Source organism: Cynocephalus volans, chromosome 6 (genome assembly GCF_027409185.1).
Source record: "Cynocephalus volans isolate mCynVol1 chromosome 6, mCynVol1.pri, whole genome shotgun sequence".
NCBI classification, from domain to species: Eukaryota; Metazoa; Chordata; class Mammalia; order Dermoptera; family Cynocephalidae; genus Cynocephalus; species Cynocephalus volans.
Genome location: NC_084465.1, coordinates 15,102,235 through 15,174,323, shown reverse-complemented (window position 1 = coordinate 15,174,323; position 72,089 = coordinate 15,102,235). Strand labels below are relative to the sequence as shown.

The window sequence follows — 72,089 nt, the reverse complement described above, 5'->3', positions numbered from 1 at the left end:
TAACTTTATTCACTTTTGTATCCTCAATGCCTCACAAAGAGACTGGCATATAGTAGGTGATCAGTAAATTTATACTGATTAGATTGAATGAATAACTAAATAACCTTTCAAATTCACTCAATATGTCTACCTTCTTACTTAGCAGCTAGTTTCAAGAGAAATTTCATCCATATGAAGAAAGGACCATTCTTGGACAGATGTGGTACAGGACAGAAAGTTTTTATTTAGATATGGTTTTCAGGCATAGGAAAAGATGAAGTCAACTAACGAGAGATGGGTCATGATAAGATGAAGGTCTTAGTTGGCAGCGATGGTCTCCTGAATCCAGCTCACATAGTTGCAGACCTTGGTGTAGACACCAGGATTGTTTTTCTGAGCACAGCCATAGCCCCAGGAGACAATGCCCTGGAGCTCTCCATTGCAGGCCACTGGGCCACCAGAGTCACCCTGAGCAAGAAGGAAGAGACAATCAGAGTTCTTGTTTGTGGCCAGCTGGGAGAACGGGCTCCAGTATGTGCCTCCATTATTCTAGGGATATGTTCCCAGGCTGCTGATTCTCCATGAAGCACCTTCCTTTCCCCTGAAAATCCAACCCTCAATCTGCTTACTATATCCCCCTTCATATATTTCCTCTTCCTAGACCCTCCTTTTTCATTAGCAGGGCTACAGGTCAAGAAGAGGTACAGATGGAGAGTTTTAACACTGACCAATTAGCTCTGCTCCATTCACATGGGTTCTTTTCCACAATATACCATCTGAGATGGGCACCAGGATGTGCTGTTTACATACCAGCTTCTGCATATCTTTTTACCCTTAGCCCTAACCATTACTATCACAAAAATAAAAAGTGTAATGTATCCCAAAGCTATCCCTCACCCATCACAATCAGTCCCACAAACAGTTTAACCATCTTCTATGTTTGAGAGAAGGGGAAATATGTTTGAGGAGAGTAAGATTGAGATGGACGGAGAAGGAAACTAACCTGGCAAGAGTCCTTTCCACCTTCCAGGTAGCCCACACAGATCATGTTGCTAGTGATCTCGCCTGGGTAAGCTTTTTGGCAAGAACTGTCAGAGAGGATGGGAGCTTCCAGACACTGAAGGAGGTCAGGGTAGTTAGCTGTTGAGTGTGAGAGTGAAAATGGAATATTACCCACAGAGGTCCTGAAAATGTCTTTCCATACATCTCTCTCTGCATTCTTTTTTTTTCTCTCAATTTACCAAAGACTTTTAGTTTGAAAGAAGAACATTTTTCCGGAAGGTTTTCCAAATAGTTCTAATCACACAAATTGTTCTTTCTCTGACAGTAGATCAGTGAAGACAAATCCTAAATCCAGAGACTTTACTTCTCAAGCAGGTGTGTACTTCAGACATTGCCTCCCTTAGCCTAGGTTCTGTTTACCTCCTCAGCTTCTAGTTTTCTGCACAACATAAATCACACTTCAGCTAAATACCTTGACATCTTTATGATAGTTCATTGTTGTTGTGTCTTCTGCATGGTCCCAGCAAAGGAATCTTTTTCATTTTAATTAATATGTTCTAAGATTCCATATGTCCAAAAACTATCCTCTGGGAATCTTCTTTGAGAACTTGTACTAACTGACCCTCGACATGACTTTCACCTCTACTATTTTCAGACTTGGTACTTCTGTTCCAGGTGATACTTACTGCCGCTGCTCAGGGTGTTGCCCCAGCCAGAGATGAGGCACTTAGTTCCAGAAGATGCACAGGATGATGGCAGAGAGATCGTGGACACTTCAGAGTTGAGGGTGGCAGCTGAGCTCAGTTTAATCAGCATGATGTCGTTATCAAGGGTGTATGAATTGAATTTGGGGTGTTTGATGACCTTGGCTGAATTAATGAATTGCTCAGTGCCTTCCACGACAGCAATATTGTGTTCTCCCAAACGCACCTGGATTTTGCTGGATTAAATAATTAGAAGTTGCCTAAGTATGCAATTTAAGCTTTTCTGCTTCCCTGACCCCCCTGGCATAAGTATAAACACAGATACCATCCTCTTCAAGCATTCACTCACACAGGTAATTGTGCACTTAAGGTAGCATTGTGCACATCAGGCATGGTGCAGGTTACAATATTCCTTAGGGAAGTATCACTACAAGTTCAGACTCACAGCCCATCATCTTCTTAGAATAGCGAAGAATAGGAATGGAAACTTAATGACCCCAATAAAACAGTTGGAGATAAGAAGGAAATTGTGGAAACTGATCAGTATCTACCATTTCTCTTCTGGTTGGAATCACTGATTATGACAGGGAGATGAGGCTGGAGTCAGAGATACAGCAGAATATAATGGGGGCAGAATGAGTCGTGCTTATTTTTAATGTTGTACTGAACTTTTTACGTGTTTTATTACCTCCATAGGCCATTTTTTTTTTCCTGTTTGAGCTGTAATGATTAGAACTATTACTGATTCATGTTCTTAATCTATCTTTAAGAATAGGGAGATACTTCATTATTCACTATTTCCATCTTATGTTTTTAGTACCATCATTTTGGAAAGACATCAGGGAACTCCATGCGAAAGTTCCTCGGTGCATTGGACAATGCTCCAGGGAAAAGTAAGGGTCGTAGGATCTGAATGCTTCACCCCTCAAGCATAACTCTGTAGTTTACCCTTATCGTGCTTTGGCTGGACTCAGCAATATGCTGGCCTTCGAGTATAGGAATATCAGCTCTGGTCACTTACGACTTGTAGCAGTGAGCCGCGGACACAACCCACTGGGCATCGATGAGGGAGCCGCCGCAGAAGTGGGAGGAGCTAGAGGACAGGGACGCCTGGTAGGGGACAGAATTCTTTGTACAGGTGTAGCCCCCGACGATCTTGTCATCATCATCATTAATAGGGAGAGCAACTGGCAGGAAAAAGACGGGAATTATCTTTGATACAGATCCTTCCTGGAATTCCTACTCTACTGTGAAGTTCTTGCACATTAACCAGAACAGAGCAGAGAAGATACTCTTGTGTCACATAATCAGGAAAAGGTGGTTTTCAGATTAAAAAAAAAAAAAATTATTATTCCTTACCTTTAACAAATACCCTGCTTATATCATAATAAGTGTCCAACCTTTAGATTATGCTTTAAATTTGATAAATATAAGTCTACATTAGTATGCACTATTTACAGACATATGCACACATGCACACATACACAAACACACACACAAACAATCTCACAATGATCAGAGGCTTTTTACATGATAAATGCCCTGAACACCTCTACCTGAGGATATAAAGAATACTTTTTACACAAAACCCTGTTCAACAGCCATGCAAATAAGTATAAAGCTTGGCAGTAATCATGCTGGTGTTTGCTTGTAGTGGTTGATGCGGCACTGATATGAGAAAGATATCCCTATAATGTAACAGAAAAGAAACTTTTGGAATCCACCTGAGAATGTCCTGGCCTGGAAGGAAATGAGAGTTTTGTACTTTTGTTCCACCAATTTCTCTCCTTGGTTTTAGCCTAAAACTTTTATTGAATCATTTTACAGAACATTGTGAGATTTCTCCCCTCAACCTTTCCCCTATCTCAATTATCTTTCGAACATTTACCAATTTATTTAACATTGTGAAGTCTAGCCCACTGATTTATCAAGACTTCTTACAGCTCCGGAAGTCTTTAATTATATTATATGATTCCTACTGTTCGAATATTTTAAAATAATGTTAGAAAAGAGGTTTCCAGGTGCATACACAGATGTACTGATTTTATACCTAGCCAAATTTGGGGAAATTTATTATTAAGTTTTAGTAAGATAAAATTTAGTAGGATAAAAATAGAAATAGTCATTTTTTTCCCATAATTGAGTGGCATACTGCTTTTCACCAGAGAGATTTCATTTGCAAAGATGTCATAAAACACAGCCCAGAGATTTCATTAGTAAGAAACAGAATACCTTTATCTGTTAACAGCCACTGGTTCTAAGTAACTAGAACTTTAGTGTAGATGAGACTCAGGCTCTGACACTCACAGCCTCTTCAAGGACCACAAGATTTCAGTAGTTTAATTATTAATTCTAAATTCTTAGAAAGGTTGAGATAAGCACTTTCTACATGAACTACATTTTAATTTTCTCTTTTTCTTCATAAATTTTACCAGGAAATTCAGAGCAAGTTCTGCTTCCTTCTGTGTTCTACTCAGCTCAGTCCTGCTCAGTGTGATGTCCTCCAACAAGTGAGACTTAATTATCTATAAACATACATACTATACACCATTGTGTCAACATTTTTAGCTCCTTGAATACAGAGACCATATTTAACGTTCACTATTGCCTTCCAGAGAACAAAGTGCAAATTTAAATATGTGATAGACACCTGCTGATCTGCTCATTCGAAGAAACTCACCAGCAGCTCCCAGGAAAGCAAGAAAGATGAAGGTCTTCATGGTTGCTCACTGGATGTCGAGTGGGGTGTAGGATGAAGGGTTTTCATCCACTGCTATTTATACCTCCAGATCTGTCACTGACACCCATGGCCACAGGTGCCAGAAAAGTGATCTCACTGGAAAGTCACAAATCTAAATTTAGAATTCAATTCTGTAACAGATGGAAGATAATGCAGCATTTAAACATCAACATTTGTCTACTTTTCCAGAAGGTTATGGGAATGGAAGCAATAAGTCACCTGGTGGGAACTGTTCGTTATAATAGCAAAGAAAGTTGGAGTCAGGTCACAGGGTAGAGATACAGGTGTATGATTCTCAGACAAAAATCTTAGGTACTTAGTTGTGTCAACTGTGAACTTTTATCCTAAGAACAAGTTGAATCCTTCTCCCTTGATGTTTAATTAACATTTTCTTTTTCACAATTATATACTTTGTCTTGTAGTAGCTTTGGTCATGTATATCCATGTTAACTTTTCATTATTAGTGGAAACAACTTGTTCCCTTGAGCTAAAAACTTACATTTATCTAGAGCTTCTTATATGCTGGGGATAATCTAAGTACTTTGCCCATATTAACTTAGTAATCCTCATAACAATCACACAAGACACCTATTACAATCCCCACTTTATAGGTGGGAAAACTAAGGCCCACAAAAGTGCAGGGAATTTGAGCAAAATCACACCACAAGTAGGTGGTGTAATCAGGATTGCAATCCAGAAAATCTGGCTTCAGAGTCTGTGCTCTTCCCCAGTCTGTTAACCAAGATTACAGAATCTTGGCCAGTGATAACACAACCTAAATCTATAGAATGCTTAATATGTGTCAGTGTCACGGAAAGGACTTGTGCATCAGCTCATCTGGGCCTCACAAATTGCCTGTTAAGTGTTGTGCTATAAATTTCACCATTTAAGAGATGGGGAGAGAGAGGCTTAGAGAAGTCAGAGTTTCATAGCCATTTGGTGGTCAGTTGAAGGCTCAAACTGAAGCAACCTCACTTCAGGTTTCATGTCCTCAACTGTGAGCCTTCTCATCATGTTCAGTTCTCTCCCATTGCTGACACCTCTACCTGCGAGGTGGTAGAGGTGGTATCACCCCTGAAATTTTCTCAGAAACTCGTCAGAGACCTTGGTCTGTATGGCATCTTAAAGTGGAGCTTTTCATAATAATTGGTTGATGTCCTGCTGTGTCCTGGAGAGACATCATATAAAAAGATATAAAAAGGGAGAACAGTCTGAATTCTATCAAAATAAGGGCTAACTCTAAGGAGTACATGAAATTCTGAAGAATCCAAGAAATGTGTTCCTGGAGCAGGAATTGTCAGAATTAATGGAGCATAACAGAAGTACCCCAAATGAATGAATCTCAGTGAGAAGGAACTTCTAGCTGGATGTAGCCAGATTCTACACTAGACTTAAATCTGAAATTAAATCTTATCAGGTTTTTATTTATGCTTAAATAGATATTCACTCCTAGGTAGTTTCTGTTTCTTTGACATTTGAAATTTTGCTTCTATCAAGATGACTTACTTGAAGGCAGAGTTTCTTAATCTTGGAACTGTTGACGTTTTGGGCCAAATAATTCTTTGTTGTGGTGAACTGTCCTGTGCACTGAAGGATGTTTATCAGCATTTCTGCCCTCTAGAAGAAAATAGCAACATGCCCCCCCCCCCCACCCCATGGCAACCAAAAACGTCTGCAGACATTGCTAAATGTCCCCTGGCAGGCAAAATCACCCCCAGTTGGGAACCACAGCTCTAAGGGGAAAGAAGGACAAAGAGCTTTGTTTCTAAGGCTGTATAGCCATAAGAATGTGCCTTGAACTTTGGGACAATATAGGCAATCCATAACTACTGAATGAATGGCACACAAGGCAGGGAGCTATCATTAATTGATCTCTAATAATCAGGAAATATTAAGGAATAAGGGGAGGGGCAGTGCCCAGAATGAGGAAGGGGCAGTTTTCTTATCCTGTTCGGTTCTTTCCCATTGCTGACACCTCCACCTATGAGGTGGTAGAAGTGGTATGATTCTACATCATCCCTGAAATTTTCCCAGAAATTCATCAGAGACCTTGGACTGTATGAAAAACTCATCTTAAAGTGGAGCTTTTCATAATAATTTGTTGATGTCCTGCTATGTCCTGGAGAGCTGTCTCTGGTGTGCTCTGGGCTTTATTACTCTGATTCCTTCTTGTAGGAGGGAAAAAGCAAGGATTGCCAGACAGGGGGTGGGGGAATAGTTATCTAGGATTAATTACAACTTACCCTGCTCCCCCCACCAAAACAAAAAATTTGTGACAAAGAAACATGTTCCTGTGTGGCTGGTGTGATGGTTCTTCAGTCACCTAAACCAGTAGTGGGCCGAGAGATGGTTTCCAGATATCAGTTATTTCCATACCACTCTCACATTTTTCAAAAATGCAAACTATTTAGCATGGTGCCTGAGACATCATTACATTTTGATATTTAAATAGACTTCTTTTTCTTATCATATAGTGGCAACTTTTTACTTAATGTACATTGAAATGACCATGTGCTTTGTGAATAAAAATGCTCATTAGAATACTATCTAAAATCATGGTGAAGACTAGTAGTGATGTGCCTACCATGCTTTGGGAAAAATGATACTAGGCAGACATCTGGAAAAATGAGGTTGGGAAAAACTAAGGACCACTAATGGTGGTGGCTGTGAGTGGAAAGGGTGTGCAGCTGAAAAGATCATCATGTCAAGTGTGATTAGGAGAATGCTTCCTGTTGAAGAGTCCAAAAGAACTCAGGATCAGTAGGAGGGGTCTCTACATATGTGTATGTATGTTTGTCATTTATGTAAGGTGGGTGAACAAATATGAAAAAGATACCCCCACATTATCATGTGGGAGCTTAGACTTATAAGATACCCTGTATTTCTGAGATACTGTGAATCATTCTGTGAAGTCTGACACCAGAGAAATGGGTTGGAAGTTCTCAAACTCAATTCTTACCTGCACTTTATGTGTGCAAAATTCTGTTCCCAATGACATCAATGAATTCTCATTTATGACCAACACTGAACATGCCAGGCACAGTGTGTGAGGGCCTCCTTTCTCAGTTCCCTCCTGTAACAAGAGCCATGAATTATGTGGAATGCCCATTTCCTTTTGGCCAGAAGAGTGGGTTGGTACCTATACTTCTTTTCCTAACTTCAAACACATGGTAGCCCAGAGGCACGTGTCTATAATTAATCTGTATTTGTAATCTCTCTTTTCCACCCACATGGTTTAGTGACCTTGAAAGACTATTTAAACATATATCTAATTTGGAGTCTGTTTCGGCTCCAGCAAACATATTGATATTTGTATTGGCAAGAACAAAAGCACTAGCCTCTAAAGGCAATTTCATGCTCTTTTCCTCCATGGACTCTGTTTTTCTTTTTCTTTAGTTTCTTCAGCCACTTTCCTGGCTAATACATCACTAGTCACTAGGGCTGTGCTGGCTTTTAACCACTCCAGTTTGTAGGGAAAATTTCAAATAAAACTTTTCTTGAAAAATATATGAACTAAGAAATATGAAAAAAAAAAATAACGTAAGCAATCAGGGCAACAAAAGTACCAAAAGGAACATGGTACAAAATATGTGTTTATGAAATAATCTTGATGCTAATCTGAGAGTGGATGCTGAGCTGAATTTGTAATCTTTGCTACATGTGGAAAATAGTGTTAGAGAATAGCATCTTTTTTCCTAGGAAACTGAATCCTAGAACCAGAATTAAGTTTCCTTTAGAATCCTACTCAAGGATGGCATTAGTTTGGGGACACTTTCTACTTTAGCTTCATGGGATTCCCTCCATATGACTCTGCTGTCATATCATGAAAGCAGTCATAAACAATATGTAAATGAATGAGTGTGGCTGTGTTCTAATAAAACTTTATTTACTAAAATAGGCTGCAGGTCAGAGTTTTCCCCAGGCTGTAGTTTGTCAACCCTGCTTTAGAAGGTAGGAAAGAAACTATTTAAACACCTATATCCACCTTAAAATTAAATGGTGGTTCAGTTTCAATGATCAGGGATAGCTTGAAATAAAATTAGTAATCTTAGAAATATTTCACTGTTAAATTTAATTAATGCTTTAGGGAGAAAGAAAGAAGTAGAGGATTGGGACTTTAGGGCTGGGAGATTGGAGTGACACAGCACGGTGCAGGAAAAAAGGAGAGCTTGACAGAGGCTGAAAGTGCATCAAGTATGGGCAACAATCAAGTATGGGGAAAGAATATTTAGATTTGGTGACCAAAGTTCTAGACTTTATCCTGTCACTAAGTATTTTTTTTTTTTTTGTCCCTGGACATTTATCCTCATATATAAAATGAATACCCACAAAGAATAGTGAGCAAATAGGACAATTTAACACAATCTTTGATTCCCATAACACAGTTTTATTAAGGCGCCAACATAACTTACTTATATCTCTGTCAGAATTCGCTTCACATTCGTCTGTCTTCCAGTTTGTGCAGATCCTACCTCCATCCCACAAGATTAGGTGGCAAGTTAAGTTTTGTCATAGAAGCAGACAGCTGTGTATACCTGAAACCCACAGCTGTCAAATGCCACCATGAATAATTTGTAAACGGGCCCCTTCTGAATATGACAGGCTAGTGAGTCACCCTACAGGACTTTAAGAAAATGGAGTTAGAAAGAGAAACAGAGAGATGGAGGTTGAAGTGAAGCTTAAGGTTAAAATAAAGCATCATAATTAGAAAATGATCAGAAATAGGACAAGAATGCATAATATACACTTCAGATTAATATTTATTTATTTACTTACTTTTGGTTATACGTATTTATGGGGTACAGAGTTGACTATCAGTATTCATGTACAGTATGTGATGATCAAATCAGTATGATTAGCACGTTCCTCATTACAAACAGTAATTACTCTTTATTTCCCTTGCCCCATTACTCCCTGACCCCCTGACAGTTCTTATATAACTTAATAATTTAAGCCAATTCCAAGCTTGGTCCTTAAAAAATATCCTGGGGCACTGTGATGGGGTTCCCAAGTTGACTCCCATGTTTGGCTATCCAGTAGAATTATTCATGGATACAGACAGAGTTGTACTCAAGGCCAAGGTTTATTAAAGTGACACAGTAAGTCCTCAGCAGAGATCATAGGTAAACACACAGGTGGAATCTGGAGGAATCCACAGGCAGGCCCCCTTATGCTTTCTTCTTCCCAGGACGGGCCACACAGAGCTGACTCCTCCCCAGCAGCAAAACAGCACCACATGTGTGCAGTGTTCTGCCAGGGGAGCCCATTAGAGACCCAGCACCCAAGAAGTTTTATCAGGGGCAGGTCACATAGGCACTGCTGCCTAGCACCTACCAGAAATCCAGGCCCCAGAAGGAAATCTGGTGTTCACCACAACATTGTTTACACCAATAGTTGAAGCACAATGAGCCACCCTTCTCTGTTAGGAAAAGTTTTATATCAGTTCGGGAAACTGTTCCTAGTCATGTTTCCAGATGCCAGCCAAAAGCCAGTCTTGCAAACAGGACCTTCTAAGCACTGCAGTCTCAAGCCTGCTGTGTCAGTTCTCTTCTGCACAGTCATCCTTCAACTCTCATTTGCCACTTGATGGACCTGGAAGCTACATGATACAGTGGTTTAGTTATAATATGGAAGTAACCTGACTCACTGGGTCATCATCTGGTGGACAACCACTGAAGAAAACTGCTCGTGCTATGCTGGGCTTTGTGATCATGGCAAGTGAGATTTCACAGAGCTGAGCCACTGAGATCATGGAATTTGTTTTGTTTTGTTTTCTGTAGCAGAGCTGTCCCTATCTAACAAATTAGTGCCTAGAATGAGTAAAAAACTCTCATTACTTAATGAAAAAGACAACCCAACAAAATGGCAATACTTAATCTAAATGAGTAATTCACAGAAGAGTAAACATGAATTACTACTGCCCATGAAAATAGGTTCTCAATTGTACTTAGAATCAAAGTATTGCAAAATAAAACAGTGAGTTATGACTTCAAACTTCCCAGATTGGAAAATTTGCAGAAGAGTGACAGTCCTAAATGTGAGTAGAGATATGGACTAGTTGTTGCTTTGCCTCACATGGGGTGATGGAGATGCAGAAAGGATTACTCAAAGCTCATTTCTTCTGAGCAGTGAGAGACCCTTAAGGGATTAATTTCCTGGAACCCTCAAGAGAGAGGCATTCCTTCCTTGGGAAATTAACCACAACTGAGGCTCTCTCCCTGTATTTGTTCTCCAGACCAAGAAGATACAGAAAAGGAACATAAGTGGAGTTATGGCTAAGTATAGTTTAACAATAGAAGCTGGTAACATCAGTGAAATAACAAAGTGACATTCCATAATGGAATTTGCAAAAGGTTAAGTCGATCCACCACCAAAAGCTTGATCTTAGCAAACATTTTCTTTTCCTACATCAGTTTCGTTAGTATGTTTACATAACAATCAAGTAACTTGTCTGTCCTTGAGCCAGCAACTTTGCTGTGTTACAATTCTTCTTCTATATCAGAGACTTTAGGCTGGGGAAAGTTTCCTGTCTTTTGCAAGGTTAACATTTCTATACATAATTTTAAAAAGCTAGGCTAAACCTGAAACTACAGGGTTTTGGGAACTAGGCCCTGTGAAATACATTTGCTTTATAAATGTTAGTATACTCCACACTAGTGGAAACTGTCTTAACACTACAAAAGAAAATTACAACTATATTAGAAAATCATTTGTTGAATACGTTGTGAAAAACAGTATTTTGAGATAAATTACAAATATATGAGGATACTTGAAAAAGTTTATAGAAAAATAGAATTAAAAGATAATGCAAATCCTTCCATGATCTTTTTGAAGACCTCGTATTTAAATAATCTGGGTTTTTAAATCATCATTTGGTTTTATTATGAAGAACTCAGTTGCCAATATTTATTTTTGCCATTTGGAAGATAGTCAACCTGTAAAACTTTAAAAAATTTTAAACTTTAAAAAATTTGTCACTTTATTTTTAAATGTGCAATTCAGAGGAATTAAATACATTCACAGTGTTGCAGAACCATCACCACTATCTATTTTCAGAACGTTTTTCGTCACCTCAAACAGAAACTCTGTACCCATTAAGTGGTTACTCCTGATTCCCTCTCCTCTTCAGCCCTTGGTAACCTCTAATCTACCTTCTGTGTTTATGAATTTGCCTATTCTAGGCAGTTTATATATGTGAAATTATACAATGTTTTTTCTTTTTGTTTCACTTTGCATAAAGTTTCATCCATATTGTAGCATGTATCAGAATTTCACCCCTTTATATGACTTAATAATATTCCATTGCATGTGTACACAATGCTTTATCATGCATTTGTTGATGGACATTTGGGTAGCTTCCACCTTTTGACTGTTTGAAATAATGCTTCAATGAATGCTGACCCGGGGGTATCTGTCTGATTTTCTGTTTTCATTTTTGAAGGTATATACTTAAGAATGAGATTGCTAGGTCATATGGTAATTCTATGTTCATCTTCTTGAGTAGTTGCCAAACTGTCTTTTGCAGCAGCAATACCATTTTACATATCCACCAGCAATGTTCAAAGGCTGTAGTTTCTCCACAGCCTTGCAATCAGTTAATTTCTTTCTTCTTTTTATGATGATGATGATGATGATGATGATGATTTTTATAGCAGGTCTAGTAAGTGTGAAGTGATATCTCATTGTTTTAACTTGCATTTCTCTAATGACTAATGGTGTTAAGCATCTTTTTTGGATCTTTCATTTTTAATTTTTGAAATAAATTTAATTATGTTTATTTAAGGTATATGACAATGTCATGAAATACATACATATAGCGAAATGGTTATTATAGGGAAACAAATTGACATATCAATTATCTTACATAGTTGCCCATTTTTTCCTACTGTGTCAAACAGCTGATACAATCTACTCAAGATATGATTATTAACTATAGTCATCATGCTATATATTAGATCTTTAGACTTGTTCATCCTACATATCTGTGACTTTATATCCTTTGACCTACATCTCCCTATCCTCCAATCACTCCACCCCTGCCCCTGGTAATGACTGTTTTATTCTCTTTTTTTGCTTGTTTTTGGAAAAACAGAGAAGCAAACAAGCAAGCACAGACTGGTGCCTCCTTGAAGTTCATGTCATTCATGTGCATCCTCCTCCATCATTCCTAGTTGCTGTTATCTCTCCTGTTACTCTCGTTCATTAAATGGTGACATGGTCAAGATCTTCTCTATTTTTTGGTGACCTGTGATAGTGGTAGACATCAGTATTCCTGTGAATAAATCATTGAACAATTTAGTTTTTCATATTCTTGATTTCTTTATCCCCAGAGGTTCTTATCTCATCCATCCACCCCCATGACATATCCTTGAACCTCTATGGATCACTGAATTTGCCTCCTAACAGGTCTCCTTCCATCCATGCTCAATCCTTTCCTATACATTCTCCCCAGATGATATTTTACTAATAAGATTCTGATCATATCTCAGTCCTCTGCTTAAGATCTCTTATGGCTTTCCATGTCCCTTAAATATGGCCTGAAAGACCCTGCATGCTCAGGTTTCTGCTTAGATCCTGAGTACTACAATCCCAGATTTAAAAAATTCTTTCAGATCTTTTAAACTACCAGATTCCTTTTCTTCCTGCCTCATATATTTTGTACTCTCAGCCTACCCCCACACCTCCTTTCACTTTTAACCAATTTTTCTGGTCACTAACTTGAATTAGGGCAGGCTTTCCTGAACACACCAGACTGGGAAGATGTTCCTATTATATGCTTTTAACACACTGTAGTTTTATTTTTTATTTATTTATTTTTTAAATTATATTTTGTCGATACACGTTGTGGTTGATTATTGTTGTCCCTTACCAAAACCGCCCTCCCTCCTCTCTTTCCTCCCTCCCCCCCAACAATGTCCTTTCTGTTCGCTTGTCGTATCAACTTCAAGTAATTGTGGTTGTTATATCTTCTCCCTCGCCCCCAGTTTTCTTTTTGTGTGTGTGTGTGTGAATTTATATATTAATTTTTAGCTCCCACAAATAAGTGAGAACATGTGGTATTTCTCTTTCTGTGCCTGACTCGTTTCACTTAATATAATTCTCTCAAGATCCATCCATGTTGTTGCAAATGGCAGTATTTCATTCGTTTTTATAGCTGAGTAGTATTCCATTGTGTAGATATACCACATTTTCAGTATCCACTCATCTGATGATGGACATTTGGGCTGGTTCCAACTCTTGGCTATTGTAAAGAGTGCTGCGAAGAACATTGGGGAACAGGTATACCTTCGACTTGATGATTTCCATTCCTCTGGGTATATTCCCAACAGTGGGATAGCTGGGTCATATGGTAGATCTATCTGCAATTGTTTGAGGAACCTCCATACCATTTTCCGTAGAGGCTGCACCATTTTTCAGTCCCACCAACAATGTATGAGAGTTTCTTTTTCTCCGCAACTTTGCCAGCATTTATCGTTCAGAGTCTTTTGGATTTTAGCCATCCTAACTGGGGTTAGATGGTATCTCAGTGTGGTTTTGATTTGCATTTCCCGGATGCTGAGTGATGTTGAGCATTTTTTCATATGTCTGTTGGCCATTTGTATATCTTCCTTAGAGAAATGCCTACTTAGCTCTTTTGCCCATTTTTTAATTGGGTTGCTTGTTTTCTTCTTGTAAAGTTGTTTGAGTTCCTTATATATTCTGGATATTAATCCTTTGTCAGATGTATATTTTGCAAATATTTTCTCCCACTCTGTTGGTTGTCTTTTAACTCTGTTAATTATTTCTTTTGCTGTGCAGAAGCTTTTTAGTTTGATATAATCCCATTTGTTTATTTTTCCTTTGGTTGCCCGTGCTTTTGGGGTCGTATTCATGAAGTCTGTGCCCAGTCCTATTTCCCGAAGTGTTTCTCCTATGTTCTCTTTAAGAAGTTTTATTGTTTCAGGGTGTATATTTAAATCCTTAATCCATTTTGAGTTGATTTTAGTATACGGTGAGAGGTATGGATCTAGTTTCATTCTCCTGCTTATGGATATCCAGTTATCCCAGCACCATTTGCTGAAGAGGCAGTCCCGGGCCGGCCTTTCTTCCCCAGTGAATAGGCTTGGTGCCTTTGTCAAAGATCAGATGGCAGTAAGTGTGTGGGTTGATTTCTGGATTCTCTATTCTATTCCATTGGTCAGTGTGTCTGTTTTTATGCTAGTACCATACTGTTTTGGTTATTATCGCTTTGTAGTATAGCTTAAAGTCAGGTAGTGTTATGCCTCCAGCTTTATTTTTTTTTTGCTCAGCATTGCTTTGGCTATGTGTGGTCTTTTATTGTTCCATATAAATGTCTGGATAGTTTTTTTCCATTTCTGAGAAAAATATCTGTGGAATTTTGATGGGGATTGCATTGAATTTGTATATCACTTTGGGTAGTATGGACATTTTGACTATGTTGATTCTTCCAATCCAAGAGCATGGGATATCTTTCCATCTTCTTGTATCCTCTTTAATTTCTCTCAGCAGTGGTTTGTAGTTCTCATTAGAGTGATTTTTCACCTCCTTGGTTAACTCAATTCCTAAGTATTTTATTTTTTTGGTGGCTATTGTAAATGGGCAGGCTTTCTTGATTTCTTGTTCTGCATGTTCACTATTGGAGAAAAGAAATGCTACTGATTTTTGTGTGTTGATTTTGTATCCTGCTACTGTGCTGAAATCATTTATCAATTCCAAGAGTGTTTTTGTAGAGGTTTTAGGCTGTTTGATATATAGGATCATGCCATCTGCAAACAGGGACAGTTTGACTTCATCTTTTCCAATCTGGATGCCCTCTATTTCCTTCTCTTCTCTGATTGCTCTGGCTAGTACTTCCAACACTATGTTGAATAGGAGTGGTGAGAGTGGGCATCCTTGTCTAGTTCCTGTTCTTAAAGGAAAAGCTTTCAGCTTTTCCCCATTCAGGATGATATTGGCAGTGGATTTGGCATATATGGCTTTAATTATGTTGAGATACTTTCCCTCTATACCTAACTTATAGAGGGTCTTTGTCATGAATGAGTGCTGAACTTTATCAAATGCTTTTTCAGCATCTATAGAGATGATCATATGGTCCTTTTGTTTGAGTTTATTAATATGGTGTATCACATTTATTGATTTGCGTATGTTGAACCAACCTTGCATCCCTGGGATGAATCCCACTTGATCGTGGTGAATAGTTTTACATATGTGTTGCTGTATTCTGTTTGCTAGTATTTTAGTGAGGATTTTTGCATCTATATTCATCAAGGATATCGGCCTGTAGTTTTCTTTTTTGGTTATATCTTTACCTGGTTTTGGTATCAGGATAATGTTTGCTTCATAGAATGAGTTTTGGAGATTTGCGTCCGTTTCAAACTTTTGGAATGGTTTGTAAAGAATAGGTGTCAATTCCTCTTTGAATGTTTGGTAAAATTCTGCTGTGAATCCATCTGGTCCTGGGCTTTTCTTTGTTGGGAGCCTTCTGATAACAGCTTCAATCTCCTTTATTGTTATTGGTCTGTTCAAATTTTCTACATCCTCATGGTTCAGTTTTGGGAGCTTGTGTGTGTCCAGAAATTTATCCATTTCCTCCAGATTTTCAAATTTGTTGGCGTATAGTTGTTTATAGTAATCTCGAATGATTCCTTGTTTTTCAGATGAATCAGTTGTAATATCACCTTTTTCATTTCTAATTTTTGTTATTTGAATCTTCTCTCTTCGTTTTTTTGTTAGCCATGCTAATGGTTTGTCAATTTTATTTATCTTTTCAAAAAACCAATTTTTTGATTCATTGATCTTTTGTATTGTTTTTCGTCTTTCAATTTCATTAAGTTCTGCTCTGAATTTAATGCTTTCTTTCCATCTGCTAACTTTAGTTTTGGATTGTTCTTGTTTTTCTAGTTCTTTAAGGTGAAGTGTTAGGTTGTTCACTTTTTGTCTTTCCATTCTTCTGAGGTAAGCATTTAGTGCAATACATTTCCCCCTTAATACTGCTTTTGCAGTATCCCACAGGTTTTGGTATGATGTATCATTATTTTCATTAGTTTCAATAAATTTTTTGATTTCCTGCTTGATTTCTTCTTGGACCCATATGTCATTAAGTAGAATGCTGTTTAATTTCCATGTGTTTGTACATTTTCCAGAGTTTCATTTGTTATTAATTTCTAGTTTTAATCCATTGTGCTATGAGAAAATACATGGGATAATTCCAATTTTTTGAATTTATTGAGACTTGATTTGTGACCTAATATGTGATCTATCCTGGAGAATGATCCATGTGCTAATGAGAAGAATGAATATTCTGAGGTGGTTGGATGGAATGTTCTTTAGATAACTGCCAATTCCAATTGGTCTAAAGTATTATTTAGATCTTGTGTTTCTCTACTGATTCTTTGCCTAGATGATCTGTCTAATATTGACAGTGGGGTGTTCAGGTACCCTGCTATTGTGGTATTAGGTCTATTTCCTTCTTTAGGTCTAATAGAGTTTGTTTTATAAATATCGCTGCTCCAACATTGGGTGCGTACATATTTATGATTGTTATGTCTTCTTGATGCATCACTCCTTTTATCATTAAGTAGTGTCCCTCATTGTCTCTTTTTATGGATTTTAGTTTAAAATCTATTTTGTCTGATAGAAGAATAGCTACTCCAGCTCATTTTTCTTTTCTGTTTGCATGGTAAATCTTTTTCCATCCTTTCACTTTTAGTTTATGTGAATCTTTATGGGTGAGGTGGGTCTCTTGTAGGCAGCATATAGTTGGGTCCTCCTTTTTGATCCAGTCAGCCAGTCTGTGTCTTTTGATTGGGAAATTTAAGCCTTTTACATTAAGAGTTGTTATTGAAAGGTGTTGATTTATTCCTAGCATTTTATTCGTTGTTTTGTTGTCTTAGGTGTCTTTTGTTCCTTGCTTTCTGATTTACTGTTTGGTTTCTGTGTTTGTTGGTTCCTTAGGTTGTAGATAGTGTTTTTGTTTGTTTACTTTCTCTTCATGAATGCCATTTTTATTATACTAGTGGGTTTTGATTTTTCTTGGGTTTTTATGGCAGTGGTAGTTATTTTTCAGGAACCAAACCCAGTACTCCCTTGAGGATTTCTTGTAAGGGTGGTTGTGTGGTAGTGAACTCCCGCAGTTTTTGTTTGTCTGAGAAATATACTATTTGCCCTTCATTTGGGAAGGATAGCCTTGCAGGGTAGAGTATTCTTGGCTGGCAATCTTTGTCTTTTAGTATTTTGAGTATATCATCCCATTCCTTTCTAGCTTTTAGGGTTTGTGATGAAAAGTCTGATTTTAGTCTGATTGGGGCTCCCTTATAGGTGATTTGACGCTTCTCTCTTTCAGCTTTTAAGATTTTCTCTTTGTCTCTGAGTTTTGCCAATTTGACTATAATATGTCTTGGAGAAGGCCTTTTTGGGTTGAATACGTTTGGAGATCGTTGAGCTTTCTGGATCTGAAGATCTGTGATTTTCCTATACCTGTGAAGTTTTCTGCCACTATTTTGTTGAATATGTTTTCAATGCAATCTCCGTTTTCCTCCCCTTCTGGAATACCCATGACTCAGATATTTGATCGCTTATGGTTGTCTGATATCTCTCTCAGATTTTCTTCAATGTCTTTGATTCTTTTTTCTTTTTGTTTTGTCTGCTTGTGTTATTTCAAACAGCCCATCTTCAAGTTCAGAGGTTCTTGCCTCAATTTCGACAAGCCTGCTGGTTAAACTCTCCATTGTGTTTTTTATTTTGCTGAATAACTTCTTAAGTTTGGCAAGTTCTGCTGCATTTTTTTTCAGGACATTGATTTCCTTGTACATTTCCTCTTTCAGGTCCTGTATACTTTTCCTCATTTCATCATGATGTCTAGCTGAGTTTTCTTGTATCTCATTCAGTTTCCTTAGAATTATTACTCGAAATTCCTTGTCAGTCATTTCAAGGGCTTCTTGTTCTATAGGATCTAGAGTTTGAGATATATTAACTTTTGGTGGTGTACTTTCTTGATTTTTTGTATTTCTGGTATCTTTTTTTTGATGTTTATTCATTGTGGCATGGGTTTTCACAGTCCACCGGTTTGAGACTAATGACTAACTAAGATGTTGCTGTGGTTGCCAATTTGGTATGGCTACCTCCGTGACTGCTCATTTGGCCTCTAGTGCCTTGTGTGTGTGGTTGCCTCGGGTCTTGCGCCTCTCCAGGGAGCCACCTCTCTGGTCAGCTTGGACTCTGCTGGGTTGCTGGATCACGGGGCGGTACCGCAAGGTGTGTGGTCTCTGCTGAGCTTCCACTTCCTGTGCAGGACTTCTTACTGTTCCCTGTGCTCTGGCCTGGGCTGCTGGATCACGCAGTGGAGGCCCCACAGGGTGTGTGTTTTCTGTCGAGTTTCCGCCTCCCTAGCCGGACATTTCCCTGCTCTGTGCGCACTGGGCTGGGCTGGGATGTGTCTTCTGCAACCCTCATCTATCGGCCGGGCCTTCAAGACCCTGCTCGGCACTGCCTCGCCCAGGAAGTCTACCAGGTTTCTGCTAGGCACAGATGACCGGTCGCTCTGGGTGCCTTTGTAGCACTGTGTAGATCTTTCTCGGGACTTATCACCTTCCTCCTGGTATCGCGGTTATTTGTGTACTTGTCTTATCTCCCACACCAGAGCTTGAGCTCCTCGGGGGAGGAGCCTGTAGCACACGGTTCACCTTTGAATCCCCCCAGTGCGGACTGACTCCCGTGCCCACCCGCAGTCACCTCTCGGGCAGGTTCTAGCAAACTCGGGAATGCTCCGACCACACTATTACTAACCAGAAATCGGTTAGGCATTTTTCTGAACTGGTGGCCACAGAGATGGTATGTGCCTCCCGGTAACAGGAAGTTTACCGGGGGCCGGAGCCCAGGGTGCGGTGGAGTGACAGTCAGCCCAGCCCATACTTCCTTGCCCTCCCGACTCTGGCTGGGGATGCCCCATGCCACCAGCCCCACCAGAGAACCCCGGAGGGAATGGGAGGGAAGGCTGGCCTGCAGGCCCCGGGAAGCCCCTTGCCGTGGCAAGCAAGTGGGAAGGCTCAATGAGGAGCCGAGCCAGGCAAGGAGGACAGGCCCAGCTGAGCCGGGCCAGAGTCGCCACCACCTGAGAAAATGGAGGCAGCCCCGGGGCTGGTGAGTGTCTCGGTGGGGCAGGCAGAAGCCGGGTGGGCGTCCGCCCCCTGAGCAGGGTCGGGCTGGGGGTCACTCACAGGAATGGGCCCGGCTGGGCGGCTCCCTCTCTGCTTCCGTGTCATCGCTGTCCCTGTCCTCGGCCGCCGCCACCTCGGGCTGCTCACTCTGTCCCATGGCGCGGCTCTGGCGCTCCCAGGAATCTTCTTTTATGTCGGCCTGAAACCTTGAATCCTGAATAGAGCAGCTGGCTGCTGCAGCTAAGAAACTGTTCTTTTCCTGCTCCACACTTCAAAGCTGTTGCTTGTAAACGAGGCAGCCTCTCCTGCCAAGGGCAGAGTGGCATTCAGCCCCGACGACTGGCCACCAGCAGTGGTCCTCCCTTAGGAGACGGCAAGAGGAAGGTCCACAAGTTTCCCGGTTGCCTAAGGCCCAGTGGCTGCCTTTTCCACCTCAGCTACTCAGCGCCAACCGCCGCAGCCACCGCCATCTTAGGCTGACTGTTTTATTCTCTATCTCTGTATATTATACTTTTTTTTTTTCCCGCCCACATACAAGTGAGATCATGCAACATTTTTCTTTCCATGTCATTATTTTATTTAGCATAACATCCTCTAGTTTAATCCATGTTATGGAAAATGGCAAGATCTCATTCTTTTTTTAGGACTGAATAGTATTTTATTGTATATATACACACAATAAAATATATAATAAATATATATTAATATTATACAAGTATATATAATATTTTATAATACATAGTAATATATATCACAGTTTCTTTAACCATTAATATATAAAATATCATGTATTTTATAATATTTTGTGATAAATAATAATATATATATTTCAGTTTCTCTATCCATTCATCCACTGGTGGTGGACACTTAGGTTGTTTCCATATTTTGGCTATTGTGAATAATATTGCAATGACCACGGGAGTGCAGATATCTGTACGAGGTGGCAATTTTGTCTTCTGTGTATATTCTTAGAAGAGGGATACCAAGGAATGATTGTACTTATTAACTACAAAGGATGAATGATTCCTTCACAATGGAGAGATTTGGTGTCCATTGCATCAAATTTAGTATCACCAAAAAATGTGTAAAGACGACAGTACATATTGTTGTAATTGACCAGAGGCATTGGGAATTACATGTCATCTATGGAGTATATTTGCTAAAATACTTAACCTCTAATAATGTGGGAATTCTAATGTGGGTCATGTTACCAGTCAACTGGCATGGACTCTTCTACAATCAAGGCCCTAAAAACAGAAAGGAAAACAAGTGGGTGGAGGTGATGTCTTGTCATAAGCAACTAAAGAGACCTGACAACAAAATACATTACATAGTCTTTGATTTGTCCTGGAAGGAAAAATTAAAACCTATGAAGAGCACTTATGGACAATTGGAGAAAGCTGGATGATAATAATATTACATGAACACTAAATTTTTGAGTGTAATAATGACATTTGTGATTATATAAAGAATGCCTGTTTTGGGGGGGAGATATACATTGAATTATGAAGGATAAAATGTCTCAGAAGTTAAGGGTAAAATACACAGAGAAATCAAGAAAATGTTAACAATTTGTATACAGATTTATATTTTAATATTGTGTTAGTTTTAATATCCTTTTAACTTCTCTTTAGGTGTCATTTTTGAAAAAAATGTTGAAGAAATAATCTTAAGATCCCAAAATATTGGCATGATTTCAGTCCGATGATGGATATTTATTATTTCATATCTAAAACCTTTGAAATTTCTTATAACTACCACAATAAATGCAGAAGACAAGGTCTCTTTAAGCCCTAGAGTGTGTTTTTTTATGTAAAAGACAGGCTATAATTGGGAAAAAGTCCAAAAAAGAAGAAAAGGGAGTTTGTAGTTTGATAAAACAGCTCTACGTCTCCGAGATGAGCACTAAGCTTTGCTGGCAATGCATGTCAAGGAGACTTCTAGTGAATTCTCAGGACCATTTCATCTGAGTCAAGAGATTCTGAGCATCCTACAGGTTGGTCAACAGCTCACAAACTTAGGGAAGCTGATGGTATGTAAAAAAGAAGAGTAGTAGCTTCTGAACTCCTGTCAAAGTATCACTGGCAACTGGTGCAAAAGGTGCCTGGATTCTGAGTGCCCGAGGAAATTCAGGTTTACCTGAGTTCTTCCTCATAGCCAAATACCACTCCTCATTCCCCCCTCCCCCCCTTATTTTGGGTCATTCTGGGGCCCTCACTTTCAAGGTGAAAACAGTGCAGACTGCAAGTCAATTCTTTCTGAATGCACATCAGGAGACATCATGTGTCTCTATGTATAGGGTCTTAGTATGTTCCTTCTCTTCCCAGATCCTCTCTGGAAAACCAATCGCCGTACTTGTTTGTTTTTTCTTTGACACCTGTTATTCTTTCCAGTTGTACCACGCTCCTTCTTTTTATAAGTTATCCTTACATAATAACTTTGTGACTGTCCCTGGGAGATAGATAATAAATAGCAGGTTGAATCCCCCAAATTTTAGAGAGTAGATTGTAGAAATGCAAACTTGAAAACCTGAACTAGCCTTTGTCAGAGTTATTAAAGAGTTGATCAGTTATAAAAGACAAGAATAACAACCCTGTATTTGTAAAAACTATATACAAACTTGGTTCTTCTAAATCTAATTGTTACTTTAATGCATGTGATCTGGATGTTCCTAAGTCCTCTAATCTTTTGGGAATTCCATTTCTTTAGTATCTACAGTTTTAAAATACTACTAATAATAAAGTCAGCATTAATTGAGTTTTTACCGTGTGTGAAACATTGTGTTATATGCCTATATGTGTGACCTAATTCATCTTTTATAACAGACCTATAAATGAAATACTATTATTATCCACTTTCTACAGATATGAAAGCTGAGGCTCTGTAAGATGAAAAATCTCGGTCACAATCACACAGCTTAAGCACGTGAATCACCATCCTTCCCAAAGATTTATGTGGTAGGACTGGGGCTTCTTTCTACTAGTTTCCCTAGTTGTCTCCAGTGTGCCTTGGCCCCCAAATGGAAACAGCTGTCTCCACTTCAATTCACCACTGACCCAGCACTGGGGTGGGTTTTCCACTTTAACTGAAGATTTGGAGATATTAAGGGAAATGTTGGCCCAGACCTGAAAACATCCTTAAATAGAATATCAGAAATCACTTTGTGAATGTTTATTCTGATGCAAGAGGCACCGGCCTCTAAAGGTAATTTTATACACTTTTCCTCCATGGACTCTGTTTTTCTTGTTCCTTAGCTTCTCCAGCCACTTTTCTGGCTAATACATCACTAATCACTGGGGCTGTGCTGACTTTTAACCCCTTCAGGCTGTAGGGGAAATTTTCAATAAAACTCTTTTCCTTGAAAAAATATGTACTGAGAAACACTTAAAAAATGAACATTAATTTCCTAGTACATTCCTATCAGAGCTCTTGGGTGACTAGGTGCATTGCCAATGAGCAGAAATATTCTGAAAATAGTCTTTTTTTTTCTTTTCTGAGTAGTAGGTCTCAACAGTGGGCTTTAAATATTTGGTAAACTCGGTTGTAAAGATGTATGATGTCATCTATGCTTTGCTGTCTCTTTAATAGAGCATAGGCAGAGTAGATTTAGCATAATTCTCTCAGAAATGCTGGCTTTAATAAAATCATGGAAAAGATCAGTTTACCCTGGAGACAGTGGTGCAGGGAAAGAGATCTGGACAGCCTTCTGTCTGTGGGGGCCAGGCACAGGGTCACAGAGAGGGGACAAAATGTAGCTCCCAGGTGTTATCCAATTCCTGGTCATGCAACACTTTATTGGTACCGACATACCCCAGGGCATGGCCCAGAGTTTTTGATTTACTTCCAAGGCAAGGACACACCAGACAAATTGGGAATGCCTGGTGACCGCTTCTCTGCTGAGAGGCTGGATGGCTCATTCTCCACTCTGAAGATCCAGCCTGCAGAGCAGGGGGACTTGGCTATGTATCTCTGTGCCAGCAGCTCAGCCACAGTGTGGCACAGTCCCCTCCTCCCTGCCCACAAACCCTCATGGGCTCAGCTGTCCTCACAGTGCTCAGAAGCCCTGCTCTTCCCTCATCAAGGGGGACAAATGCATTTGGGACATCAGGTGTTCTTATGCTAGTAGGAGGTCAGGAAATAACCTCTGAAATACTAGAACAGGCTACACTGGGTAGTAATAACTGTGGCTGATGGATTCTGGGAATTCTTATATAGAGTTTGAGATTCTATATCTGGGAGTGAACATCAGAGCTTAGACTCAGGGATAGTGATCAAGTAAATTTTAGTTTATAAAAATATAAGGTCTCAGCATGTTAGTAATAAACTATTTTTGAGTATCAGTAATTCACGTCTATATTATACCAAGGAATCGGACAGCCAGAATCAAACAATGTTAAGGCCATTTGCAGCTACTGGCCTTAAAAAAAAATTAGAATTTTTAGTAAGAATTGTCATTGAAATCAATTATCCAGAAGTAGCTAACACCCACAATAATGTACACTAACAAAGGTTTATATAGTGCTTTGTTTCTTTTTTTGAGAATCCTACAATTTTGCTTTTAATTCCAATTGTCCTCAGTCTAAATCATTTTAAAAATAGAAACTAAAGTGTACTTAGTTTCATAAAATATTAAGAAAGTGTTAAAGGGAAGTGACTTAAAGAAGACCTGAATAACAGTTATACCAAACATATAGGATTCTTCGAGGTTTTCAAAGCAGTAGTACCTATTTTGACTCTCACCAGGGGTATGTGCGAGTTTAGGTTAGCATGCTCTTTGTCTCTGTCTCTGTATCTTTCTCTCTCCATAAGTTACTTTTTCACTCTCTTAATGGTGTCTTTTGATAAATAGAAAATTTTAAGCTACAATCATTACATTTTCCCCACTTTTTGATTAGCATTTTGTATTTTGATATCCCAATTAGGAAATCTGCCTAATCCAAAATGACCATTTTTTAAAAAAATATTTTCATCTGAAATCTTTGTACTTTCAAACTTTCACAGTAAGGTATATAATCCAAATGTAATTAATTCTTGACAAAATAAAATTAAAAAAAACAAAACAAAACAAAACAAAAAAAACCAAATGTAATTAATTCTTTGCATATAATGTAAGGAAGGGGTCAAGTATATGTGTGTATACGTGTATATATGGGTCTGTTTCCTTGAGTCTCTATTCTGTAGCATTGGTCTGTTTTGTCAGTTCTTGCACTAATAAAAGTCTTATTTACTATAGCTTTAAAATAGTTTTCAATATCTGGTAGTCTAATTTCTCAAGCTTTGTTTCTTTTTAGCAAGGATTCTTGACCACTCTTGACCCCTTTTATTTTTCATGTATATTTTAAAATCAGCTTGCAAAATTCTTTAAGAAAAAAAAAAATGCCTGCTGGTAATTTTTTGCTTTTTGTTTCCAAGCAACTTAAGCTAAGATTATTTATAGGAATACAAAAACATGTGGCACCCCAAAATATAAAATACACAATATCTGGCATCTTATCAAAGATTAAAGTCATTCAACGTAGAAGCAAAAAATGAACCATTTGAGGAGAAAAATTAATCTACACAAACCAATGCAGAAATGACAACTTAGCAGAAAAACATATTAAAACAGTTATTATATAACTTTAGTCCACGTGCTCAAAGTTTTGTACAGATAAGGAAGATATAAAAAGATACAAATCAAACCACAGAGATAAAAATTATAATGTCTATGGTGAAAAACACATTGGGTGGAATTAACAGCAGGTTAGACATTACAGAAGAAAAGATTAATGAACTTGAAAATGTAACAATAATCAATTAATAATGAAACACAGAGAAAAAAGAAGTTATAGGTGAACTATGAGACAATTTCCAGCAGTCTAATATGTAACTGGAAACCCCAAAAGCAAATATTTTAAATTTAAATTTCTTTAAAGAATAATCGACCATTTACACCCAAATAACTACAACATAAGACAGGGTTTATAATAACCATAAAATGAAAATCTATAGCAACAATAACATAAATATAGGAAGGGGATAAATAAAATCATACATGCTCTTGTAAGGTTTCATAATGTATGCAAAGACACTTAATGGTAGTCTTTGCTAAAATAAAGAAGTCTTTGCTAATAATAAATAATGTAAACCATACAACAACCACTAAAAGAGCAAAATTCAGAGTTATAGCTAATAAGCCAAAAAAAAAAAAAAAAAGAATTGAGTCATAAAAATATTCAATTAATCCACAAGAAGTCATCAAAAAAGGAAAAAAGGTACAAAGAAGAGATGTAACCAATCTAGAACAAGAAGCAAGATGATACAAACAAACGTAACCTCATCAACAATCACATCATGCCTAAATAGAATAAATGCCCAATTAAAGAACATAGATTGTGATGTTTAACAAAAAGTAAAAAAATAAAAAATAAAAACAGGTGTATGCTGCCTATCAGAAATGCAGTATAAGTATAAATACTCAAAATGTAAAAAATATAAGGATGGAACAAGATATACCATTCAAAGAAAGCTAGAGTAGCTGTATTAATATGAACAAAGTAAATTTCAGAGCAGAGTGTATCATCTGAAATAAATAAAGTCATATCCTATGACAAAAGGGCCAGTCTATCAAGAGAGCATAGCAATCATAAATATTTATGCATCTAAAAACAGAGTTCCAAAAAAAAAGAAGAAAAAGAGAGTAGTACTGATAACACCAAGGTCCAGGGTTAGATCCCTGTACTGGTCAATTGCCAAATAAAAAAATGATCCAAGACAAACCCAGTGTGTTCTGTTACCACAGTGGAACTAAATTAGAAACAATAACAGAAAGATCTGTGGAAAAAAATCTCAAGTATTTTGAAATTAAATAATAGTTTTCTTAACAAATTTGGGGGCAAAGCATAAATCAAAAGAGATATTAGAAAGTGTTTTAAAGTAAATAAAAATGAAAATAAAATATACCAATATATGTAGGGTGCCACTGAAGCTGTACTTAGGAAGGAAACAGAAGAACAGGGAATAATTCCCTATTAATTCTGAGGCCAGCACTATTATGATACCAAAATCAAACAGAGATATTACAAGAAAAGGAAAACAAAGACTATTATCCCTATGAACACAGCCTAAGCGATCATTAAAAATGATAGCATATCACCTCCAAGAATATCTAAAAAGGATAATAAATCATGACCAAGTGGAGTTTCTCTCAGTAAGTCTTAACATTCAAAAATAATCTATGTAATTTACTTTATCAGTTCTAGAATAGGAAAACTATATGCTCATATGTGTAGATGCCCAAAAGACAATTGATAAAGATCCATTTCTGATAAAAGCTCATAGCAAATTCCCTTACCTATAAAGGGCATTTATGTAAAGCGTATGGTTAAATAGTTGACTATTTCTGCAGGTAGCCTGTAGTCAAAGATGCATATTGTATTTCTTAGATCAAACACTAAAAGTGGCAGAAAGAGGGGAAAAATAGTTTTTCCAACAAATGGTGCTAAAAATCCCAAGTATATTGACATGGAAAAAATAATGTATCTCAATCCTTATCTTGTTCCATAAACTATCTGTGGGTGAACTACAGCCTATGAGCCAAATCTGGCCCCTGCCTGTTTTCACACGGCCCAGGAGCTAGCAATGGTTTTTACATTTTGAAATAGTTGAAAGAAAATAAATACACTAGTATTTTGTGACATATGAAATTTATAAAAAATTCAAATTTTGGTATTCATAAATAAAGGTGTAATAGAACACAGCCACACTTATTTGCAAATTGTTTAAATTTGTAAATGTGGTTATTTTTCTACTATAATGACAGAGTTAAGTAGTTGAGACAGAGACTGCATGGTGCACAAAACCTACAATGTTTACTATCTGACCCTTCACAGAAAACATTTGCTGACACTTTCCATAAACAAAAATAAAGTATGGACCAAAGTTCTTGATGACCAAAAAACTAGAACTCTAAAGCTTCTGGAGGAAAACACAGCAGATTCTCTTTATGACCAAGATATAAGCAAATATTTCTTAAAGTGGACAAAAAATATTCTAACCATTAAAAAGTAAACTGTTCTTTATCAAATTAAAAAAAAATGTTCATCAGGGAAATCAAAACAACAATGAGTTACCACCTCACCCCAGTTAGAATGGCCATTATCAAGAAGACAAAAGGAAACAAGCATTGGCAAGGATGTGGAGAAAAGGGAACACCTCCATTGTTGGTGGGAGTGTAGCTAGTACAGCCATTATGGAAAACAATATGGAGGTTCCTCAAAAAATTAAAAATAGAACTACCATTTGATTTAGTGGTTTTATTATTGGGTGTATATTTAAAGGAAATGAAGTCAGTATGAAGAGATAGCTGCACTCCCATGTTTATTACAGTACAGTTTACAATAGCCAAGATGTGAAATCCATCTAAGTGTCCAACAACAGATGAATGAATAAAAAAAGTGGTATACATGCACAATGGACTACTATTCAGCCATAAAAAAGAATGAAATCCTGTCACTTGCAGCAACATGGATGGACTTGAGGACATTAAGTGAAGTAAGCCAGGCACAGTAAGACAAATACCACATGATCTCACTCATATATGGAATCTAAGGGGAAAAAAGATATAGGGGCAGAGAATGGAAGAGCCCTTACCAGAGACTGGAGTGGGAAAGGCTGGTGGGGAGCGGGGCGAGAGGGGAAGGCAAACAAGGACACACTGGCCAACAGGTACAAAATTATGATGAGATAGGAGGAATGAGCTCTGGTGTTCTATTGCATGGTGGGGGGACTATGGTTAACAGTTCAGTTTTGTATTGATGTAGTCTGGATGTGTTGTCCCCTCCAAAACTCATGTGGAAGTTTGATCCCCAATGTGGCAGTGTTGGAAACTGATTGAGTCATGGGGGCGGATGCCTTATGAATGGATTAATGCTGTCCCTGGGGGAGGAGGGATTAATTAGTGAGTTCTCGCTCTACTAGTTCCCACAAGTGCTTATTGTTTTATAGGACCCTGGCACCTCCTCTCTCTCTCTCTCTCTCTCGCTTCCTCTCACCATGTGATCTGCTTGTACCCACTGGTTCCCTGCCACTTTCCGCCACGAGTAGAAGCAGCCTGAGGCCCATGCCAGATGCAGCTGTCCCAGAATCGTCAGCCAAATAAACCTCTGTTCTTATAAATTACCCAGTCTCTGGTAGTTCTGTTATAGCAACACAAAATGGACCAAAACATGTATATTACATAATAGCCAGAGGGGAGGCTTTTGAAGGTTTTGCTGCAAAGAAATGATAACTGCATGGGATGACTGGTACATTAACTGCCCTGACTTGATTGTCATACAGCATATAGATGTTTCAAAACATAAGATTGTACCCCTTAAGTATGTATTATTACAATGTGTAAGTTAAAATAAAAATGAAATAAAATTTGAAAAAATGTTCATCAAAAAATATCATTAAGGAGATATATATATCAGAAAGTGGTCGTAACCATATCATAAAGAATTCCTACAAGTCAGTTATAAAGAAGCAAAAGAAATCAATAAAACAAGAGCAAGGGTGTTGGCGGTGTTCAAAAAGGAGGATATATAAGCAGGCAGTTTTCTGCTCATGACACTGATGAGTTTATTTCCCCAGCTGCTTAGAAGGTTTTTGGCTGTCAGAACACCAGTGTCAGCCCCTCCAGGACTTACCTTCAGTTAAAGTGAGCATTTTCCCCAGTCCCACTTCATTCCTACTCTTTCTAAAGGCTCTACAGGAGAACCTGTTTTCCTGTTGTCTTTCAGCTGCCAGTGGCCTCCATTGCTCCTGGCTCAAGACCCTTTTCCATCTTCATAGCCAACCACGACTGGTCAAGGCTTTTCTCATGCTGTGTCACTCTGATTCTTTCTCCTTTTTCTTGCCTATTTTAAGGCCCTTGTGATTTCATTGGGCCCACCTGAAAAATCCAGGACGCTCTCCCTATATCAGTGACAGGTGATCAAAATCCTTAATTCCTCTGGGAAGTTTAATCCTCCCTTCCTACGTAATTTAATACATTCACAGATTCTGGGGACTAGACATGGTCATCTTTGGAGGCCCATCATTCTGCCTAACAAACTGAGTAAGAGATAGGAAAAACAATGTTCTGATAACAGATAGGAAATCAGTGTTCTTTTTGAAAACAGAATAATGACCACAGTTCTATATTTTGGGCCTAACACATACTACAAGAGGAAAGATCCCCAAAGGAAAACAGGCACCTCGGGTAAAACAAGGCAGCCTGCATACTATTTGCTGTTTAAAATGAGCATGTACTCTCAGGTCCAGGAGACTCAGCAGCGAGCCTCTGTGCCAACAGCTAAAATATGGATTTAATCTGTTTTCTTCTTTGTTCGTAAGTTATTCAATTGACCAACCCAAGAAACAGAGGCTTCTCTGCTGTACATACATAACCTGTACCCTGAGAGGAAGTGAGTTTTCAGGGGTACGGAGGGGTGGGGTTCGGGAGTGGGGTCAGGTCTCTTTTACAGGGAAACAGCCAGCTGTTAATGGTTTCTTTAAAAATTGAGCTTTACTAGGGTTAAGAATAAAATGTAAATTAACTCGAGCATTTTATTTGCAAATTTTTAAGAACAAGACAATCTTTGCTAGTTTCTTGGTGGGGATAGAGAATATGGGAGATTCTGTGCTATGGGCTTTGGGAATTCAGAACAGCTAAAGGATATAAAACTCAGAGAGGTCTTTTATTACAAGAAAGGGTTTTCAAATTGAATCAGTTTTCAGGGCGTCTGATCAGCCCCTGTATCCCTAACAATGCAGTTGACATCCCTGTTCTTCCTGGAGAGCTCAGAGGCCACCTCCTAACTGACGGGTGAGTTGAGAGTGTGCATATGACTGGGAGCATCGAGCCACCAGTGAGAGGAACATGAGAGTTTGCAGAAAAGGTGGCTTCAATAGGACAAGGAATTCATCTCTAAGTACTTGTAGTTAGAGGCACAGGTGAGTACAGTTGGCAGGCTCTCAGATGAGAGATTCTATAGAGAAGGTATTTGAAATAGATATTATCCAAAAATTCTACAGGGAGCACTGGATATGTAGACCTGTATCTCAGGTCAATTACAGTTGAGTTCAGTCCTGCCCTATTCATCTTCCAGAGGTGCAGCCTCCTCTGAAAGGAACTTTCATGTTGGGGGTGGTGGCTCATTCTGTGATATCAGTGACAGGTGCATTTCCTGGACATAAAATGTCCCAAAACTCACTTTTCTGCTCATGCTTACAAAGGCCCTGTACTGGAACAATCCACATCTGCTCTCACCCTGTCATGCGCACCTGAACCCTCTGCTGTGTGGCCCTCTGTGTCCTGGTAGCGAGTGAGTCCTCAGAGTGTCGGGCATCCTCATGTGGGCTTCTGTCCTAATGGCTCTCTGCATGTTCCTCCTTCTGTCCCTCAATTCTGTCTTCTTTTACAGAGCACACAGACGCTGGGGTCATCCAGATACCCAGGCATGAGGTGGCCTTGATGGGACAAGCAGTAACTCTGAGAGGTGAGCCAATTTCAGGCCACAACAGTCTTTTGTGGTACAGACAGACCTGGGGGCAAGGCCTGGAGCTGCTGATACCCTTCTGCAACCAGGCTCCCATGGATGACACAGAGATGCCCAAGGAACGATTCTCAGCTCAGATGCCTGATGCCTCAGTCTTCACTCTGAAGATCTAGCCCACAGAACCTGGGGACTGGGCCATGTATCTCTGTGCCAGCAGCACAGACACAGCGCTGCAGAATCCTCTCCCTTCCTGTGCACAAACCCTGGTGCTTCCTCTTCTCCTTCCAGCTCCCAGCAATGCTAAGTCTTCCCTGCTCCTTCTTTCTGTGAGAAATAAACGGGGCATAACAAAGACAGAAAATAAGTCATCAACGTAGAGAACGTTGTGCAGGAAATAATGTAGGAAATGAGTCTTGTGGATCCCTCACAAATTGTCGGCCACTCGCACACATGCAAGATAAACCCTAATTACCCACACTGTAGTGTTCCTGCCTTCCTGCCTTTGTCATCCCTGTTGAAAGGTGCAGCTCCAGACAACAGCCACGTCTTCTGAACCACCCGGGCCTCTCCAATCTCTTTTCACTCTGACCTCTGAACAGAGCTTACCCTCAAAAGTTTTCTTCACTACAGTTGTGGACATTCCTTTATAATGCTAATTTCAACTGTTCATTTATGTAGGAATCTTTCATTACACTAGAAGAATGTGTCACATATGGGTAATGCGGGCAATTTAACAGTTTAGACATCAGCCACCAAACCTGGAGTCTTGGGATCCATTTATCTCCATCCTGCGTGAGGAAAGCCCAGGGGGAGCGGAGGGCTTGTGTGGACTCAGGTTCTGATCAGGGCTCCTCAGCTGCCTGCTCTGGAACCATCAGTGTGGGTCCACGGTGGGATATCTACAGCACACAGGCCACCCAGTCTCACTTGTCCTTTTTTCTCAATGATCCTATGTCCTTAACACCCAGATCTATATTTTTCTTCTGATTTATGCCATAAATTCTCACATAATGCCTGGGATCCATTCTGAATTGTTACAATTTCTCTCTTTTTTTACATACTAATGACTTCTCAACCCCTGTCAGTATCACTGGCAACTGGTGTAAAAGGTGCCTGTATTTTGAGTGCCTGAGGCAGTTCAGGGTTACCCGAGTTCTTTCTTACACTCCTCATTTTCTGCTTTTTGTCATCCAGGTGCCCTGACTTTCTAGATGAAAACAGTGCAGAATGAAAGTCAGTTCTTTTTGAATGTACACCAAGAAACAGCATGTGTCCCTATATATGGTCTTAGTATGTTCCTTCTCTTTCTGGATCCTCTCTGCTGCTTACAGATCATTGTCTTTTCTTCTACATCACAGCCCAGCTCCTTTATACACATGACATTAGAATGTCATCCTCTATTGCTGCACTTCCTCACTGCCAGATTGCTCTTTTCATTCAGTCCTACTGCCCACCGCTAATCAAAAAGTAATTGTTTAGAGCTGCTGTTCTGGGCTGAACTACTGACAGACCATGTAATGGATAGTACTATCTTTTGGTAATTTCAACTTATCTTTAGAATCTTTGGCCAAAACTGCTTCTGGAGAATCAAGGGGTCATAGATAAGAGTCAAAGAGGTTCAGAGGCTAGAACTGGCTAGGATGGATTTACCTAACCTGAGGTTTTCAAAGCTAATATCAAGGTCTTCAATTTATTTTTAAAAATTAGATGGAATTATATATGACAGCCAAGCTATACACAATAAGGAAATTGACATGTCTTTTCTTGAGATGGAATGACACTAGAGTTCTATGAAACTAACTCACGGACTCATCTTAAGCTGAAACTCTAATCAGAAACTCTGATAGGCAGTTCTGTATATTACAATAATGAGAAAATAAATTATTACTTTATAAAAATTATTTTTTAAATTAACTTTTTTCTAAGGTGGGGGTAAAAAATCAAACTCTGCCCAACTTTGGTGGTGAAAGGAATGGAAAACTAGGGGCTTGCAGAGGCCCTGTCCCAACCACCCTCTTTTTCTGGGCCCAGATCCTCTGATCTTCATCTGCTCAGGGAAAGGGAAGTGAGGCTGCGCAGGGAAAGTGACAGTCCAGGATGCCACCTGCTCTAGGGCTTGAGGGAGGGTCCAGGAAAGAGTAGGGGGTTGGCAGAGCCTGTGCTGACTTGCTCACAGGCGTCCATGGGGTTAGTGAGCACCTTGCTGGGATAAGCTGTGCATTGAGGACTTCCTGTTGTTTTCTTCAACAGGTAATTGTTTTATGAAATACTTTCCACCTCCTGTCTCTTCAGTTGTGGCTGCTACTTTTCTTACCAACCTTTCGTGCACTACCCTGGGTTCTACCCAGGGCAGAAACAAGGCCCCAAAGTCTCACCAGCTGTGCTCATGACAGCCAAGATGAGACAACCCTTCATGGCAGGCTGTGATCGCGCCAGGAAGAGACCAGTTGATCAAGCTGTAAACTGCCCCAGTCTTTAGTCCAGGTGCCCTGGCAAGAACACTAACTGTGGGGTGAGGGGGGAAACAAGGATCTCACAGCAGTCTTCCAACTAGTTCTTATCAGGACCCGTTTATATAAGGCTTCACTGGGAGCTGCCTTTGATGTGAGTGAAAGAGAGGAAGGACCAGACCAAGTGAAGGTCCTGGTGCCTCCTAACTGATCCTAAAACACTCCCCAGGAGTCATTATTTAGCTGCTGACATTTTCTCTCCCCTAACTGTGACATGGTCTTTCTTTGCTGTCCCCAGTCCCCTTATGTGGATGAAAGAGAGGAAGGATCAACAACAGTTATGTCATCAAGATGGTGAAATAGACGATTCCAGCATTGCTCCTCCCCACAAGTAACCCATTCGCCACCATTACAAAGCCAAGACTGCCAGCCTGGGACCTCCAGAGCTGGGGAAAGAAGAAGAGAGACCAAAAGAGTTCATGGAGGCATGAGAGGCAACAGAGAGGGTGTAGTGAAAACTATGCATTCGATGGGGGATTAATATCCAGAGTACACAAAGAACTCAAACAGCAGTAAAATAATAATAATAATCCAACTAAAAAGTGGGCAAAGGACCTCAATAGACCTCAATAGACATTTCTCAAAGAAAGACATTCAAAAGGCCAATAGGTACTTGAAAATATATTCAACATCATTCAGCATCAGAGAAATGCAAATCAAAACCCCATTAAGATATCATTTCACCCCAGTTAGACTGGCTATTATCAAAAGACTGAGAATAACAAATGCTGACAAAGATGCAGAGAAATGGAAACCCTTCTACACTGTTGGTGGGACTATAAATTAGCACAGTCATTATGGAAAACAGTATGAAGTTTTCTCAAACAACTACAGATAGAACTGCCATACAATCCAGCAGTCCCACTACCAGGTATATACCCAAAGGAATGGAAATTATCATGTCAAAAGGATGCCTGCACTCCCATGTTTATCACAGCTCTATTTACAATAGCCAAAATATGGAACCAAATTAAATGTCCATTGATGGACTACTGGATAAAGAAAGTGTGGTATATGTACACAATGGAATACTACTCAGCTGTAAAAAAGAATGAAATTCTGCCATTTTCAGCAACATGGATGAGCTTGGAGAAAATCATGTTAAGAGAAATAAGCCAGGCACAGAAATAAAAGTACCATATGTCCTCACTCACACATGGAACTAAGAAAGAACGAAGGAAAAGAAAGAGAGAAAGGACACAATAATATGTTGGACTTTCAGAAAGAGAGAACAGAACTGTGGTTACTAGAGGGGGGAAAGAGGATGTTCGAGGGGGGTTAGGGAGAAATTGGTTAATGGACACAAAGAATGAGTACATTTTGTAATGATGATTATGCTAATTATCCTTATTTGATCATCACGTATTGTACGCAGCTCCTGACAGTCAACTCTATACCACAGAAATACATATAATTAAGTATACTTCAATAAAAAAGATATACAAATATATAAACAAAGTATACAATTCAGTGGTTTTTAGTATATTCATCGTATCGTGCAACCATCACTCTAACCTAATTGCAGATCGTTTTCATTACCCTCGAAAGAAACTCTGAGCCCATGAACAGTCATTTCTCACCCCATTGCCCTCCAGGCCGACTCATCCACTTTCTGTCTTTATATGTTTGCCTGTTCTGGACATTTATTGTAAATGGAATTATAACCTTAAAAAAATCAACTTAATTAATATTTGAATCATATAAAATAAACATAACCAATTTTAAGTGAACAGGTCATTTTTGAGCAATATATGTGTATATGCATGTAACCCCCATCTTTACAAAGATTTGGAACATTTCTGTCACCAGTAGTTTCCCTCACGCCCCTTCTTGATGGCATCTCTACATTACTGACAACCAATGACATGACTTCTATCTCTGTAGAGGAGTTTTGCTCAATCAACATTTTAGTCGAAATTTAAAACTTTTATTCATTGAAACACTTCTCTTTTACTGTATGGCTAAGTATCCAAGAGAGCGTAGTGCTCTGGAAAGTTTGATGTTTAATAAGTGTTTGAAACCACATGAGTTACCTGATCCATGTCAGGGACAATCCTGTCTGGAGACAGACGTTGTGTGGAAATGACAGTCTAAAGTCTTCCCAGTTGGGAGAGGCTGGTTTCTCAAAAACTTATGTATTTTCATTCTTTTGTTTTTTCATTATCCACTTATTCACTCCAATTATTTTAGATAGTTTTATTTGGCAAAACGTTAGTCACCTTAAAGGATGTGACTTGGAGGTCCCATCAGACAACGTGCATCTGGGCTTTGTGTCCACACATGAGGATGCAGGGGCCAAGCAAACCCCGGGCAACAGAGAATGACACTGAGAGATGACACCACACTGGAAGAAGGTTCTTCTTGCGTAGACCTCAAGTGCCCAACTCATAGAACACCAGCATTGAGCTAGAAAATTCTTCTTTCTGTTCTGATCTGAGCACCAGGCTCCTGTGCTCTGTGTCCTTCTGTCTCCTGGTGCAGAGGAGACCTGGGCACAGGCTTGGAACTCACTCACAGGCTCACTGGACCACACTGTCACAGCTTCGGGTGTGGGTATAGCATGAGGCCACCTTTGTCTCTGACTGTGATTTCTGTGTCTTTTTCTCCTCAGCTTCACAGATACTGAGTGACCAGGACCCCAGACATGTGCTTGTGCTAAAGGAAACCAGCACCTGGGAAATGAGCAGAATGTGAAACACCAAATCAAGTACTCAGGACCTGCTGTGTCACTTATTTGCAGGTACTTTGTTCAAACATTGTTAAGATTTTGAAGATCACAGCAGCAGAGTACCAAACCAAGTGTGGAGTCCTTCTAAGTGTGGGACTCTGGGAGAAAAGATACAAGTGAACAGATATAATGTTGATGGGTGGGAGGGGGAGAGAGAGGGGGGAAAGAGGAATCGGTTAAGGGACACAAAAATCAACTACATTGTACATTGATAAATTGAAATAAAAAAATAAAAAAAGATAGCGTTTAAACTCCTTTATATTTGTGATATAATTAGTGGTAGGCATCCTGCACGAAGGCATATTCCTCAATATTTATGATGTTTCAATAATAACTGAGCATTTTTCCTTACCCTGTAGTCTTCCACATGTCCCCAAGTCCCCCCACATCTGTACACCTTTGTACCAACAGGTCATCTGCAGCGCTGTGCAGACACCATCCTCCGCAAAGCCAGGTAGGTCACCACTGGAAGGGATCTACTGCTGTGGTCTCACCCCAAGCTCGGGAGGCAGGTGCTCTGGATGGATGTGGCGGTGCTCTAGCTGAGTTAGGCAGGTGTCTCGTCTACCAGTGAATCAACAAGAAAGAGAGCAACGTGATTCCTCAAAGGTTGACAAGCCTGGCCCTGGGAATTGGAAACCAGATACCAGAGAGAAATCACTGTAGGCAGAAGATGTTAACAGGATTGTGGTGAATTAAGCAAATTAGAAAAGGATAATTGAAGGAGCATGTGGGACACGGGAGTCATAAAAGGCACCAGGAAACCATAACGATTTTTAATAACATACTAGACTACAGAAATAGATAACTGAACCACTGAATTAAGGAGGAGTTATATTATTTCAGGGATAAAATATACATGGAGTGTTACACACTGTTTTACAGGAAGATTAAGAAAAACCTGGAAGGCTTGTGTCAGTTCAGACAAGTGCATTCTTCCCATTCTAAGCTGTTCACTCGTACATTTATTTTGGATGTCACCCTCTGAGAAAGGGCTGTGGCCCCTGGTGACAGGAATGCTTTGGGGCTCAGGCAGGGAAAGGGAGGTCTCAGAAAGACACCCTCCAGAATCCCTATCCTTTCATTGATGCCCAGACCTAGAAGACCCCTCTGTTCTGCGTGGCACTGCCATGAGTGTTGGCCTCCTGTGCTATGTGGCCTTTTGTCTCCGGCAGGCAGGTGAGGCCTGGGTGGGCCACCCATGGGATTTCCAGGTCCTAGCACCAAACATTACACTGAGTCTGTGGCATCAGCTTTTTTCTTCTTCTCTGTAGGTCCAGGGAATGCTGGTGTCACTCAGAACCCCACATTCCAGGTTCTGGACACAGGACAGAGTTTGACACCGAGATATGCCCAGGATATGAACCATGACAACATGTACTGGTATCGACAGGATCCTGGGCCGGGGCTGAGGCTAATCCATTACTCATACAGTGTTGTCAGCACTGACAAAGGAGATGTATCCAATGGCTACAGTGTTTCCAGATCAAGTACAGAGAACTTCCCCCTCACACTAGAGTCTGCCACCCCCTCCCGGACATCTGTGTACTTCTGTGCCAGCAGCTACTCCACAGTGCTGCACGGCCGCCTCCTCTGTGCATATAAAGGCAGGGGAGGCTCTGCACCCTCAACTAAGTGACCCACTTGGCAGAGATCTTTGTAGTGGGAACCTGGGGAAATGATCTCAGAAAAAAAGAATGAGATGCAGTACATGAGAACCCAATGGAACTCAATAGTCGTGTTGAGCACGTGTGAGTGGGACAATGGAGGAGACTGTGACAGAAACAGGGACGCTCACAGGACTCCCTGACCTGCTGATAAGACATCAGGTTCACCCTCTGGTGTCCTGTATTGGAAGTGCTGTTGACACATCTTAGTGAATGTGCCCTGCAGACGGAGGAGTGATTGTTTGGTGAGAAGACAAATTCGGAGATGGAACATGAGACCTCTGTGTCCAGACAACACGAGAACTAAAAGTGATGGCGCATGCATTGATTTTGTTAAAAAGAAGCTTACAGACATTTAAATCAGTCATTGAAATGTGTTGTAATAGAAATCCTGTGTTCCTGAGGACATGGAGATTGGTACAGGAAGAGATGTCACTTCCTGTGGAACTGCCCTGTGCGGAGCAAGGACATCCTTCCTTCTGGGCTCCTGCTCTCAAGGATCCCATCGGAGAAACCTCCGATCCTATCCTGACACTGCCATGGGCCCCAGGCTGCTCTGCTGGGCAGCCCCTCTGTTTGCTGGGGGCAGGTGAGTGTGCGTGTGCTCCTGTATTTGTGTGTGCATGTGTGTGTGCATGTGTGTGTGATGACCACAATTGTTTTCCTCATTCTGTTTCCACCTTCTGTCTCCACAGGTCACACAGGTGCTGGAGTCCTCCAGCCCCCCAGGCACAGGGTCACAGAGAGGGGACACAATGTCCCCTCTTAGGTGCGATCCAATTTCTGGTCATGCAACACTTTATTGGTACCAACAGACCCTGAAGTAAGGCCCAGAGTTTTTGATCTACTTCCAAAATAAGGACACAGCAGACAAATCGGGAATTCCTGGTGACCGCTTCTCTGCTGAGAGGCTGGATGGCTCGTTCTCCACTCTGAAGATCCAGCCCACAGAGCAGGAGGACTCGACTGTGTATCTCTGTGCCAGTAGCTCAGCCACAGTGTGGCACAGTCCCCTCCTCCCTGCCCACAAACCCTCACGGGCTCAGCTGTCCTCACAGTGCTCAGAAGCCCTGCTGTTCCTCTGTCAGGGGGAACAAATACATTTGGGACGTCGGGTGTCCTTCTGCTAGTAGGAGGTCAGGAAATGACTCCGAAATACTACAACAGGCTACACTGGGTAGTAATAACTGTGGATTACGGATTCTAGGATTCTTTATATACAGTTCAATATTCTACAACTGGGAGTGAACACCAGAGCTTACACCCAGGGATAGTGATCAAGTAAATTTTTTCTTTCAGAAAAATACAAAGTTTCAGCACATTAATAATAAACTATTTTTTATAATAAATTATTTTTATAATAAACTATTTTTTATAATAAACTATATATGAATAAATATAAACTATTTATTTATGTGAGTAATTCATGACTACTATACCCTGGAGTTGGTCAGGCAGAACCAAACAATGTTAAGGCCATTTGCAAGTATCAGCGTTAAAAAATAATTAGAACCCTTAGTAAGAATTGCCATTGAAATCGATGGTCAGGAAGTAACTAACACCCACAATAATGCTCATTTACCAATGTTTCTGGAATGCTTTTTTATTTTTTGGCAATCCTGAAGTAATTCTGTGTTTAATTCCCTTCTTTTTCAGTCTAAATCTTTTTAGAAATAGAAAATAAAATTTACTTGGTTTCATAAAATATTGAGAAAGGGTTAATGGAAAGTAATTTAAAGAAGACTTTAATAACAATTATGTCAAACATACAAGATGCAACAACTAATCCAAGAAAGCTAGAGTAGCTGTATTGATATGGACAAAGTCAATTTCAGAGCAGAGAGTCTTATCTGGGACAAATAAAGTCATATCTTAGTGACAAATGGCCAGTCTATCAAGAGGGCACAGCAATCATGAGTAAATGTGTATCTAAAAACCAAGTTTGAAAATACTGAAGCAGAAGTAGATAAAACTGCAAGGAGAAATACACAAATCCACAATTACAGTGAGAGATTTCAATACTCTTCTTTCAGTTATTGATTTAAGAAGTTGACAAAGACAAAAAACCAGTAAGAACATAGGGGACATGAATAACACTATCAACAGCTTAACTCAATTGAACTTTACGAAATTGTCTACCAAGAGCAGCAGGGCACATGCTCTTTTCCAGTGCACAAACCACCTACCACTGTGTGCCATAAAGTAAGTATCAATGTATTTTAAAGTATTCAAGTCAAAACAAGAGTGTTCTCTGATCACAGTGGAACTAAAGTAAGAATCAATAAGAGAAAGACCTCAGGGACAAAAACTGCCCCAATTTTAAAAGAAATAGTTGCCTAAATATAATTGGGGGCAAAGAATAAATCAAAATGGAAATTAGAAAACATTTTAAACTGAGTAAAAATGAAAACATAATATATCAATATTGGTAGGATGTCACTGGAGCAGCACTTAGGAAGGAAATGAAGGAATAGGGAATAATTGTCACTCATTCTGAGGCAGCACTACTATGATACCAAAATCAGACTGAGATATTGTAAAAGAAGGAAACTAGACACCAATATCCTTTATGAACATGGATTCAACGATTCTTTTTAAATTAAAGCATGTTGAGTCCAACAACATCTAAAAAGATAAGGCATCATGACCAAGAGGCATTTCTGTCAGTAAGGCACAGATGGTTTAATATTCAAAAAATAATTTGTGTAAATTACTCTATAAGTGCGAAAAAATAAAAACCATATGATTATATCTATAGATGCCATAAATGTATTTGATTAAACAGAATATCCATTTCTGATAAAAATTCATAGTAAACTTGGAGTCATAGGAAACCTCCTTCACCCGATAAAGGACATTTATGAAAAACATATGTTTAAGTAGTAGACTTTTCCTGCAGGTAGACAGTGGTAAGTCAGCGATGCATAGTGTAATGCCGAGATCATACACAAAGTAGCACAAGAAGGGAAAAAATAGTCTTTTCAACAAATGGTGCTAAGAAACCAGCATATCGACATGGAAAAATAATGAGCCTCAATCCTTATCTCCGTGCATAAACCGGTCATGGGCAAACTACCTCCTGGGAGCCAGATCTGGTCCCTGCCTGTTTTCACACCACCCAGGAGCTAACAATGGGTTTTACATGAAAAAATGGTTGAAAGAAAATGAAAAGGAGTATCTTGAGACATATAAAAATTATACAAAATTCAAATTTTGGTATTCATAAGGAAAGGTATGTATTAGAACACAATCACACTCATTTGTTCGTGAATTGTCTGTGGTTACTTTTCCACTACAATGTCAGAAGTGAGTAGTTGGGACAGAGACTGCATGGTGCACAAAGCCTACAATGTTCATTATCTGACCCTTTACAGTAAATTTTGCTGTAAACCAAAGTTGATAAGGTATAGACCAAAGTTCTTGATGATATAAAAACTAGAACTCTAAAGCTTCTGAGAAAAAACATAGGAGACTCTCTTCATGACTGTGGGGTAAGCAAAGATTCTTAAAGTGGACAAAAAATGTTCTAACCATAAAAAAGTAAATTGTTCTTTATCAAATTTAAAAAAATGTCCATCACAAAATGTCATTAAGAAGAAAGACATATATATGAGAACTTGGTGGTAACACATTATAAAGAATTCCTACAAATCAATCATAGAGAAATAAAACAAATCAACCAAAAAGAGCAAGATAGCTGTGAGGGTGTTCAAAAAAGGAGGATACATAAGCAGGCAGTTTCCTCTTCATGGCACTAATGAGTTTATTTCCCCAGCTGCTTAGGTTTTTGGCTGACAGAACTCCAGTGTCGGCCCCTGCAGGAATTACCTTCAGTTAAAGAAAGCATTTCCCCCAGTCGCGCCCGATTCCTAGGGCAGCTGCCACGTAAGGACTGGCTGGTCCTCTCTACACATTACTTGAGAGTTAGCATGTTTACTCCCCTATTTGGAAAACATGTTTGCTTCATGCCTCCATTATTACCACAGGAAAAGTCAAGTTTGAGGCAGGTAAACCTCAAATCAGCAAGAGCTGAGCTGTGTCCTGAGATCCTGATGCCTAATCTAGAAAGCACCAGCCTCCTTGGCCGACTCAACAGAGGCACATGCTAATAATGACTGCGCAACTGGCCACATGAGGGCGCTGTGGATCCACTGAGTGAGCTGCTGATAGCTCTGTCTGGGGAGGGAGAGTTAAGGGACAGTCTTGTCTTGGTCCCTGCATCAGAGATATTACTTGATGAACCAGAGGTACTGCTGGCACGGGAGGGGTTAACTTGAGTCTTCTCTCATCAACTGATGTGCAGGTGTGTTCTCATGGCAGGGAGCCAGGACCTGTAGCCTTGCCTGGGTAGAGGCCTCCCTGGAGCCTCCATTTGATGGGGAGCGTGATGAGGCTTCAGTGGGGCAGCCCGGATGACCCAGGCCAGGTGTGGACAGTGGAGCACCTGCCTCAGAGGAAAATGAGAGAAGCGGTGGGGGGTGGACGTCTGCCCCAAACCCTGCCCTGCCCAGCTCAGCAAGGGTAGCTCTCCCTGACCTGTAGGAGGCTGGACAGAATGGGGGAAGACCTGACACAGCTGAGCCTGACCAGGGATGTGGGGTGCCTGTGGGAGCCTACAGGGACAGTGACATCAGAACAGTGATGTCACAGGCAAATTCTCCAAACAGAGAAAAGAGGGGAGCAAACTCCTCCCTCTCACCCCAGGAGCACAGTGTCCTGAGTAAGGAGATGCCTGGTCCTGTCCTGCCTGATGCTGCCTGGGGCACCAGGCTCCTCTGCTGTGTGACCCTTTGTCTCCTGGGGATAGGTGAGTCTTGGGCACATTTGGGACATCCCCTAAATGCAAGGTGTGGTCATTGCTGGAATATAAATCTCCTCCCTGGGCCAAGGCTTCAGCTTCTGTCTCCTTCCTCCACAGGTTCAGTGCATGCTGGAGTCATCCAGTCCCCAAGACACCTAATCAAAAGAGAGGGGGGACAGGCCATTCTGAAATGCCATCCTGTCTCTGGCCATGATACGGTGTACTGGTACCAGCAGGCTCTGGGTCAGGGCCTCCAGTTCCTCATTTCGTATTTTGAAAAGAAGCAGAATGAAAAAGGAAACTTCCCTAGTCGATTCTCAGCTCAGCAGTTCAGTGACTACCACTCTGAGCTGAACATGAGCTCCTTGGAGCTGCAGGATTCAGCCTTGTATCTCTGTGCCAGCAGCTTCGGCACAGCCCTGCAGACTTAGTGTCTTTCTGTACCCAAACCTTCCTGTGCCAGCTGAGGATGTAATGGGGAGAGGGGGTGGGGTTCTCTCACAGCGTTAGCCAAGCCCCAAGGATGCTTCTAGTTCTTTCCTAACCCTCTGTCTGCCCTGCAGAGCTCAGGCAGAGTGCTCCTGAGCATTTGGGCCCCAGATCCACTGGATGTTCTCACATCTCTGCCAGCATTTTTCAGTTCTGAGCAAGTGGTAGGAGCTGCTACTCTGTGCTGCAGTGTGGGTACATTATGTGTTTTAATGCAAGGGCATTAGTGTATTCTCTTCACAGATGTGGAAGATCTCAGTGTAAAATTTAACAGACAGGGAGTGTAACTCTTGGACATCCTTAGTATATATTTACAAATATCACAGACAAGATCGAAGCTACAACTTCATGCCTCCTAAAATAAAGTTAATAAATAAATGGTATTTCCCAGATGTTGGTCCATAAGATGGAGCAGAGCACTATCTCGTCTATTTTGACACCAACTGAGCTGCAGTGGGAAGTCACACATTATGGGATGGAGTTACTATGACTTATTGTCTGCCAACTTCTAGGACATGGAACTTCAAGCCAGAGAATGTTTGTCCTATCATAGTTCCATATAGGATGGGGCCATGATATCTCCTAAACAGGGGGTAAGTGACTGGAGGAATTTCCAGTACATCAGAGGACTCAGCCAAGGAAACAGAACCCTCTAGGAATTGCAAGCAGAGTGGGAGTTAATACAGGCAATTAGTGCTTATAAACCACTGGACGGTCCAGAGGAGGGAGGGTCTCAGAAGGCTTCAGCTTGTGCTCTCGGGTCCTCCACTAGTGATCAGAAAATTGGAAGTTGCTCCTTTTGCCCAGGTCAGTAACTGCAGAAAACAGCTGAGAGTCACAGTGGTCTTGAAGTGACCAAGTGAGTGATCCAATAGGGAAATGACAAGAGGTCACTTCCAAATCCACCTCTCTGCTGCCAGCAGATGAAAATGTCTTTCTTCTGCTTCCAAATTTTCTGCAAGTATGGCTTAAAAAAGGAAGCTAAACTGAAACATGCTGTCATTGAGAATCTTGGTAATGTATCTTCAAGTCTTCCAGTTCTTGCACCGAGAGAGAAACTATTTTTTAAAAATATAGTCAAGAGACCATATTTAGCACACCCAGCTAGATAGCACTGAAATGGAGAGTATGAGAGTAAGTTTTCATTTTTCTGTCATCTTGTTGGTGAAAATCTATTGTAGTTTAGCTGTAGTTTAAATGTTGTTCATTTGTTAATTCACTCAATACATATTTCTGAAATACCTACAATACTTAAGAAAAATCCCTTGGTCTATGGGAAATGAGATGAATTGAAAATGCACACCCTTTGTCTTTAAGAAGTTTTAAATCTGGCAATATAAGATGCCCCAGTTATTCATACATGATTTATGATGCATGAAAGCCACTTGAATCAGACAGTTTCCTAGCCGGAAACAGAGGACATGCTCTAAAGTGTTGAATGAAGATAATTTATCAAGAGACTGGTGCAGAGGGGCAGACAGGGTCAGGGAAGCCAAGAAGTGGTTGGGGCCCCAGGGGTTGCCCACACAGTGGGCAGTCTGCACAGCTCCTGAGCCTGAAGGGAGGGGCTGTGTTACTGCAGCTGCGTGAGAGCTACAGGGAGAGGCTGCCCAAAGGGAGGGCTCGGTCAAGGCCAGAAGCTTGGGAGATAAGAGGGTGAAGCCCAGAATCTCTGCACTCTCTTGGCCACCCTTCAGTCTGTTGCTGGTGCCTCTGAATGGCAAACTCAATGGAAAGCCTGGATAATTCCTCCAGCACAGGGCAGGAGGCTATGGAGGGCAGTGGGATGGAGGGTGAGCTACACATGGAGAGTCACCAGGACAGCCACTGCCAAACGTATGAGGTGCCCTTTGCAGATGCAGGTGCACATTTCCTGGTGAGCTCAGATGCTTTAAATTCTACTCCTATGTGAACTTATAGAAAATCCCTTTATTTATTGCTCATTTGTTCTGGGTCATATACTTAAATGCAGTATTTCAACATTATTTCAATTAATATTTGAAGAGCCCTATGAGGTAGAATGATTTACCTACCTTTAACAGTGGATAAACAAAACAAAACAAAACAAAACAAAACAAAACAAAAACATTGTTAGGGAGTTTAGATGATTTGCTGAGAGGAGGCACAGCTAACAAACACAGACTATCCTCACTTACGATATTTTTTTACTTAATAATGGTGTGAAAGTGATATGCATAGCATAGAAACCGTATTCGAATTTTGAGTTTTTATTTTTTCCTGGGCTAGTGATACATGGTACAACGCTATCTTGTGATGCCGGGTGGCAGCAGCCACAGCTCCCAGTCAGCCCTGTGATCAGGACGGTAAACAACCGAGACTGTACAGTGTGCTGTGTTCAATAAATTCCATTAGACAGTCAACACTTCATTATAAAACAAGCTTTGTGTTAGAAGACTTTGCCCAACTATAGACTAATGTAAGTGTTCTGAGCACTTTTAACGTAGGCCGGGCTAAGCTATGTTGTTTGGTAGGTTAGGTGTATTAAATGCATTTTTGAGTTACAATATTTTCAAACACTGGCAGTTGCGGGGGGAGGGGGTGCAGTGCAGTGTTGTGCTAGGAAGGAGGGAAAAGAAAGTGATTAAGAGCCAGGCAAATCAAGTCCATGTTCATTTGTCACAAACACTGGGAAGATTTGTCTAGAGCATATTGGGAGCAGGAAAAGTCCTGAGGCCTCCCTGCCCATTACCCATCTTAGGTGCCTTGAATTATGCAGTAAGCACCACATTAAGTGAAATACCTTTGTTGCCAGAGGAATAAACTGGTCCATCTCATTGCACCTGTGTAGAAAGGAGGCCAGGTCGAAGGTGACAGAGACCATGCAAAATGAGGAGGGCCTCCCTGAGGGAGCGGGGGGACTAGAGTCCAGATGGGGTGAGAAATGCAGTCTGGGGCAGACTGTTGAAACCCAGAAAGATTGAGACAGGCATCTGTGTGGGGTGGGGCATGCTGTGTGTGGGGTGTCAGAAACTGGACTGAGGTGAGGTGGGGTTCAACATGGAAGGTCTCCCTGAGACAGGCAGTCAGAACTCAAGTGGGGTGAAGGGTCATTTTCAAGGTGGGGGAGGCAGCCACACAGATCACTTGTTACATGCAGGGGGACTGATCAAATATGTAAGTCTATTAAGGATAACAGAAGCCAGGTTTCTCAGTACTGGATCACGGAGTTGCAAATATAAAATGTGAGAACGTTCGAACACTAGAAGGAAACTTATAATGCTGGATTGGAACTGGAAGTACCAGTGTAAGCTCATGGTTTCTCAATATGGACAGATATGGAATTAAAGACACATGTAAATTGTGCACATCCGTGTATATTATTCTCGTGCAGCTTCCTCTGTATGTCTCCTCTAGGTTTGGGTCCAGCACCCCAAATAGGTGAGATGCTCCCTGGAGGTAGGGGCTGCAGTGTATGCCTCTCCTATCCCCCTCAGCAGCCAGCGGTGCTCTCTATCTAGTTAGCATTAAATTGCTGTGTCTTTAAACGAGGAACAGGAGACTCCAGGGAAGGACTCCACTGAGCTAGGCAAGGCGACCTCTCTGAATTAATCAGGATGAGGGAGCAGAAGCTTGAGTGGGCTTCTCCTGGGTCCACGAGAGGCAGCAGGGAATGTATCTGCCCAAAGGGAAGGAATCTGTGCTTGAGGGGAAGTGGGGTGCCGTGAAAGAGAAAGAGGAAGGACTCATTACTCATTGTGTGGGTGGGCAGATACTATCAATTGTCTGAGGAACCTCCCTGGGTCCACTGGGGGAGTGGGTCTATTCAGAAGCTGCCCAAGCACACTCATCCCTGACAAGCCAGTCCAAACCCATCTCTGGAAGTGCTGGTGCAAAGCATAAGAGGGAAAGAAGTGTGAGCTGTAGAAACCAACAGTAGCAGAGTCTTTCCAAGCAAACCCTCTCTCAGGGCCAGGGAAACACAGCAGATGACCAGAAACCTGAGCAGGGAGATGCTGGGTCCCATCCTCTGTGACACTACCATGGGCTCCAGGCTCCTCTGCTGTGGGGTCCTTTGTCTCCTGGGAGCAGGTGAGTCCTGGGCTCAGATGGGACATCTCTGTCTTTGCACTTCTAGCTTTCTTCCTGGAACTGCCTCATAAGACTCTCTTCTGGGCTAGGTCTAAATGTGGCTTCTTATTCCCACAGGTCCTGTGGACACTGGAATTACCCAGATAACTAAGCACTTGGTCACCATGATGGGGAGTAAAACGACCCTGAAATGTGAACATCTGGGACATAATTATATGTGTTGATATATACAGAATGCTAAGAAGTCACGGGAGCTCATGTTTTCCTACAACTATATTGACCTTGTTGAAAATGAGACTGTTTCAAATTGCTTGACACCTGGCTATGCAGGTGCCTCTCACTTATACCTTCATGTGGATGACCTGGAGCCCAGAGACTTGGCTATGTATCTCTGCACCAGCAGCCAAGGCACAGCCTTGCAGAGTTACTCTCTCCCTGGGTCTAGCCAGGAAGTTGTGAGGTCAACGTGTCCACCTGAGCCCTGAGGCTGGAGTCAGCATTCCACAGGACCCTGACAGAAATCTTAGACCATAACACTGGATATTTCAATGCTAAATTCCATGCCCAGACACCAGCAGCCTATAGCCTGGCTTTGTCTTGAGCCAGACGATGCCTGCAGTTGAGTACAGAAAAGATGCTCTCAACTTTAGGTTGTTCCAAGTATCTTCCGACTGGCCTGTCCCCCGGAAAACTCTTTTATGAATCACTTAACACTCTGGCCACACCAATTCTCCTTCTAATACATACCCTTTTCTGACTTCTCTTTTCACCATAGTTGAACCCTGGATCTCAGCCCTCCTCCTAGCTCCAACATGCTCAGACCATTTTCAAACACCTCATTCCCTCCTACATGACCCTGTCCATTCCTGACAGTGAGGACGATAGTTCCCTCTCTGATTTGGATCATTGTTCTCTAGTTCACTCTTCCTGCCACAAGTTAAAGTAGCAGCTCCTCATTGGATTTTCTGTTCCTCCCAGGCTTTAATGAACACTTTCACACTTGTTTCTTCTCCCTCTGTGTTTTTAATCCAATGCTAAGTCTTCACGTCCTGCATTAGTAGCTATGGAGTCTGATGTCCCTGGATTGTTGTTCACAACAGGTAGGAAGAGAGGAGGATTTGATCTCTTTGCGTTTCTGAGCAGTACTTTACACTCTGGGTTATCTTTGTTGACTTCCACATTGCTCCTAGGGATGGTCTGCACACAATGTCAGGCCCATGGACTGAACAAGCCCTGAGTCCTGGGTGTCAGGTATCTGCACCTGTACAAGGGCTCCCTCCTCTCTCCTGTAGAGGGCGCTCCAGTGAAGATGGGTGTTGCCAGAGACACCAGGAACTCTGCCAGCCCTTGCCTATGGGATCATGGGAGCTCAGAATGCCCATCCTGTGTTCTGATGACCAGAGGACTGAGTTAGGAGAGCTCTCTTTCCTGCCGTGACACTGCCATGGATACCTGGTTCCTATGCTGGGGGATTTTTGGTCTCTTGAAAGTAGGTGGGTCATTAGGATGCTACGAAAGTCTCATCTTGGACTTAAACCTAAGACAGTTCTGATCCATTCCCTTAATCTTTCTCTTCCCACAGGACACACAGAACCTGGAGTCACCCAGACCCCCAGCCAACAGATCATAGAGATGGGACAGGGAGTGATCTTGAGATGTGATCCCATTTCTGGTCACTTATACTTCTATTGGTACCGACAGATATGGGGGCAGAAAGTGGAGTTTCTTGTTTCCTTCTATAATGATAATATCTCAGAGAAGTCTGAAATATTCAAGGATCGATTCTCAGTTGAAAGGCCTGATGGATCATATTTCACTCTGAAGATCCAGCCCACAGAGCTGGGAGACTCAGCCATGTACCTCTGTGCCAGCAGCTTAGCCACAGCCTTGCAAAGACCCCTCCAGCCTGTGCACAAACCCTCCTGTGTCTGTCTCTCTCACAGCTACCAGCCTTTCTTTCCTGCCCAAGAGAAGGAAGTCTGGTTGAGTTTGTTGTTGCAGCTGTCTCCAAATAGACAGATATCTAAAATTAAATTACCAAGATGGTATATCTTGAGCAGGAGTGGCCAGAGGCCATGAAATTTGCAGAACTTTTACAGATACCACAGGGTGTGACTGTGGGTTCCAAAGAGGGGAGGATAGTTGCCCAGGAAGTGATTAAGTGACCAATGTCTTCTCTTTATCCCCATTTTGCTATTTTTGTTGGATTTTATTTATACTACTTATGAAAAATATTTTTACTCATAAGATAGAGTGATTGTATTAGTATATTTTCTGTTGCTTATAACAGCATAACCTCAAACTGGACAATTTTAAAGAAATCAAATTCATTTTTTAGAATTTTGGAGGCTGGGAAGTCCAAGGACTGGGGGCACTTTCGGTGAAGGCCTTCTTCTTGGTGGAGACTCTGCAGATGGTGACGCAGGGTATTACATAATGAGGCTGAGCAAGAATGTTTTCACATGCTTTCCTTCTCTTCTTGTAAAACTCCCAGTCTATTCCCTAATAACCTGTTAAGCCATTAACCCATCAATTCATGATTGGATTAATGTATTCATGAAGACAGAGTCCTCATGATTCTATCACCTCCCAAAGGTCCCACCTTTCAAATACCATAGTCGGATTTTGCCCCCTTTTAGCACAGTTACAATGGGGATCAAGCTTCAGTGAGTCTTGGGGGGGGGCATTAAATCCACAGCAGAGACGATTACTAAATAGGGGCTCAGGTATTTATAGGAGAGTATAGAGGATCATGAATGCAAGTCATCAGTCAGAAGGACAAGGATCTCAGCACAAGGGCCTACATATCAATGAGTCTTTCCCAACATGTGGCCAAGAGTAGGCATACCTGATGATCCTGTCAGCCTGGTGTGATGCCTTTGGGATAATAATGCTAGCCCTTGTGAGAATGAACTAACAGAATAGTAACCATGGAGTTCAGTATTTGGCCACGACATGAAGGTTAGCAGAGATCTAGGCCAGCAAGAGAATCAACAGGATAAAGCTGGGCAGTGCAGAAATGGAATTCAGCAGCAAAAGTCTAAGGAATTTGTCACTCTCTACTTGACATGGGGTAGCCAGATTCACTTCTTGGGTTTTAAGTAAGACCCCAGTGTTCTTGAAGAGTTGAGTCAGGGAAGGTGGAGAAAAGACTTCAAAAGTAAAATAATGTATTTCCTCGTAATAAGTCAGGATGGGCTCAAGCAATGCATGGGAGAAAAGAAAAAATGTGAGACCATCTCAGTTATAAACACCTGAATTCATTTGTTTGCTAACTTTCATGCATTACCAACATTTGAAGACAATGACTATTCACTAGTATGAGTTCCCACACAACTTTGCCTCAGACAAAAGAATCCCATTTTGTATGTATGGAAATGAAAAATTGGGTTCATGATTATGGGATCCTTTTTTTTTCTTCTTTCATATACTCTATCACTCAAAAGCATCTGGCTTCATAGAGTGAAATAATGACCTATCAAATGTTCAGCTAAGGTGCCAGCTCAGAGATAACACTTGGTAGGGCTGGGGTGACATTCTCTAGGATGAAATATGCATTGAACCAATGGCTGAAATATGGCGCTATGTACCCAATACATAAATGCAGAAGTCAAGGGGTGAAAGAAGGGTTATCGCCCCTCTCATCCTCAATCCCAATGTCCAGTTGTACATTTGTTCTTCCTGTCCCTATATTTTTAGTGTTTTCCAGATAATAGATCCTGATTCCTGAAGGCAGGGGGAAAAGAGTAGATGGAGGCTTCCACCACAAGACATAATAAGGATTCTGCTGAACCTGGACTATGACTATACCTGGTCATTTTAGGCTCCTCTTGCTGTGACACCAGCAAATAAAGATGAGCATATTTGATCTTGTTTATCATGAGGTTATAGATTTGTTTCTACACAATGGGATCAGAGAAAGGTTTACCTGGGACTCAGGAACTAACTTAAATATCTCTTGGTCTTTAATTCCTGATGGTAAAGATAATTTTGACATTGTGGCAATCATGGCATGACAAAGTAAAGGCAATGAAGGGCACAAAACCCTAAGGGATGAAGGTCTGAGTCACACCATTGAACTAGCAAGTTAGATTACTGAAGTGATGAGCAAGATTGAAGGAAATATAGAAGTGGTGGTGGAGAGAGGGGATGATGAATATCATTTATGGCCTTGAGTACCAGTGATAGCAACAGGCCTGTAACTTATTGCTTTAAATCTCCTGTATTTGTATAGATTGCAGCTAACCACTCCTTTGAAGACATGTACTTGGACTTAATGGAAGTAATGCAAAAGTAGATTGTATTGAATGCCTCTATGCACTCTTATATCCTCTTGATCCCTCCTTTGATTCTAGCCACAGCTAGGATGAACAATTCCATACAGATATTGACCCACTCCATAGTGATCGCACCTCATCCTAAATGTGGGCCATATGTTTTCAAAAACTACTCTGCTGCTGTGGCATAAGACACATTGGTGGCCTGCATGGTACTGATGCATGCACAGTCCAGAAGTGTGAGGGAGTTATTGCTCTATGCAGCAATCCTCAGCCACTGGGGAATAAGAACAAGTAAGCAAAAGCATTTACATTAGTCTCAGGCCACCTAGAAGAACTGAGATTGAGGGACAGCCACCTCTCTACAGTGATGGCCCCATTAACATGATTTCCCTTATGTTTTCTATCTTTTTGTTTCTCTGATTTGGTGTGGATATTTTCATTTGACTTATTTTCCACTTTATTCTTCTCAGCTTTATCCATTCTTCTTTTAAACATATATATTGAATTCTCAATTTTAGATGTTTCGTATATTTCAGGTCTAGAATTTTCATTTAAATCTAGACTACAGTTTCAAGCTGTCTGTTAAAATTCTTCATTTATAAATTTACTTTGTTGAATATATTAATGTCAGTTATTTAAAATCAGTGTGTGATAACTCTAATATCTGAACCTGTTAGGGTTTTGCCTGTTTTCTCTTCTTGGTTTTTGGTCATGTGATCTTGTTTCCTCACACACCCAGTAATTTGTTTAAAAGCCAGATATGGTATATAAAGAATTATAGAGCTAATTTGAAGTTCTGAATCATTTCATCGTCCTGCAGAAAGGATTCATTTTTGCTTCTGCCAGGAAATTGTCACAGGGGCAGGTCACCTGAATTTAGGTCATGATTGACCTGGACTCAAGCTATTCAGCCTTTGTGATGGCTGTTCACTGTTACACTTAGAGTATAGCCATTTAAGTTCCAAACTAAATGTCTGCAGTATTTTTAACAGCTCTATTAAAGTGTAATTTACACAACATAATATTTGCTCATTTCAAAGTACAATTCAATAAGTTTTAACAATTTTCGTCATTGTGCGACTATCACCGTGATTTAGTTCTAAACATTTCCACTGGCCCCAACAGTTCCTTTGTGGTCATTTTCAGTCAATTCCTGCTCCCACCTCCAGCCCCAGGGCCTGGGGGCTTTACCAGGATCCTCTCCTTTTCAGTAGTCACTGAATACATATGCGTTCTCCAGACCGGAAAGGTGATGGACAGTCCTCTAAGCCTCTTGCCATTTCAGTCTGCTCTTTCTTCTCAGCTCTTTAGCTGGTGATATTAAATTGGTAAATGGCTTTAAGGAAAAATTGGTTTTTCAGATTTATTCTTTGAGATAGCAATCTCTTAAGTTCTTACGGCCTCAGTGGCTTCAAATGCCTTTAAACATATATATTTTATATTTGTATAAGCTTTTCTAGTTGTTTTTGTTGGCAGTATTCCTCTGCAACAATCCAGTCCACTAACTCTGAAAGCCAGTTTGTATATTTTTTAAAGGTGGGGTACATTTGAGTGTGTTTATACTTTAGGTGGAAGCTGCCTGAAGAGAGGCAGAAGTGAAGCCTCCTGTCACTTGTTCTAGTAAGCCCATGTTGAATCCCGTCGCTTAAACTCTTTCCTCCAAATTTTTGGCTTTATCGATCTCTGTGATATCGTCCCTGACTCTCTAAGTGAGGAAACAGGCACTTCCCAGATTCTTCCAAAACACAGGGCTAGTGAATTTCTGTCATTTTAAGTCTTTACTCTTTCAGTGTTTGTAGATAGGGGCTCGACTGACATTTAGGATGGAACATTTCTATTTTGAATGGAAGTTTCTTATACATTGCATAAAGTTTGGGACCTCTTTCAAAACTGTGATAATCAAAGCACCTCTACACATGTACACATATCCCCCCAATATATGGCATACACTATCTCTGGTTGAGAACAACTAAAACACTTCATTCTTTGCAGAATCTATGAGTCTGATATTTTCCTCCAAAATGATTAACACTAAGAGAAAGACTATTGAATGGTAATATTTCAGTCTCTGTTCCTGGGCTTTTTATTCCTAGGTTTTAAAATTCCCAGAAAGTCCCTCTAGAACCCATAGCTTACTTCCTGGCCTGGGCTTTAGACCGTGTGCTTTATCAGATCTCACACGCTGTGTGGGAGAGGGAGTCCTGGTTCGACTTGGGTCTTCCTGGGACTAAGGCTCCTTCTCTTTTCTTGTGAAAGTTGCCTCTAAGGTTGAGGATGCCTCAAAGACAATGATGTACATGAAACAGCTCTGGGCAGTGTGGATGGAGGGCTTTCTTCCAGATAACTTGAAGCCTGATCTTGGAGGGTCCTATTCCTGTCTTTCCCAGGTGCCTCAGCTGTGTGCCTACTGAGAATTAAGCTTTAGAAGGGAGGGGTAGGGGCTAATTACAACCCTTTACCCTCCCTCCCGTGTGTGTCTCTATTTCTAAGACCTCTGCCACCCTGCTGCCCTTGGCCTACTGCAGGACTGAGTCCTGGCATTTTTTTGACCCTTTGGCCACAAGGAGGAGCTGTGATTCTACTGAGATTCAGGAAACTGAGAAGGGGCTAAGATAAATCTTTGGACGGGAGAGGGTTAAGAGAAAGTTTGGGTTCGTTTGCAACACAGGAAAATGTGGTCTGCAGAGGCTGTGAGTCAATGCTGAAATGTGAGGGGTGAGATACTGACTATTCACTTTGCATTGGTGTGCAGGTGTTCTTGTCTCAGCAAGAAGCCTGGACTGTCAGACTTGTTGCATGTGAGCATGCATGGGATTGGGAATGAGGAGGGTTTTAGCTGGAGAGGGGGGTATCTGCAGGCCCGTGAAGGTGGAGGACCTGATCCTTAGAGGAATAGAGACGATATGAGGTGGGGCTTCTGCCTCAGCTCAGCCCCGTCCTGCTGTGATGTGAGCTCCTGGGGCTGTGGACAGATGCAATTTCAATAGCTAAACAGGCAAATAACATGGACCAATGATTTGTAAAGGTGAAGGACAAACAACCTGTAACAGGAAGACCTAATAGGTTTTGAACTGAATTTCCACTTGGAAAACCGGCAGCCATTGGTCCAATTGCAGGCATATGATTGCATCAGAGGATGTGTGTGTTGGCTCTTGTATTTTTGTCAGCAAAAAAAAGGGGATTTTTAAAAATTGTCAGAGCCACCAGTTACTAGGGATGCTAGTTTTCTTTGTCCCCTTGCAGACCTGAGAAGTCAATTGTGAGCATCACTGAAAAGAGAGACAGAATCTGGTGAAACTGAAATCTTCATGGGATTCTGTGTGTCTGTATGTGACACGATTGGACACAAGAGGTTTTCTTTCTATCCTATTCTGTCAGAGCGCATAGCACAACTTCCTCCTGAGCTCTTAGGAAGCTGCTGGAAGGAGACAGCTCTGCTGGGTGCAGTTGTGTTCTCATGGAAGTCACAAAAAGCAAAGGCAGTGATAGAAATTTTGTTTCTAGAATGGCAGAAATATTTTGCTTAGAAAACATACAAGCACACATGCCTTCCTCACTAAGACCCAAACTTTGGGAAATTGCCCAAATACAAGAAGGGATTTAAGTATTGGACAGCCAAAAATATGACCAGTTTTCAAAATATGCATCCTGACATCATTCATCCCACTGCCCGTTCGTTCTAGTTCCTCTCTAGCCTTCTGCCTCATTCCCACCAATCCTATGACTCTCCGTCTTTTTGTGGATTATGTCATCTCCATGATAAAATTAGCACATCTTTCTTCCCTCCTTTACTTTCTTGAATAAATCCTGGTTCTTGCCAGGAATCCCAGCATCAGCCCTCTCTCCTTTCTGTAGAGGCTTCCCCTTCTCCAGTTTAGCCAGCCCTGCCAGAAAAGAAGGTATAAAGGATCAGATTATTTGTTTCTTTATATCCTTTGGGCAAGAGAAGGGAAACTAGCCTGCCTCTGAGAGGGGGTCCTGAAAGGAAGAAGCAGGGAGGATCCTGGGGTAATGAAAGTGAAGGGGGTCGCTGCTGGTACAAGAATGACTGTCAGAGACATGTCCTGGAGGAAACATGCCCACCCAACTCAGACTATCCCTAGAAATTCCAAACAGACCTTTGAAAGGAGCAAGTGCAGGACATCAAAAAGGAGACCACGTTAAAAAGTAGACTCTGAGAATGGGGAAGTGATTGCAGGCTGTGACATCACAGGCAAAGCGCCTCTCATGGTAGTGGAGACTGCAGCTGGTCTCTCCCCACTGCAGAACAGAATCCTGAGCTCGAAGCCTGCCTGGTCTTCCCTGACGCTGCCATGGGCTCCTGGCTGCTCTGCTATGTAGCCCTGTGCCTCCTGGGGGCGGGTGAGTCCTGGGCTCAGGTGGCATGATCCAGTTTGAGTTCTAAGCCCTTCCACCATGCCTACAGCAACAGGCTACTAACCTCCTGGGATTTGTCTGAATTCTGCTTCTTTCTTTCACAGGACCCTTGGACACAGCCATTTCACAGAGTCCCAAATACCTCATCACACGGATGGGAACTAAGGAGTCCCTTACATGTGAACAAAGTCTGGGTCATAATGCTATGTACTGGTATAAGCAGGACTCCAAGCGATTGCTGGAGATTATGTTTACCTACAGTAATAAGGAACTCATTTTAAATGAAACAGTTCCAAGTCGCTTCTCACCTGAAGCTCCAGACAAAGCTCATTTAAATCTTCACATCAATTCCCCAGAGCCAGATGATTCTGCCATGTATCTCTGCGCCAGCAGCCAAGACACAGCCCTGCAGAGTCACCACGTCCCTGTGCACAAACCTCCTGGCCCAGCCAGGAAGCTGTGGAGGCAACGTGTTCACCTGTGCCCCAAGGCTCTGCTTTCCATTCTCTGTGGGGCCCCTGATGGAGTTTAAGTCTGTAGCACAGCCTGCCAGTACACCCGGTGGGGCAGCTGTACATTTTATACACACAGAAGTCTCACAGAATTCTACTTAGCTGGAGCAGGAGCTCACAGTAAAGTCACTGGAGTACTAGGACTCACAAACAATGAAGGACCCTGCCCCTTGCACTGAAGATCTTAACTAATGGAAGGAGCCACTCCCTGCCTTTCTCTGATGTAGAAATTGGTACATATTGTACATAACATTGAAAACACACTCTTGCTAGAAAGGTTTGATTAGCACAAGAGTAAAAGAGAGGGAAGGGGAAAGGTTTCTAAGATCAAAAGGAAATTCAAATAATCAGTGGGTTATATGTTTAACAGCAAGAACAACAAAAATTGGAGGAGCTTGAAAGTTCATGACAACAGATAAACTAGAAAGAAAGGATGGGGGAGGATCAGTGCATCGTAGGAGGCTTGTGCATTGGAGACTCCTCCAGGATCCTCAAGAAGGACAACCAGTGTGATTCCCTCGCAATTCTGAGTGAGTGTCATCTTTGAATGCTCCTCAAGAACTGGCAGCAGCCAGATGATGGAAAATTTTGTGAGACATGGAAAGGACTTTGGACAAATCTTTAGGTAGCAGTTAGCCGGTGGTTCTACTCCAAGTGAGACAACATGATGAAATGTGTATTTTGGTACAAAAACACTGGTAGCAGTCTAGACCAGAAGGGAGAAGGATTTTGGTGGAATGAGTAATTAGAAGACTTCTAAAATAGATTATAAAGGGGTTTGTGTGGGTCATTGTGGATGCTTTAGGGTAGAGGCTCTGGATTATGTTATCTTCATATCAATAGCATTGAGTTTTATTCTAGTGGGTTTGACTGTAAGGCTTTCTAGGGTCCGTTTCAGCTTTGCCTTCCCTCTTAGGGAGCCCAGGCACTTGGTCATTGTTAGAGTGCATGGCCTTTCCCAGGTCTTGGTGGGAATCACAGCGTACTCACCAGCGTCTCTCCATTCTAACTGGGTCTGAAAGCCACTGTCTTCCAGCTCTGGATATCTTCTGAAATCTCTGCTCAGCTCTCCATCTTCCAGAATACGTTGTCTCTTCAGCCTTCTGGAGTCCCACCTTCTGCATATGCAACTTAGGAAGTGCCTCAGGAAAAAAAAAAAGTATTTCCTTACACGTATTTTTGAGGCTCTTTCCAGCACTCTATACTCCAAACCCCAGATGTCTTAGAACCAGTTATGTCTTTTCTATTTATCCTCAATTAACATATACTAATACTACTTTATATAAACACGTTTATTTGAATTTACTTCTTGCTCATCATTCCACTCTTCAGTCTTCCTTCTTGCAATTCAGACCCTCCAGAGATCATTTTCCTACTTCATACACATCCCTCAGACAACTTAGACTCACCTTCCATGCACACCTTGCTGTGGGAAATGTGAACTATTGTTCTTAAGGCAACCAAGCCTTTCACTTTTATTATTATTATTCAAAGTTTCCCTTTAAAGTCATTTTTTCTTCTTTTCTCTCTCTCTTTTTTGGTAACCCTTAGAATCTAGTTTACTTATTGGGAGCTGAATCATGCAATATAATTTTACTGACTGAAATTTTTTTTCTCTTTCTTTGTGGAAGAGCCAAAGTGAGGTTTGTTGAAGTCGATGCAATAATTGAAGCCAGCCTTTATTTTAGGGCCTTATTTAAGAACAGAATATCTCCAACGGTAGCAGGTTGCAGGCCCATCTTTTACGTAACCTGTTCGAGAGGAGAACATCCATCTCCCTTTGCTTAAATTCTAACCCATGTGCCTTTTTATTTATTTATTTATTTATTTATTTATTTATTTATTTATTTATTGCTTTGGCAGCCACTTTGAAAATTTGATAAAATTTATACATTAGAAAAATGGTAATACCTTTCTCCTGATTCAGCACATCCCTGGCTTAAAAAACCCAAATTATCCACCCTTGACTTAAATCATGGGTAACTATCCTCCCCTGTCCCCAACACAGATTTATATAGAACATATATTTATAACCCTAGCCTTAACCCTACAACTGCCATTACAATATTGGAAAAAATATGTAATATAACAGCAAATGGGTGGATGGTAAAAATCTCCTGGGAATTATAGATCATTTCATTTTTTGTGTTTATTTGTATCTTCAACATTCCTAGAATGAAAACCCAATACTGGCATAATAGCACATTTTAAGAAAATAAATGATACTCCAATAATTAAAATGGTCAAAAAGCATAAACAGTTTTAATGGTGAAGAAGATGACCCATGGAAGGTGATCTTAGATAGTCCCAAATTGGAAAGAAAGCTGTCTGTAGAACTGATGAGCCTGGTTTGGTCGCTGACATTTTAGAAATGGGCAGGGCTTTGGAGATCATTTCATTTCAGCCCCCCAGATCTAATAGATAAGGAAACACACCCTCACATGAATGAAATGATTTAAACATTGAAATACTGAATGCATTTCTTAAACTTTATATAAGATACATTTTTATTCCATTGCGGTTATCTGTGAGTATATTTAATTGCCCTACTAAAATTGAATTCTATGGGTTAAAATGTTGATATTTTTATGCTTTCTCTGAGCTGTTGCTCAGTGAGTATTTGCTGAACTATTCAAGCTGGACTATAAGCTGCACAGAGGCTGGATAATATGTTTTGCTCATGAGTAAGAATCCAGATATAGATCATCTCTGTTGAGTAAAGAACAGAATGTCCTAGCTGGGTGGGTGACTGGTGTCACTGACTCTCCCTGTTGTTTTAGATGCTTTCCTCTTCTCCATAGTCTCTTTGCTTTTCAAATGCATCGCAGCTGCCCCTGGTTCTATGGAATGTGGGACAGGTCTGGACGGCTAAGGCTGGGTTGGTAAGAGGCCGGTGGGCTGGGAAATGTGCTGCTTTGGCCACAGGCGGGAGCTGTGCTCTAGTGAAACCTGGGAGGCTGAGGCTCGGGGAAGGGCTTGGGAGTGAGCAGAGGGATGGGGCCAGGAGGGAAGCAGGGGCATTGGGCTCCATCCTTTTATCAGTGGGGAGCATCGGTTGTGGACATTTCAAACACGCTCAAGTCCATTTCAAATTGATTTCCCTTTGTTCTGAATAGCGTGCCTTGGGACGTTCTCCCTCAGCATCCTCTGTACTGTCTGCTGTATGCCCAGCCAAGCCCCATATCTCAACGATGGGGACAGAGGGTGGCTTATCCCTTTTATGCCCCCCTTCAGCGTCCTTCCCAGTGCCTGGCTCCTGTTGGCATCAGAGTCATGCACTTTAAGTGATGGCCACTGGTCCAGAATGGAACGTGGTCATCCCAGCATCATCCCTCCACAAGCTGGGCAAGGAGGGCTCCATCAAGCACTGACCAAGCAGGGGAGACAGGAGGTCCCTGGAGGGGGAAATGGTCTGTCGCTGAGAGGGCTTCCTGGAAGGGAGAGGGAGGAGGGCAGATCTATGTAATGAGCAGGGCGGTGAAGAGCCAAAGAGCAATGCCAGAGGAGTGTCCTTGAGGAGCAAAAAGTGGACTCTGCTTGTGCTATTTATCCTCATTCATCCCAGCCCAGTCCATTCAAATTCACCTTTTATCAGAACCTATAAAGAGTGTAAGAAGGCAAGGAAGAAATATCCCCTTGGAGAAGTTGTCAGGGACCGTGACCTCACAGGAAAAGCCACCAACCAGAGCTGAGGAGACCAGAGCCCAGCCCGCGTGTCTGGAGCATTGGTAGACGCCTCCCATCTTGGCCCTGACTCTACCATGGGCTACAGGCTGCTGGGCTGTGTGGTCCTCTCTCTCCTGAGAACAGGTGAGTCTTGGGTTCCAATGGGCTGTCCTTGGACTCCAAGCCTTTTCCTTGTGGCTGTGGCAACAGCCTTCCTCCTGGGCTCTGTCTGAATGCTGTTGCTTTCCCCCCACAGTCTCCATGGACACTGGAATTACCCAGATACCAAAATTCCTGGTCATGGGGATGACAAATAAGAAGTCTTTGAGATGTGAACAACATCTGGGACATAATTATATGTGTTGGTATAGACAGAATGCTAAGAAGCCACCCGAGCTCATGTTTTCCTACAACTATAAGGAACTGGTCGAAAATAAGACTGTTCCAAATCGCTTCACCCCTGACTATCCAGGCGGCTCTCACTTATACCTTCACGTGGATGGCCTGGAGCCTGAAGACTCAGCCATGTATCTCTGTGCCAGCAGCAGAGACACAGCCTCGCAGAGTCAGTGCCTCCCTGTGCACAAACTTTCAGGTCCAGCCAAGAGGCTGTGGGGGCCACCGAGGGCTCTGCCGTGCATTTCCTGCAGGACCTGGCAAGAGTTTCAGAACACAATACCACCTGCCAGTTCTACTGATGTGGCAACTCTACATTTTACGCACATACTTAAAGTGTGGGTTTTCTTTTTCCTGAGTATGACTCTGCCCTGTCAACTGATTAAAAGATAAACATATAAATGCCTTTTAAAAAATCATGAAATAAAACGTGCCTGCTGTAATGTGGATTGTTGGTTTAAGATTTTATAGGAATCTTCTAAACAAGCGCCTGGGCCACTGCAGAGTCACACCCTGCACAGTGCCAAGACACTGTCCTGGGAGGAGGCATGTTGCTGTGACACTTCAGGTCCACAGTTTCCAAGCTTCCCCTCAGGATCCCAGGAGCCTCTTCCATCCTAGGTTGTTGCCACCCAGGGTCAAGCAGCATTGAGCTTTGGGGAATCAGAGAAGGGACTTCTGGGCAAGGGCCCCAGGGCTGGAGCCAGCTGGAAAGGACAACAGGAGACTCACCCTATGGGAAATGGTTTTGAGAAATATGTACGTATTTCACCACTTCTATTACTCTATATTCCAGCGTGTTTATTCTCTAATTTATCTTTTTTACACTCAAAGCTAGACATGAAACTCTGGCCCTGATCAAAACTGAACATCTGCAGAGACACTTTCTTAGAGCCCCACAGGCAGCAAACGTGCCTCTGGTCTGCCCCCACTGATTCCGTGGGGGCCCTGGGTGGGAGCTTCCTTCCTTGACGACGCTCCTTCTCTCAGTCTGAAATGTCCTTGTTGGTTTTAGTTCTGAGCTCCTCCCTGGACTTCATCTCCACACCTACACTTTTATTGTCATTTTCTCCCCCTTTGGTCTCTTTATTCCCACTGTTTGAGATCATCAGGCTCAGAGTTCAATGCCTCTGGAGTGCAGCTCTACATTGGCCTTTAGAGAGGAGAGTGGGTCCTGGCTGATTGATTTGGGTCTTAACCTGGCCCAGCCTTCCTGTAGCCCATGTTCCTCAAGAGCCCCCTCAGCTGCCCCATAATTTCATGCAGTCCTGAGGGCCTGCGCCCTCCCGGAGGACACATGGGGCTGAACCTGGGATGTGACTTATCACTACGGTGCTCGGGCTCCCGCTCCCACTCCCACAGGGGGCGCTCCTGAGTTTGTGGATGCAGCTGGCACTGTGACATCACAGGGTCTCCGCCCTTGGTCTGCTGATGACCACAGTCCCAGCTGGGAGAGGCCTCAGCCCTGCCTGACCCTGCCATGGACAGCACGCTCTCCTTCTGGGTGATCTTGGGTCTCCTGAGAGCAGGTGAGTTCTGGCAAGGCCTGGGAAATTCACATCCTGCCTTTACCTAAAGTCAGTTTCAGACTTTTGCCTCATTCTGGCCTCTGTTTCTTCCACAGGACACGTGGAACCTGGGGTCCACCAAACTCCTCGCCACTATGTGATAGAGATGGGACAGGACGCAACTCTGAGGTGTAAGCCCATTTCTGGTCATTTTTACCTCTATTGGTACCGGCAGACCCCAGAAAAAGGAGTGGAGTTTCTGATTTCTTTTACTGACAAAGTTGTTGCAGACAAGGCAGACTTTTTCAAGGATCGATTTTCAGCTGAGATGCCTGACGGGTCATCCTCCACCCTGAAGATCAGACCTGCACAGCTGGGAGACTCAGCCACGTATCTGTGTGCCAGCAGCTCAGCCACAGCCTTGCAGACACGTTTCCTGCCCTTGCAAAAACTCAACAGTTCTCCTCTCTTTCCAGGCTCTTGCCAGCCCTTCCCTGCCTGTGGATGGGGCAGGGAGATGTGTGGTTGAGGCTGCAGGTGCTTGCAGTAATGGAGGTCAAAGCTAACTCTAATTGCCCAAGTGGTAAATAGAAATAGGGACATCTGGGCCATAGTATTTGAGAAATGTTCACAGGCACCATAGAACGTGGCTACGGACACCATGGGACAAATGTAGCCAAGGGAGTGACCAGGACAACCTACAGAGGAATGTCTGCATCCTCTTCGGCTTCTGTCTTTGTTTCTTCCTATTTGGCAAAACATGCCTTCCATCTTTGAGTGGTGACAGCCTTCCTAGAGAAGAGATGAGGGATTTTCATGAGGATACCAGAGATCCTTAGCTGGAAACTTTCCAGAAGGCAAAGGATCTGATACCAGAGCCTAAGGACAGGTGGGGAAGGAGTGTCCTGGGACAGTATCTGGCAGAGGCAGAGGCCCCCAGGGCCCTGCACCTGTGACAGGGAGGGTCTTTAGGAACAAGGGGTTGCCCATGTGTATGTGAGGTCACACTCTTGGCTACTGCTGCAGGGCCAGCAGGGATCCAGGCCAAAAGGAGGGTCTGACCTGGGCAAAGACAGATACCCACAGAGCTCCATGTGGCAACAGGAAGCGCAGCAGGAATGAACTGTTCACACTCAGCTTCATGTGTGGAAACAGGACTGACTTCTCAGAATTTAAGACCTGAAGATTCTTGAACAATTGGCAGGAAGATTATGTAGGAAATACTACACAAGGAAAATACTGGATTACCTAATAATCAGACAGGTTATTTCAAGTATTCAGTTGGAAAAATAATGAGACCTGGTGTGCTAGGTTAGCTGAGTATATCTTATTGGTTATACACCCATTTATTCACTCACTACTTTACTCATTCATTAGGCCATTGACAAAAGGTTCTCTATCACAAGATATTGAAAGTGTGTTGGTGCACTGTAGAGACCCCCTGGGTTTCAGAAGAGGAATCAATCACAGAGTCATATATGATGCAGGGGCCAGTCCAACCCAGTCAGGGAACTCCTCTTCATGCTATGAAGTCACCACCTCCTCTAGAAGGGTTTCCTGGGACCACACAGGACATGCACAATTTGGGACCGATGTGTATATTAAGATTTTTGGGGTGACCATATCGAAATAAAACATATGTGAAGGGGATGCTGTTAATAATTACAACAGACACAAAGTGGGACACTTTGCCCTACCCACGTCCTATCTGAGGCTTCACCTCAGAGTCCTGGGCAGGAAGAGGCTCCAGGCTTGCCTTGAGTCTCCACTGACCCCAGGCTCCTTGACCTTGGGCCCCTTTTCTCCCGGGGCAGGGTCGCAGAACAGAGATACTCTGGTCTTAGGCTTGGAAGGCTGCAGCTCTAAGCCTCTTGTATGAAGCTGTAATATCGGGCACATCCAGGGCTCTGTCTCCAGCATCTGTCTCCTTCCCCTCCCAGGGCTCTGCCACCCTTGCACCCCGTGCCTGCAGTGTAGCCACAGCACTGCACAGGCACCTCTGCTCTGCAGAGACGGAAGTCACAGGGGTGAGGTGGCGATGCCCATAGCAGTAGGAGCTTTTTTATCAGGCCAGTGACCCCAGCACTGCAGGACTGGCTGACCTCCTCCCCCTTCACCCCATATTCCCAGCTTGTGTTCTTCAAGGTCTCCTTGGCTCTGCCCTTTGGAAGACGGCAATTCTTAACTTTCCTCCATGCAGGAAGAAAACTATGATCTGACCATGGGAAGTAGAGTCTCCTTTTATCTCCTCCCACACTGGTTTTTTTTCATAGGCTCTGATGGCAACTTCACATTATTTCATTGACCAGTCCCATTCCCTCTCACTGTAATCGCATATGGGGCCTCAGGCTCTGGCTAATGTGAGCCCCAGTTCTGTTATCTGTGACATGTAGATTTTAGCTTCTACATTAGAGCATTGTTTTAAAGACTGGATATCATTTATACAGAGTGCCAAGTGCAGGGTAAGTATTCCATAAATGGCAGGTCTTCTAATTATATTTTTCTCCAGGGTATACTAGCACTTTCTGCAGCAAGTATCTGCTCCATGCATATTCCACCTTAGAGGGCTAGAAGGAGCGGAACCCTGGATTTTAAGTGATGCAAGTTCTAAAGATGGTCATGTGTACTAGAGCAGAAGACAGAAAAAGCAGGGGAGTCACAAAAGCTATTTTTCTGCTGTGTTACAGAGCTTCTCACCAAGAGGAAGGACTCTGTGCCAGCCAGTCAGCCAGCCAGCCTCCTATCTGCAGCCTTGATGATCACTCCCTGCATCAGAGGACGCCAACATATATCCCCAGTCTGCATTGTGTTTGGGAAATAGGACTAAAAATAAAGTCTCCTCCCAACCCAGAAAACCGCTCCACAAAGGGAGAAGGAAAATGAAACAGTTTAGTTATTGAGTAAGCATTAAACCAGAACGTGATGTGCATCACAGGAAATCCACTAAGAGATTGCAGAAGGAAAGAAATCTCAGCCAGTTAGACAGCCAAGCTGATACGACTCATTACATACATGTTCTCAAGATCAATAATAACTAGTCTCAACAAATATGAGTTGACAGCAGCACTGTTCACAGATAGTTCTTCCTGGATTCACTTGGTAATTGGGGGGGGGTCATCTGTGTTAGCTAATTGGCTTTATCCAAGGTGTGAACAAATTTCTCACATCTCTATGAAAGGAGGTAGTTTTGCAGCTTGGAGAGAAGCACCCACCTAAGTTAGGCTCCTAAGTTAGGTTCTTGCTCGAGTTAAGTCCCTAAGTGAGTCTCCTACCTAAGTTAAGTTTCTAATTAGGTTCCTGCCTAATTAAATAATGTTCTTATGTTAGGCTCCCACCTTTGCCAGATAACTGGGAGACAGGGTTCCTGTCTTCTTTGATGATTACATTTTGAAGAGATGGTTCCAGGTTCTAAGATATTTCTTGACAATTTAAAATTGGGAAGAGGTTTATTTACTTTTAAAAGATTTATGTACATTTCAAAGAGACAAAGAATTTAGGACAAGACTTCTAAAGTAAAGGATCTAAGAAAAGAAAGAGGGAAGTATGTGCATTAATTTGCATTTGCCCTACAGTAGTAGGAGGTGAGCTGGTATTTTAAAGACTCCAGACTCAGGCACTCTGATGCTATTGGGGGGTTGGTGGGAGGGGGCGTTGGGGAAAAGAGCTGTGGGGAATGACCCAGATGTCTACTGAGAGCTGTGGCAATGGTGGCTCAGGGAGTTTTGCTCTGGGGTTTCCCTGACAGATCTGCCCTAAGGCAGAAGCACCATCCCTCTTCCTTGAGGAAACACTATGGCTTGAGCACACAGGCAGGGCCCTGCACCCAAGGTTAAAAAAGCAGAGGTCAGGACACCGGAGATGGTATATTGTGACAAGTGCCCCTTCCCTTCCCCCACCCTGACCCTGGCAGCAGCAGACAGAGCTATTGTTCTAGGCAGCTGGGAAGAAAGGAAAGCTCCTGTGGCAACCCTGGTCAGCAGAAGGAGAGACCCATGAGTCAACCCTTGCCTCGCTCAGCCTCAGGGATAAGGTGATTTCTGAGCAAGAAATAAACAGGAAGGAATCAAGGCCTGGCCAAGGCTGGACTTCCTGAGAATGCTGATATGTTAGGGCCAGCATTAGTACAATTTGGATATCCATGAATATGTGACCTGGTAACAACAGTCAGCTGAGCTCTGTGAATATCTGATAACATGTATATTTTTGTAAGTAATTTTAGAAAAAACACTCCTTGGGAAAATGAATACAAAAATATTGAGTTGTTAAATCTGGCTAGTGGAATACATTTTCTATTATGTACAGTGAAATATGCAATAGTAAATGTTCAATTATATGCATTTTGTCAAATGGGAACATGCCTGCAACATAACCCCAACCAAGGTGTAGGACATTTCATCACCTCTTCCACATCCTATCCCCTTCAGGTCAATATCCCCACCCCCATCGCAGGTAACCACTGCATATTTTTTGTCATTTCTCTTTAAGTAATTGATTTTTGGATGATATTGTTTATGATAATCTTAATTTCAAATTCTCATTTTCATTGCTCTTACACAAGAATGTAGTTTAATTTTGTATATTTAACTTGTATCCTCAAACTTGACTAGACTCATCTACTATTTCTGGTAGGTTTTTGTACACTACTTAGGATTCCTACATATATGACTGTCATCTGTGAATAAAGGCTGTCTAGCATCTATCTTTACCGTCTGAATGCTTTTCCCTTCTTCTCCTGCCTCATTGCACTTGTTGGGATCTCCAGGACAATGTTGAATAGAAGTGAGGAAGGTGGACATGCTTGCCTTCCTCTCAGTCTTGGGGGAAAGGCATTCAGTCTTTCACCATCTACTGTGATGTTAGCTGTAGGTGTAATGTATTTTCTTTTGAGTGATTTTTGGCAGTTGTGTTTTTCAATGCATTTGTCTGTTTTGTCTGCTGTTGAATTTACTGGTATAAAGTTGTTCTCCCACTAGGGCTTTAATTTGCATTTCTCTAATGGTTAATGGTGTTGAGAACATTTTTATGTGTTTGTTATCTCTTTGCATGTCTGTATTTATGATGTACTTATTAATTCTTTTGCCAAGTTTGAAAATTTGAGTTATATGTCTTTTCTATATTAATTTATAAGAATTCTTCATATATTCTGGATATGTCTTCTAGTCAGACATATGTATTGTGAACCTTTTGCTTCAGTCTGCAATTTTATCTTTCTATTTCATTCATGATGCCTGGAGAGCCCCATGTGGGAAAGAGAGTACTCTGCCCTCTCCGTTCAGTGCTGCTCTCTACCTTCACCTTGTCAGACTTGGCAGGTCACTAGATCAGTCAAACTGACATAATTCAAAGAAGGAATACCAGGGCTTGTAGCTGACACCAGCAACATTGTCATGGGAAACCTCTAATGTCCAGTTAGGCCAGTCCATTTCTTCAGCCAAGGAGCTACTCCTGCTATGAGCAGGTGCTGAATGTTCCCCTCCCGATGTCTCTCTACATAAGTAGAATAGGGGCGACTCCTTCTCTTGACAGACTTTCCTGGTGCAGGGAGTTATACCTGCCTAGACACATCCCTACACGGAATAAGGAGAGGGTAGATAGTTGAATATGTATTGCTGCTTTTTGTCTGTGAGTTTTCCCCAGTAATCCTTATTTTATACCCACATTGCATAGTGCTAGTGGTATCTATCTATGTCCCTTTGTATAATAGTGCCCTTACAGAATGTTTCAGCTAGTAGGAAAGAAAAGCATCATGATTATGGGAAATTTAATGACTCCTTGAAAGAAGTACAAGCTAATGACTTAGGGACTTCTGTGAAGGAAGAGTTTGCATCTGTCTTGGAGGCTGAGCAAAGCAGGCAGTCTTCACCAAGTCAGGGAAGTCAACTCGTTTGACTTGAGCCAGAGGCAGAAAAGTATGGTTTCTAAGATAATGCCTAATTGTAGTTAGATAGGGGATATCACGAGCAAAGTCATGGAAGTGGGAATAGGTTCATCTGGGTTGGAACCACAGAGATGGGAGTAAGAGGAAAAACCCAGCACACTCTCTCCTGCAAGACTCAGCTTCTTGAAAATTTGCTTTCAGTTCATATTCTCTCATCTGTAATTGCTCCACACGGCTCCTGTAGTCATCAGAAAAACATTGTGCAAGGTCGTCATTTAGCTTCTCTCCTTGGGACAAGGTATGGCACACTGCCTACCAGTCCTGGTGTTTTTCTCTGGGAAGTGGGAGTGACCACACTTTTCCAACACTTCTCTTTCTTATGGTCTCTTCCATTTATTTGGCCTTTAATTGTTCAGTTTATTTCATTAATATCTATCTTTTTCTTATTTGAGCCCATCTAATGGTAACCTAGGTAACTGGTCAGCCCTTTCCTGCAAATCAGGTCATATTTAGTGAAGGTACCTTGATCATTTTCTCTATGAACTTTCTAGCTCTGTAGGAATTGAGATAGCAGAACCTTTTTAGTCTTCCTGTCTCAGGATTTTATATCTATTTCAACAAAATGTTCTTTCTTTGTATTCACGCTTTGTCATTTCCCTCTTATAGAATGGTGTGAGGAATATATACCAATTAGAGTATAACTTCTGAGATTGTGCTGGAAAAAACAAGTAGAATGGAAGAAAGGACCTCCATATGTCAGCTCAAAGGAATTGGGAATGTTACTACATTCAGCTGGGAAAAACCACAGAAAAAACTTGGAGTGGATAAGGACATTCAGAAAATTACTGAAAACTGTATTCCTGATCTAGCTGACAATGTAAACAATTCCCAATTTACTTGGCCAAGAGGAGTTCTGAGGTTCCACTGAGACACAAGAGGTCGTGGGCAGAAAGAGTTGTGGGTTTTAGGGGTGGGGGTTAGAAAGGCTTTGTGATTGTATCAGGCAGATTGATTGCTGACTTTGAGTGACTTCCACAAAACTGGAGAAACATGGACAGTGAGGGAGTTTGAATGCCCATGGGCAAGTGTGTACAGAGTAGGAACAGCCTCACAGAAAGATTAGAGAACCTAGATTGTTAGCCCATTCCTCAAACCCAGCTCCACCCAACACTGCCCTACCTTAGAAAACAATAAAGAAAGGGAGAGTGACTGGTCTTGAACCAAATAAGAGGACATTCTGGACTTGGAGAGCCTGTAAGAATATGGGCATCCCTGTAAGACCTGGCTATCGGCTAGTGAGAGGCTCAGAGTGCCAGGCGATCTTCGCCTGAGAACAACAGACCACTGGGCTGAGAGACACCCCACCACTTGCTGGCCCTGCCGTGAGTGCCAGACTACTCTTCTGTGTGGCCTTTTGTCTCTTGGGAGCAGGTGAGTCCAGGAAACAGAAGAAACCTCTGATACGAACTTTCCAATTTTAGATCCTAGGCACTTCCTCTCATTAGGACAAATATTTATTTCTTTGTCCCTATTTTAGCTTATACACCCTTCTCCAGCACGGATGCTTGGTTGCTCAAGCCAAACAGACACCAAGATACCTTCTTGCAGAGATGGAGAAGAAGCTGACCTTTTAATGTTCTCAGAAAATGAACCACTTTTCAGTGTACTGGTATTGCCAAGACCCAGGACCAGGGCTCAGGCTGATCCATTACTCAATTAGTGCTAAATGTATAGTTAAAAGAGAATTGTATGAAGGTTACATGTATCTTGAAAATATAGAATTCTCTGATTCTGGAGTTGACCAGCACCAAGTAGACCTCTCTGCACTACTGGGTCAGCTGCAACTCCACAGCTATGGCCACTCAGCCCAAAAGAACAAGCACGAGGTGGCCCTTCCCTCATGAAGCTGCCACATTAACCAGAAGGAAGTGCAGAAGCCCTTCCCAGGACCACCAGCAATGAAAACACTGAGGTTGAGGGCGAGGATGCCAGAGCATCGAGGACCACAGTCTGAAAGTGACAAAGGCTGGCTGGAATACGACTCCCCGGTTTGACTGGGCTGACTCCATTTGCTACCCCCACCTCTACTGGACTGGTGTTCTAATAGCACTTGCACATACAGGGTACTTGGAGAGAATTCTCCTCATTTTATTCCCTGCAGAAAAGGGAGATGATGATGATAGTGATGGTGATGATAATAGTTTACATGTAATATAGACTATAGAGTCCCTTTTTCTCTTCCGACAGGCTTCAATTTTGCTTCTATCCTCTTTCCTTTTCCCATCACAATCCTTCTTATACTAAGATATATCCTCCTCCTATTCTATCTCTGCTCCAAGTCATTTTGATAATGACTTTATTAATTTTAGTAATAAGGTTGATCATATCTTCTTCTCTCTTCCTGGAAATAGTTAAATTATTATATATGTGGGTGGTGGCTAGCATCCGGTCTGGCTCCCCATGATCCCTGTGTAGCACCTTCCCCCATCGAATCAGGGCCTGCTGTTGTGATCAACAGAATGCGGCAGAAGTGGGAGTGTATTGTTTTTGAGGCTAGATCATAGATATATTGTAGCTTCCTCCCCCAACTCTAAGATACCTTCCTCTCAGGGAAACCAGGTATATATCATGTGATCTCTCAAGCAACTACAAATATATACAACCTTTAACATGACCTTCTGCAACTCCGTAAGTCAGATCAGATCTTGAAGAGTTCCTCAAAGGTAGTGGAAGCAAAGAAAATGATTAAGGATGAAATGAGATGAATAAAGAAGAGAGAAGTCTCATTTTAGGGAGTGGTGAGACTTTTGGGAGAATTTTAGGGAGAAGAGGGATGGGAGTAGTTGGGGAAGATAAAAGGAGTTAAGGAATTTTTGTTTCATGTTGTGTCATGAAACTCTCTTTTCGAAATCAAAAAAGAGATGCTCATTAAAAACGTAAATTGGTTCTGAAAGTTTTGGAGTTGGTTTTTTCTTTCTGTTGCATCTCTCATTATGCTGTGAGGAGTTTCAAAGCAAAGAGAAACATTTTTTAGATGTAAACGTAAAATACGTAGTGCCTAGTATACTTCCCGTGAATATCGCCTCCAAATGAATGGTCGTTACCATTATTATTTGCATAAAGTGGAAACAGTGATTTGTGAATGAGGATCATAGGGTCCCAAGTACTCTACAGCTGAAGACCAGAATCTTAGGAAAGCTTTGTCCAATCCTATCATAAGCCCTAGACTGCTGTGCTCAGAGACGCTTGCTACGTGGCAGCAAGTGCGTACTGGGCACAGAAGACAATTCCTTCTTGAGTTGCTTTGTCTTATCTTCTACAAATCCTTCTCTTTTTTCTATATGTCTGGCTTTTTCTGGCCTCTGTCTCCAGCTTCTGGGTCTTCTCTCAGACACCGCAGGTGCCAGATAGGACACCTGGTCATAAAAACATAACATATGGCCTGGACTAGAGACACAGGTACAGGTGCTGCATCCACAGGAGCAGTGGAAACAAAAGAAGCTGCTTCTCTGCTGCAAAAAGTTGCCCACAGTTAAGAATTTCTCTCTAGTAGATCCTGAGCCATTTAGACTTAACACCTCATCCTGGATTGGGGGATTTACTCATTTACTTTTGTGCAGTGACAATGGTACACAGCTATAGTTACTCCGTTCTATGCAAAAACTTCTGACTGTTGCTGACTCCGACTTCAAGGAGACTTGTCCTAGGTTCCTACCCTCCACATGGTCTATGACAGTAATCCTTGGGAATCAACACGTTAATATCCCTCTTCTTTTGGAAACAAATTTCTGTCCCAACTCCAATGATGTTTTGCTTCTGGTTCTGCTCTTCTATCTCTGACTTGTCTTTTTTAAGCAGACTTTGATGACTCCTTTAGTTCTGGTGAGACAGGAAATGCTCAGTTTCCTTGGGCTCAGGTTTCAGGCCACTCCCCTTGATCTCAAACCACTTCCCTAGGATTCAAGCCCCTCATCTGATCCCTAAGTTACTCTTGCTTGTTGCACCTATTTGTGGCACCAACATGTGGTGATTGAGACTGCAGGAGGCAGATTTTTGTAATTCCAGTGGCTGAGCATGTTCAGGAGAAAGGAGTTTATCTTTGAATGCCTTTCCATAGGGGGCGCTAGAGAGCATTGAATATACTTT

The 72,089-nt window shown here is 41.7% G+C and overlaps 1 protein-coding gene, 1 long non-coding RNA gene, 1 pseudogene and 3 gene segments (V, D, J or C); 5 read left to right on the top strand and 1 right to left on the bottom strand.

Annotated features, from left to right (window-relative positions):
- Positions 1-203: 203 nt before the first annotated feature.
- Positions 204-4,451, bottom strand: LOC134379902 (cationic trypsin-3-like). 2 transcript variants are annotated; one of them, XM_063099250.1, is made up of 5 exons: positions 4,366-4,451; positions 2,707-2,872; positions 1,668-1,921; positions 983-1,119; positions 204-447 (listed from the first exon to the last, which is right to left on the bottom strand). In XM_063099250.1, the coding sequence occupies exons 1-5, from the start codon at positions 4,403-4,405 to the stop codon at positions 298-300; spliced, it is 747 nt and encodes a 248-aa protein (XP_062955320.1). In that variant the 5' UTR covers positions 4,406-4,451; the 3' UTR covers positions 204-297. The 2 variants fall into 2 exon arrangements, with proteins under 2 accessions (XP_062955320.1, XP_062955319.1); XM_063099249.1 differs by having other exon boundaries at positions 4,336-4,425.
- A 32,955-nt stretch (positions 4,452-37,406) lies between these two features.
- Positions 37,407-37,958, top strand: LOC134380863 (probable non-functional T cell receptor beta variable 6-7; annotated as a pseudogene).
- A 4,756-nt stretch (positions 37,959-42,714) lies between these two features.
- On the top strand, positions 42,715-43,218 carry LOC134380862 (T cell receptor beta variable 13-like). The segment is given in 2 exon segments: positions 42,715-42,793; positions 42,905-43,218. Coding segments are annotated over 2 exon segments (393 nt in total).
- Positions 43,219-55,919: 12,701 nt separating this feature from the next.
- On the top strand, positions 55,920-56,515 carry LOC134380861 (T cell receptor beta variable 3-1-like). The segment is given in 2 exon segments: positions 55,920-55,968; positions 56,088-56,515. Coding segments are annotated over 2 exon segments (477 nt in total).
- A 2,766-nt stretch (positions 56,516-59,281) lies between these two features.
- Positions 59,282-61,000, top strand: LOC134381210 (uncharacterized). The gene is made up of 3 exons (XR_010023921.1): positions 59,282-59,377; positions 60,091-60,305; positions 60,418-61,000. It is a non-coding gene; the product is annotated as an uncharacterized LOC134381210 (long non-coding RNA).
- A 1,037-nt stretch (positions 61,001-62,037) lies between these two features.
- Positions 62,038-62,594, top strand: LOC134380860 (T cell receptor beta variable 2-like). The segment is given in 2 exon segments: positions 62,038-62,086; positions 62,182-62,594. Coding segments are annotated over 2 exon segments (462 nt in total).
- Positions 62,595-72,089: the final 9,495 nt, after the last annotated feature.

Bases quoted from the DNA above. Each gene is read 5' to 3' on its own strand.
- LOC134379902 (XM_063099249.1), bottom strand. From the start codon at position 4,405: ATGAAGACCTTCATCTTTCTTGCTTTCCTGGGAGCTGCTGGTGAGTTT. The intron at 1,922-2,706 runs GTAAGTGACCAG...TATTTAATCCAG, and splicing joins GCGGCTCACTGCTACAAGTC to CAAAATCCAGGTGCGTTTGG. The intron at 1,120-1,667 runs GTAAGTATCACC...CACACTCAACAG, and splicing joins CAACACCCTGAGCAGCGGCA to CTAACTACCCTGACCTCCTT.